The following is a 72,089-nucleotide window of genomic DNA, read 5'->3' as shown; positions in this document are numbered from 1 at the left end:
CCCCTGCTCATTTTCCCTTTTTCTCTGGATGTTTACACAGTGTCATGACCTTGAGCATCTTGCCATCTTTCCTTGACCTTTTTTTGCATATGCTCCATTCCTGTGCAGCCCACTCAGTCAACATGCATGACTTTGGCCTCTTGTTCCTCTTGCATGTCTGTCTCTTTTCTATCTCCCCCAGAGAACATGGCCTCCAAACTCCACCCCATTCCCAGTATTAGCAATCCCAAGAATGCAAAATCATGAGTCAAATGAAATATGAGAGTTTTAAAAAAAATAATAGATTTTGGGTGCCTCTTAGTTGGATATCTTCCATGGTGCATCAAAACGCTGGGCTTCCCAGGATGCACCACAGCAGCTCATCAAGAAGTGAGATCATGGTGCATCTTAAGAGAAGTAGACTGGCCAGCGGGTGGCCCATACAGGAGAATGGGGGCATAAAGCCATCATCATCATCAGCCATGGACTCTGCACCTGTTGGTGTCAGATGCCTCCCTCACTATTTCCTTCCATCTTTCCCTGTCCAGTGCGGAGTGGCTTAGTTTCTATAGACTAGCTCCTCATCAATCTACTATATCATCTACCCATTCTCTGTGGAGTCTGCCTCTCCCATTCGAGCCATGCATTATGCTAGATACGGGGGTCTTGACTTTTCGCTCATCATTCATTCTGCAGATATCCCCAGATACCTGTAACTTCCATTATATGACCTTCTACAGTAGATTCTCTTTCAGCTGTATCTTCCTATATAATTCCTCATTGGTAACCTTCTGCATCCATCTGATTCTCAGGATCTTTCTATAACAACTCCTCTCAAATGCCAATATCCTTCTCTTAGAAACTTTCATTATCACATACATACAACATGCTGCTGAATACACACATTTTCAAGATGCTCAGCTTCGTTCCTAAGCTAATCACTTGGCTTTTCAAGATCTTATCCATCATCATCTTCAAACTCACTCTTGATTTCACTGTTCTAGCCACTGTTTCCTTCTCACAGTCTAAATCGTTCATCATGTTGCTCTCCAGATACATTAACTTTTCTACATTCTCTAGTTTGAGCCCATCTACACTGATCTTCATTCCTATTTCCTTATCTCCAAATACCATTGTCTTTGTTTTTTTGACATTCATAATCAGTCCATACTGCTTCCCTTCCTCATTCAGCACTTGCGCCATCCTCACTAGCTTCTCTACATCTTCCTCCACAACTATATTGTCCTCGAACCTCAGGTTGTTAATTCTCAGCCCATGCACTGGATAGGGGAACTCCATAAACTAATAAAAGGAGGATATCTCAGTTGCTTTGTCAGGGACTGACATAATTATAAATGATTGTTTCTCCTACCTCTTTGTCTTGTGTTTTCTTTAGCAGTACTGAATTAAAGAATCTTCCTTAGTATCAATCGAAAGTACCTTTAAAAATTGCATGTGAATAAAATGGTTATTTGAGTCTTAAAATTTATTTAATTGGAATATTTTGCTAAATTTCACAAAACAAAATCTGGCATTCATGGCCTAGAGCTGCAATTGTGGAATAGTGCCAAGTATTTTTAAAAATAAGAATGCATTTAGGATTATGTGATTGCTCACCTCTGCATTTTCACAACAACCTTGTTTAAAAAAAAGTTTCATTTCAGGTTTGGTTGATTGTTTCCCATTAAAATATTTTAAACTAAAGTTTGATAAAGTTGTCACAAGATTAGGGTCTATCTAATCAACTTACTATTAAGCCCTCATATTTCTAAGGGTAAATTGTGGAGAAACATCCACAGGGAACAGGATTGTAACCCTCCCCTAATGCAATTATTTTCGTAGGTTTACCGAGAGAAATTCTCTTTAACTGTTTAGGTTCAGACTTTTTATGCAGAATAAACACATAGTCATTGTGTCTCATGTGAACAGCACAGCCACGGAATTTTATAAGCTATTCAGAGTGCTTCCTCTATAAAAGTAGTTCTTAAGCAGCTGACCATTCTGTAGTTTTCCTTTAAAATAAATGTTAGTAAATGGTGTTTGCTCACTAACCACTCCCTAGATCAAACCACCATGAAACAGACAAGACCTACATGTTTCCTCACCAGCCATGTTTGGATCCAGATGTTTCCTCTCTTACACATTGCCATTACTGACTATATCTTGATTGTTGTGTTTCCATGGAGCTGGCAGGATAGGAGTATTTGTCAGTGATAGTGGCTGAAGTGGTTGGTTTTGCTTTTCTCTATTCTACATTAAAGTAAATGGAAACTCTGAGTAAAGGCTTCTCTCTTGGGCAGGATACTGTTCGGGTAAGAATAAGAACAGGCAAAGCAGAGCAATACACTAAAAAAAAAACCTTAAATGGGACAATAATTTGCTACATCAGTGTTAAGCTTTGAACAACATAACTAGATGAATATAATTAGGTCAAAGTCAATGAGCCACCTTACTCCTTCCAGTAACTCTAGGCTGAAGGTTTAAGATTTCCTTAAACACAGCTGTTTGACTAAATGCCTTGCAACAGCAGCCTCTGCTTCAGAGATGTGTTACTAAACAGGCTTGTCTTTCTCTCATATCTTGGTTTATGAGCAAAGGAGAGCTCAAGATCTTTTTTCCCCCGCTTTTAGTTGTTAATTTAAGGCTGGGTCTACACTTGCTCCCAACTTCAAATGGGGCATGCCAATCAGGGTGATGGAGATTAATAACTAAGTGCTGCGGTGAATATGCAGAACTTCATTAAGCTAATTCTCCCCCACAGCAACTTCAAAGTTGAGGGTAAGTGTAGACAAGCCCTAAGTGAATTTTACAAAAATCTCTGTTGTACTTTGTGCTTAGGTGACAGACAAGTTTTTTGCATTTTACACATACTGTTTATTTTATAGGAGAAATTATATAAAACTTTGCTGATACTGCAAATTGTATAGCTAATAGTACAGTAGTGATAAATAGTGGAAATAAGAGCTCTGGCTGTTCTGTGCTGTAACATGGAGTATATGGATCCCATATTGCCTCAGCTGCAAATGTTTAGTAGGGAAACTGCTTTTTCAGCTGGAAGTGATTGATGGCTGCACAACAGCAGCAGAAAAAATAGAAAGCTGCAGGACAGAAGAGCTAGGTGTCTCCAGAGGCTGAGGAGCTACTAAAAGCAGAACCCATTAGCAGCAGACTGGTAAGAGGCCACCCAGGAAGCGAGATCTACAGGCCGAGAGGATTTCAAGGTGTAATTCATAGACTCATGGACTTTGTGGTCAAAGGAACCATTTAGAACTTCTTGTCTGACTTCCTGCAAATTGCAGGCCACAGAACCTTACCCTCCACTTCGGTAAGAGGATGACAGCTTCTGAGAAACAGTTTGCTTCCTCAGATTTAAAAAACTATATCTTCTGTCAATCAGTAAAGGAAATAAAGAAAACAATATCCATTTTGCTGGGATGTTGCTTCTATTCGCTTGTGGTGAAATATTAAAAAAAATTCCCATATAAGTGTCTTTACTCAAATGCAGCGTTATTTTGATACTTATGCACAAAAGGGTCCTAAAAATGCTTACAGCAATTTCAAAATCCTCTGGGAAATTCAGATTAATTTTTTGCTTAATTTTCAAGTCAACCTACATCCTAATCTTAATTGTAAAATTCAGCAATGTTGACATATATACATGCAATCATAACGTACCGTATATATACTAATTCATCTGTCAGAAATAATTGTCATCTACTTGCACTGAGCACAGAGTTCCTTTGTGTCCTGAAGTTCATTTTTAAATTCCTCCTCTTTCTTGAAATAAATGGTCATTTTTCAGAATAGAGAGAGAGGTAAATAGTGGTATGTCTCCCCTTCCCCACCAGGGGTATATATTGGAATCAGTCCTGTCCAACGTATTCATCAATCATCTGGAAAAGGAAATAAACAGGGAGGCGGCAAAATTTGCAGCTGCTAGGGAACCACTCAAGATAGTTATGCCCAGTGCCATATTTATAAAAAAGAAAAGAAGTGCTAGTACTCAGACAGTTCCTCACCCCCAGCCAATCCCATGGCTGGCGCTGCTGAGGTGCCGGTACTCAGCACCCTCAAAAAAGCAATGGTTATGCCCAAAGCAGACTGTGAAGACCTACACAGAGATTTCATGCAACTGGGTGACTGAACGTCACCTGCCATTTTGTTACCAAATACTGATAAATGAAAAGCAATACACCTTGCAAAACATAGTCCTAACTATACATGTAAAAGGATGAGGTCTAAATTAGCTATTACCTCTCAAGAGAGAGCTCTTCGAGACATCATGTACAGTCAGTGTGCAGCAGTCAAAAAAGCAAACACAATGTTTGGAATCATAAGGAAAGGGACAGACAGCAAGACAAAAAATATCATATTGTCTCTATATAAATCCACGAGATTCCCATAACTTGACTACTGCATGCAGCTGTGGTTGCCTCACCTCAAAAAAAAGGGAGTAGAATTGGGAAAGGTTCCAAAATGATTAGCAATATGGAACAGCTTCTATATACAGAGAAATTTAAAAGCCTGGGACTTTTCAGCACAGGAAAGAGATGACTGCGGGGAAGGGGAGGGATATGACAGAGTTCTACAAAATCATGAGTGGAGAAAATAAATAAGGAAGTGCTATTTACTTCTCATAACACAAGAACTAAGCATCACTAAAAGAAACATTGGGTAGCAGGTTTAAAAACAAATAAAAGGAAGTATTTTGACACAATACACGCTCAAGCTGTGTAATGCCTAGTCAAAGGATGTTGTGAAGTCCAAAACTCTAACAGGGTTCAGCAAAAGATCTGGATAAATTCATAGAGGATAGGTCCATGAATGGCTATTAGCCAGAATGGGCAGGGAGGGTGTGCTTAACCTCTATATCCCAGAAACTGGGAACGGGTAACAGGTGACAGCTTACTAGATGGTTACCTGTTCTAGCCCTTCCTCTGGGACACCTGGCACTGGCCACTGTTAGAAGATAGGCCATACAGCGTCAGACCAAATATCCATCTAGCCCAGTATCCTTTCTTGTGTTCCAATGTGTCTATTTTTTCCCAGCATTGTCAGTTATGCGAATCTGGTATAAATACAAAAACATGTCACTACAAGATTAAGATTCCAATTATAAGCACTTAAAAGCTAGGCTTTAAAAAAATAAGGTTCTTACAATCACATATCATAGTGTGTATCAATGTTTCTCATTTTTTATGAAGTACCCCTTTTTAAAATATGTACACACACACACACAACTTCTCTTGCGTAACCCTAAGGGTATGCATACCACTGGTTGAGAAACATGGTCCTAAAGTAATCTGAGGTTTTTGAAACAAGTGTCATTCAACCTTTCCAGATTACTGTACCCTTTTCAGGAGTCAGGTTTGTTTTGCATACTATTAAATTACATGTCACTTAAAAACTACTTTCTTACAAAAAGATGCAAAAATATCACAGGGGACTACTCCTGAAAAGTTGCTGACGTTCTACCATCTTATCAAATAAATGAATTGGAATAAAATTATTGCACTTGTATTTCAGCACAAGACATATGAAGCATAAACGCATCCTTGTCTGAATGCACTTTTAGGTTGTACTGCCTTTACTAGTGTTTTTACATAGTAGCTGCAGCTACACGAGCCGGCTACTTTGAAGTAGCCGTGCCAACTTCGAAATAGCGCCCGCCACGTCTACATGTGGCGAGCGCTATTTCGAAGTTGAAATCGACGTAAGGCGGCGAGACGTCGAAGTCGCTATCCCCAACAGGAGATGGGAATAGCGCCCTACTGAACGTCGAAGTAGGGCATGTGTAGACGATCCGCGTCCTGCAACATCAAAATAGCGGGGGTCCACTATGGCGGCCATCAGCTGAGGGGTTGAGAGACGCTCTCTCCAGCCCCTGAGCTCTATGGTTGCTGCGTGCAGCAGCCCCTTAAAGCTCCCTGCCCCCTGAGTTCCTGTGCAGGAAGCTGAGAGCGTGTGAAGGCAGCAGCAATGCCGCGTGCTCAGCCTGCACGTCTCGCAGCAGCAGCAGCACACCACCCTGCACTGATGGGAGCCAGCCAGCCCCCCAAGCGCCCCCAGGGCACCCCCCCCAAGAGGAGCCAGGGCTCCCCAGCTGGCAGCCAGAGGGGGAAGAGGCAGCAGGGCCCCTCCTGGACAGAGGCCGAGACCCGGGACCTGCTGGGGCTCTGGGGGCGAGGAGGAGGTGCTCCAGGTAATGGGGAGCAAGAGCCGGAATGCAGATACGTTCGCTCGGCTGGCTGAGGGCCTGGCTGCCCGGGGTCACCCTGCCGGCACTTCTGACCACGTCAGGAGTAAGGTTAAGGAGCTGCGGCAGGGTTACGCCCGGGCCACGGATGCAGCCAGCTGATCTGGGGCCGCCCCCGCCACTTGCCCCTTTTACAGGGAGCTCAGGGCCATCCTGGGCCCCCAGTACTCCTCCTCCCCCGCCCCCAGCCACTCTTGACACTTCAGCCGACGAGCCCCAGCAGGTCCCGGAGACAGAGTCCACCCTGGAGGCAAGCCTTGCACCCCAGGGGCCCCCCCAAGAGCCCACCCCTTGGATGCCGGAGGAGGAGGGGGACTCCTCCAGCAACAGGGGGCTCCACATCACCCTCCCATCCCACAGCTCCAGCAGGACGTCTGCCCAATGGGTGTCCCCCGACCGTGGGAGCAGACCGTCAGGTATGTACCCCCCTGGTGCACACCCCCGGGGTTAAGGGGCGGGGACAAGAGACATGACCAGGGCCCTCCACATGCCCAGATGACCATGGCCCCAAGGACAGAAGTGGCATGTCCCTCAGAAGAGTGCATCAGCCCCTGCCCCCAGCAGGACAGAGCCATGCCCCATCCCTGGGGATGGGGGGAGCGGAACTTAGGGTCCCCCATGAGGGGGGGGACACCCAGCAGCAGCACCACCTCCGGGGGGCGGGGATGGGGGACCAGCAGCAGAGGGGTGGGGGGACAAGGGCCACAAGTCAGGGCCCACACTAACGGCTGTCTCCACTCTTCTTCCCCCCTGTGTTCCACAGCTGCACAATTGGAGGGCCCGGAGAGCGCCAGCGAGGTGTCCGTGGTCACGGAAAGCCCACCAGGGCCATCTCAGCAGGCCAGCCCCTTGGCGGAGCACTGACCAGCCCCAGGACGAGGCCGACGGAGGAGCCACCCGCGGACGGCCACGGACTCCCAGCTGCTCGCGACCCTCCAGCATGAGCTGGAGGTGTTGGAGCGGCACCTGCAGGTGGAGGAGCAGTGGCTAGAGCTCCAGGAGCGAGCGCTGGCCTGGTGCCAGGAGGCATGGGGGGCTTTCATGCGCACCTTCGATTGTATTGCACAACACCTGCCCCCGCCCCCCCGCCGCGCCGCCCACTGCTCCTCCTGCCATCCCTCCACCGTCTGCCACCCTGGGGCCTTCCGCCGAGGGGGACCATGGGCCTGCGGACACTGGCCGGCTGTATTTGCTGGTTCTCCCAGCCCCCACCCAGCCTCGACCAGGGCTCCAGCCGAGACGAGGGTCGCGCCCCCCAACACTGGGTGCTGGACATTAGGGTGCAGGGCCGAGGACGTGCGCCCCCCTCCTTTGTACATATCCCCCATTTGTAAATAGTTTTCATTGGACCCCTGTTTTAGTAGCTGCCCCCCCATGTAAATAGTTTCCCCCTTTTCTTCTGTGTTAATAAGAGTTTGCACTGTTTTGTTTGAAACAACATTTCCATTTATTTCAAAGAAAAGTGGGGGGACGTGTGCTCTTGGGTGCTCTGTGGTGTGGGCGTGGGGGCAGGGAGTGTTGTGGAGGATGGGGGGGTGCAGTGGGTGGCTCACCCGCAGCTTGCCCTGCCAGCGTTCAGCCTGGTCAAAATGGGCCCACAGGGCCTCCCAGACCCGGATCCCCTCACGGTTGACCTGGTGACTGGGGACAGCGGGTGGCTGGACATCGGCCCTGCCAGCCTCCACAGCCCAGCCCTGGAAGAAGGCCTCTCCCTTGCTCTCCACCAGGTTGTGGAGTGCGCTGCACGCGCTCACAACCTGGGGGATGTTGGTGAGGCCTGCATCCAAGCAGGTGAGGAGACACCTCCAGCGCCCTTTGAGGTGGCTGAAAGTGCGCTCGACCACCTGGAGTGCATGGTTCAAGCGCGTGTTGAACTGCTCCTGGCTGGCTGGGACATGGGCCGTGTAGGGGTGCATGAGCCAGGGCCAGAGGGGGGTACGCCAAGTCTGCAATGACACAGAGGGGCATGGTGGTGTCCCCCACAGGGACCTCCCACTGGGGGATGTAGGTCCCCGCCTCCAGCTGGCGGCTCAGGCCCGAATTTCTGAATACCCGGGCGTCGTGGGTGCTGCCAGGCCAGCCAACATAAATGTCCAGGAAGCAGCCCCGGCTGTCCACCAAGGCCTGGAGGAACACGGAATGGTATCCCTTCCTATTGAGGAAGTGTCCTCCGCTGTGCTCCGGGGCACGGATGGGGATATGGGTCCCATCCAGAGCCCCAAAGCAATTTGGGAAGCCCAGGCTGGCAAACCCCGCGATGGCAGCATCCGGGTCCCCAAGCCACACGAGCCTGTGGAGGAGCAGGGCATTGATTGCGCGGACGACCTGCAGGGGAAGGACATGAGAGAGCACCGGTGAGGGTTGTGCAGGGTGTGTCTGGCCCTCCCCCCCAGGGCTCCCCCCTCTGCTGGTCCTCTTACCTCCATGAGGACAGCCCCGACGGTGGCCTTGCCCATGCCAAACTGCTGCCCTACGGATCGGTAGCTGTCTGGAGTGGCCAGCTTGCAGACAGCGATGCCGACCCGTTTCTTGACGGTGAGGGCACGTCCCATGGAGGTGTCCTGGTGCCGTAAGGCAGGGGTGAGCCACTGGCAGAGCTCCAGGAATGTCTGCCGGCTCATCTGAAAATTCTGGAGCCAGCGGTCGTTGTCCCACTCACCAAGCACCAGCCGCTCCCACCAGTCCATGCTCGTGGGGTAGCTCCACAGCTGACGGCATGTGCAGTGCGGGGGGGAAGGGGGCTGGGAGGGCAGCAAGGTCTGGGGCTGCCTCCTCCTCCCCTGGGGGCAGCTCCTCTTCCACAAATAAAAGATGGTCAGCTGCCTCCTGCATGGCACTAAGCACGGCAAGCACTGCTCCTGCAGGGGCGGGTGTGTGGACCTCTGGCTGCTGCTGCTGCTGGGGGTCCATGCTGCTTCCATGGCATGTGCGTGCTTGTGGCTCTGCAGACCGCGTGCTGTGCAGGCTGCCTGCGTCTGGGAGGGGCCCTTTAAGGGAGCGGCTTGCTGTTGCCCCGGAAGTGAGAGTCTGCCCTGTGACCCTGTCTGCAGCTGTTCCTGGCACCCTTATTTCGATGTGGGCCGCTTTGGTGTGTAGACACTCCCCTGCAGCACCTACTTCGATGTAGTGCTGCCCAACGTCGACGTTGAACGTCGATGGCACCAGCCCTGGAGGACGTGTAGACGCTGTTCATCGCAATAGCTTATTTCGATGTCGCTACATCGAAATAAGCTATTTCGATGTAGCTTCCCCGTGTAGACGTAGCTAGTGTGTTGTAAAACTAGGCAAATGTTTAGATGAGTTGATGTACCTCCTGGAAGACCTTAGTGTACCCTCCAGGGTACACATACGCCTGGTTAAGAAACACTGGTGTATATGTTAGGTATGACTAGGTACTCTTAGCTCACTATGGCTACGTCTACACGTGAACGCTACATCAAAATAGCTTATTTCGATGTAGTGACATCAAAATAGGCTATTTCAATGAATAACATCTACACGTCCTCTAGGGCTGGCAACGTCGATGTTCAACATCGACGTTGCGCAGCACCACATCGAAGTAGGTGCTGCGAGGGAACGTCTGCACACCACAGTAGCACACATCAAAATAAGGGTGCCAGGCACAGCTGCAGACAGGGTCACAGGGCGGACTCAACAGCAAGCCGCTCCCTTAAAGGGCCCCTCCCAGACACAGTTGCACTAAATAACACAAGATCCACAGAGTCGACAACTGGTTGCAGACCCTGTGCATGCAGCATGGATCCCCAGCTGCAGCAGCAGCAGCCAGAAGCCCTGGGCTAAGGGCTGCTGCACACGGTGACCATAGAGCCCCGCCGGGGCTGGAGAGAGAACGTCACTCAACCCCTCAGCTGATGGCCGCCATGGAGGACCCCGCAATTTCGATGTTGCGGGACGCGCAAAGACTACACGGTCCCTACTTCGACGTTGAACGTCGAAGTAGGGCGCTATTCCTATCCCCTCATGGGGTTAGCGGCTTCGACGTCTCGCCGCTTAACGTTGATGTTAACATCGAAATAGCGCCCAACACATGTAGCAGTGACGGGCGCTATTTCGAAGTTAGTGCTGCTACTTCGAAGTAGCGTGCACGTGTAGACACGGCTTATATGATAGAATTATATTATAGTAACACCAAGAAACTCCCCATAAAATTTGGGCTCCATGCAATGGAGTTCAGCTGTAGATTGTTTCTTGGACCTCTTCACATTAAAAATGTTACCGTGGCCTTCAATTGAGCAGCAAACTAGCTTCACCTTCACTGTATGCCAAAGATGACAACTGAATGGGTTCTGACCCATTTTTATGCAGACAGACCTAAACAGCATCCTTGGAAGTGATGACTCTTTCTGCGGGAAAAAATATTTGCCTCAAAAATTATGAAGACCAGTTTACTCAAACTAGCTACTTGCCTAGCCAAGTGCCAGAACTGAGTCCAAAACAAATCCGAACATACTAACATTTGACAACACACAAGTAGCATACGAACATTTTCAAAAATGCCAGCAGCAACAACTCTCAATATAGCCAAGGCCCGAAGCCTTGACTATACTGCATGGGAACAGTGACACTCGTGAAGCTGTACTGGTGCAAAAACACAGGGTACACACCCTGCATCTATACAGAGTATTGGGAAACGTTACAGAAGAGATAGGTAGTAAGGCAAAACATACTATAATTCTACTATATTAATCCGTTGTAGAGAGACACTTTGAATACTGCATTCATTTCTGCTTTGTGTATCACATACAGGGGTAAACTTCCTAATTAATTTTCTCCACACCATGCACAATTTTATAGACCTTTGTCAGATCTCCCACTTTAGTCATCTCCTTCCAAGCTGAAGAGTCCCAGTATTTTTAATCTCTCTTTGCATGGAAAGCTTCCAGTCCCAGCTTCTAGTTAGACAGATCATTGGTCTAACATAATATGCCTCTTCTTAGGTTATGCTTTTGTTTGTATAAACTGCAGCTTGCACCCATGTCTTTTATCCTGATTTGAAACCAGACTACAAGTTTAGAAAAACAAACTCCTCACTGTGTTTTCTGGAGTTATCCAACTGCCACTTTTAAGGACCTCTCCCAGGAATGGAAGTTTGAAATCAGTGTATTTATTTGTTAATGTGCAAGGTCATCTCTGTGGAGCCAAAACACGTTGCTGTTTATTGCATTGTCAAGCTGTATCAAAATAAAATTAATAAAGCATTGGTGAGTTTCACTACTTTTACCTGGAATTTGGTTGCAAGAGACTGAACAATCATTTCATTTTCATTTTTGTATTGCTCCTTGAAAAATCTCTAAGCTGCAACAGGGCTCAGTTTCTTTTCCATTTGTCTTATCTGTTTAGGCTCTAGTGTTAGACTGAGCCTGGGTGAGGGACAGAGCACAGGAAAGCAGATCCCACACAGCAGCCACGTAGCAAAGGAGGAGGTTGATCAGTAAGAAGTTATTTTTCTCTTTGCAGAAGCCAGAAGGATACAAGCATCACCTCCTTCCATGGAGAGAAACATTCACGTGCTTTAATGCATACGTTCAGGCTGACCATTTGAGGCACACGGTACTTCAGTCCTGACAGAACATTCTAGGTTGCTGTTCCAGCACTTCCTTACAGAGCCAGAGTGGCATCCAAAAATGGTACTTCTGGCAATTGAGTTTTGTCATTTCTTGAATGCAGCACTCAGCTATTAGAACTGTAGTAACCATGCACACCAGGGGCCAATAGCTTGAATGGGGCTCTGTGTTGTACTTGGTGATGCATTCTGACAAGTTAAGCTATTTTGAGGCAAGTTACAGAAATACAGGTTGAACCTCTCTAATCCAGAACTTAGCCTGTTTAACTTGCTCATAAATCCGTCCACCTGTGTTCTCAACTAGGTGTGTAGAATTTGCTAACCAAACAATTTATAACAAGAATGTGGTGGCAACAAGTCTTGTTATTTATTCGTTATCTTCTCTTTCTTTTATTGGTTCAGAATCAAACATTATATGTAAAGGTTCTGGGTAAAATCCTAACCCCCTTTTCGGTCAATGTCAATGCACCTATTGACTACAAAATAATACCTAGTTCTTATATGTTTGTTTTTATAAAGGGGTGAGTATCAGCATCCACATTTAGCAGAGGGGGTAACTGAGGCACAGAGCTGAAGTGACTTGCCCAAGATTACCCACTAGAGGCAATGGCAGAGCAGGGACTGGAATTCAGATCCGTTAGGCTACACTGTTCCCAGTGGGGTCAGGATTTTATCCAAAGTTTAACTGCAGCAAATGGTATATAAAGTAAATAACTGCACATTATGTTTCATCAATTATCTTAAAAGTCTGAAGACCAAAAAAGTAGCCAAAATTTGCCGTATATGAAATACCTTTTTGGGAAAGACTTGTTCCAATAAAACAGTGGAGGAGTAATGTAAAAAAATCTTTGTCAAGCAATTTTAAATCAGGAAATTCATCATATAATATTGTCTAATTGTCCATTGTGTTTTATTAGCTGGACACCAACCAGAACATTTATGGGTGTAGCAAAGTAACAGTTTTCTATTTGTCCTGTCACACAGTCTGACAAGCTCAGGATGAGTAATATCTATATTGCCAAAACACATATGTTTCGACTGTGAGAGCTACTCTGCTGATATATATTTACTACAAGTTTTGCCTTCATCTATCTTTCTGATCTCCAGCAAATTAATTTCCTTTACAGCCAGGAGAGCCTCAAAAGGTTCAGTTATTAGACAGCATAAAAGTCATCAAAATGATCTAATCGTTGGTGGGAAAGTGGGGCAAGAAAGGACATTTCAAATGAAATGTTTTTTCCGTTAGTACATATTGAACAAGTTATGAAAAAGAAAAATGTTCTAGTTTCTTAGGTTACACTTCAGATTCTGCTCTGTGTTCAGAATTCTGTAGTGCTTCTCAGTGACTGGGCAGTGGTAACTCATAAGGGAGCCCATCATAGCTTTCTGTTAACCTGTTCATGCCAGGCCTGACCTTGATGGGATTTGAAGTAACCATTTGTGTGAATGTTACTAATACAAGTTTTATTTAAAAAAAAAAAATCGCCACGAAAAGTATTTCCAGGACAATATACAGTAAACCCTCAAATCCGTTAAATCAAGGGTTTACTGTGATTTCTCACACAAGGAGCTAGTTTGTGTTACTTTCTACAAGTTATTTTATACTAGGCAAACATTGTTCACTTTGCTTGGAATGGACAGGAGGGTTATCCCCCTCTAGTTTTCACACAGTGACAGATCTCCCGATTTAGGGAGTTTCACTAGCAGCCCTTTTCTCCAGTCCTTTGGAATCTCTTCTGCTGTCCATATCAGATTTAGTGAACTATGAAGCTGGTCCACTGTAACAGCTCCTCCTTCTTTTAGTACTTCTGGTGGAATCAGGACTTATTTTCTGGCAGAATGCAGTTAAAGCCTGGCTGTGAGGGGTCAAAGCCTGGGCATGGGTTGTGGCCTCAGAGGGGTGGGGGATTTAAATCCTGGTCACAGGGGGTGAGGGGGTTAAGGCTGTGGCAGGTTGGGGCCATGAAGAGGTGTGGGGGTTAAAACCCAACCATGGGGGGGTGAGGGGGGTTAAAGGCTGGCGGCGGGCTGGGGTCATGAGGGGGCAGGTGGGTTAAAGCCTGGTGGCGGGTTAGGGCCTTGGGGGGAATCATGGAGTTAAAGCCTGGAGATGGGTTTGGGGCTGCAGGGGGTTAAAGCTGCAGTAGTCTGGGGCAACAGGGGGTGTATGGGGTTAAAGCTGTGGTGGTTTGTGGCTGTTGCGGGGAGCGGGGGGTTAAGGCTGCAGCAGGTTGAGGCCAGGGGATGGGTTAAGGATGGCAGTGGGTTGGGGCCACCGGGGTGGGGGCAGAGTTCCGGAACCATTTTTCCTAGAAAATAAAGCACTGAGTGTTATATTATCCAGCCCTGCTGCCTTACCATTTTTTAGGTTCCTTAGAGCCTTGTGAACTTCCTCTTTTGTAATCAACCCATTGTTGATGTCTAGTGTTTCTCCTGCTTCTAGCTGTGTTGGGTTTGTTGGTGGTGGTCTGTTTAAACACTTCTTCAGAATGCTCCTTCCATCTGGCTAGCTGCTCATCTACTGAGGTAAGTAGATGAACATCTTTGTCTTTGACCAGTCTGTTTGGGTTTCTTTTCCTTCCGCTCAAGACTCATGTTGTGTTACACAGGATTTTGAAGTCCCCTTGTTTAGATGCTACTTCTGCTCTTGCTGCAATCTCATTTATGAAATTTTTCTTATCCCTTTGAAGACTTTACATCCCTGGTGATATTTCATGGTATCTGGATGATGGAACTTGTTTCTGGCCTTGCTTGGTTGCCTGGTTGTTCGAGTGTCTTCTGTTCTTCAATCATGCTCCATGTCCAATCTGTGATCCATTCCTTCTGGTTACTGGAAGTTGCCTTAACACCACATTGCATGTTTCCACTACAGCTTCTTTCATTAAGCTCCAGACTCGATTTGCAGTTTGAAATGCTCCTCCCTCACTTTGGAGTGCCTCAAAGCAGTTGCCCAAGGTAATCTGGAAGGCTTCTTTCATTTCTTGTATCCTCAGCTTCACCACATCGAATCTAAGTTCTTGTGCCGGGCTGTTAATTTGTGCTGCAATTTTCATTTTGAGTTTAGCAGCTACAAAGTGGTGGTCTGATCTGATGTCTGCTCCATGCCTAGCATGCACATCTTCCAGGGATTTTCACCATCTCCTTCGAACTGTGAAGTGGTCAGTTTGGTTTTGTGTTCGACTATCAGGCGATACCCAAGTTGCTTTAGGGTAACTTTTGTTAGGAAAAGTGTGCCTCCAATTAGGAGTTCATTAAAGGCACATACGTCCGCAAAGAATTCACCATTTTCATTATCCAGCTAGATCAAGTGTTCCCATTTCTTTTTCCCTGCTGGAGTTGTCATTGACTATGTTGGCATTCATGACTCTCATCAGGATCAGCATATTGCAGCTGGGTGTCTTGTCAAGCACCAGTTGCAGTTATGTATAAAAGTGTTCTCTCTCTTCTGCTGCTGCTGCATTATTTGGGGCATAGCACATTGATAGTGACCTTCTGGAACTGGGATTCAAATCTGGCTCTGGTCAGAGGCTCTGATACTGGCTCCCACTCTATCAGACTGTAGGCAGTTACTTTGGACAACATAAGAGCTACCCCTGCTTCATGGATACCATCTTCCCTCTCTAACCAGAATTATTCTGGGAGGAAGGAATGAAAGAAAGCATAGACTGCAAACTATGAGAAGAACAGGCAGGTTTTAGGAGAGGACGATCCTGAATAGACCAGATAACAGCACTTTGAATCATCATAGAAAAATGCATCGAATGGCAAGCACCACTTTACACTAACTTCACAGGCATCAAGAAAGTATTTGACAATGAGGACAGGCAGTCCATTTGGACCATCATGCAACATTATGGAGTCCCAGTCAAGCTGATTACCATCATCAAGAAAATGTATGAAGAATACTCCTGCCAAGTCATCCATGATGGAAAATTGTCTGAAAAATTCCAGGTCATTCCAAGGTTGCCTTCTGTCTTCATTTCTCTTCCTGATTGTCGTAGACTGAGTGACAAATACAGCATATGCAAACTCAGGATGGGGACTCCAACGAACCCAAACCAGGAAGCTTGAAGATATAGCATTTGCAGATGACTTAGCCCTGTTTGCAGACAAACTAGAGCATATGCAAAAGAAGCCCTACAGGAAACAGCTGAGCAAGTCGGCCTCAAGATCAGTCAAGAAAATGAAGTTGATGTGCATTAACAGAAGGAAAGCAAAATTACAATTAAAGGAAAAGCAGTGCAAGGTGTTGGCCAGTTTATATACTTGGTGAGTGTTATCAGCTAGACTGGGGGCACTGAGAAGGACATCAGTGTGAGAATACAAAAGGTGCAACAAGCCTTTGTCATATGAAGAACAGTCTGGTGTTCAAGAGCCATTTCAACAAGAACCAAACTATGTATTTTGACTTCCAATGTGAAATCAGTTCTTCTGTATGGCTCAGAGACATGGTGTGTTGTCCAGAGTAACAATATGAAAATGCAGACAGTTGTCTATAAATGCCTTAAACACATTCTCTAGCTAACGTGGTACTATAGAATGCCAAACAAAACCTTGTATACTCAAAACAAACCAGAAGCCAATGGAGGTCCAGATCAAGAGGAGAAAATGCTGTGAAAGGACAGAGGGGAATGTATCGCGAGACAAATGTTAGAAAGGACTCCAAAGGAAAAGGGATGTCCCCAACAAACATGGCGACAAAGCTTGCTGGCCTAAGTAAAAGCAGCTGGCTTAATGTGGGATCAAATTAAGAATATTGCCAAAGATTGTAAGAGATGGAGAATGACTGTGAAGGCCCTATGCTCCATTCAGAGCTCAAAGGATTAATCATCAAGCATTGTTCAAGTTTATAAACAAAATGTACAAGGCCATCAATACAGTCTGCATTCTGTTGGTCTCAGTTTTATAGAGATGTGAACCCTTTCATGGGGTTCACGCAATCAAAGGCCAAAACTAACAAAATGTCTGCACAGATTCCTCCAGTCAGAACCATCAGCTCTCAAGACAAAATACTAGGCTAGAAATAGTTACCCCTTTGCAATAAGTGGAGTTCATAAATTAACCTGTCTTTAATCAGCACGCTTACAGAGACTTGGTCTATAGCCCAGCTTTAGCACTCAGCTGGTGTGCAGGAAACCAAAGGTCAAGTCCCCACATAGAATCAAGCAGAGCAGCAATTTGAACCTGAGTCTCCTATTTCAAAATAGCCCTATTTGTCCCAGTGTAGAATGGGAAAGCCTTGACTATTTTTGAAGGACAGAATGATTATTTCCTTCCTACTTCTACCTGCCAAGCTAGAGATATGTTCTGTGAAGATCACTCTAATCATCAAAAATCAGCAAGATGCCCATTAAAATTAATTGGCTCTGAAACACCTATTGGAAACATCTGCAGATATATTTTAGAGTCCAGCCATTGCCAACACACGCACTTCACCATTCAAACATCTGAGATTTTTGTGCAAGGCAAAATAGGTAGCTTCCTTTTTTACAAAAGCTGAGTTGTGTAAACACCACCTACTAGAGTGCTGAACAGATAGGTCCAAATGCTTCTACAGTTCAGGAAAGTCTCAGGCAAAACACATCCATCATGGTAATCAGATAGTGTATGTCCTCCTGTACCAGGCCTTTGACAACTGATGCATATCCACCAGTTCTATTTAAATAAATATAACAGCACCTTCTTAGAAACATCCGTCTGTCAAAAGTTCTTCATCTGAAAATGGGCTAATCAGAAGTGAACTGATATCCGTGCAGTGAATACCTTGCCCAGACAGTCACTCCTTTAACATTACCATCCCACTGATGAATCATCCTAGACAACCCAGATGTAAAAGTGGAACGATCTCATTCAAGAAAACAAAATCTCACCTGGTACAGGGAGTTTACAATATGTCAGATGGTAGATCTTTGAGACAATCTTGTACTGTAATTGTCCTCAGGGATGGTACTAAGCACAGGAGTTTATGCCACATTCGTGTTTGCTAAATGCAAAGTTTGCTAAAACTCCCCACCCGCTCCCAGCTGGATTCCTGACACAATCAACTAAACACCACATCTACTCCAGCAAGAGACTACCAAAACCCTCCTGTCCCCAAAACATGAACTGGAGTTACACTCATGAATGACATTAGCCATTTAAAATCTGGGAAACACCTGTTTCCTCCCCCTCTTTTGCCAATTTTCAGTCAAATACTCATACAGGAAAAAAAAAGGCTGATACTTGTATGTAAACCCAATACAAAGTGCTAATAACTAGTGGCTGAGCAGTGAAGGAAACACCAGCATTTTCACCTCCATCAGAAAAACATTTTTGAAGATGCTTGAATTTAAAAGAGTTCAGCTGCCTTTAGTGGTGTTAAGGCTATTTCCACATATTTATTTTTTTCTTATCCTCCAGAAACAATATACTGTAAAATACCAATAGTCAAGGAAAGATTCCCCTGACCTCAGTAGGATTTGGATCAAGCCCATTCAGCAGAGTTTCTGTGGGCTTCTCAGGAGGGAGAGAGTATCCCACTGGTTCAATTCCCAATAATAAAAATATGCTGCTCATAAAATAATTTTCATCTGATGAGCTCAGAATGTTTCAGGAGACAATACATTTTATGTTCTCTATTTTGCAGGTGGGGAAACAGAGGTGGGAAGGGATTTGCCCAAGATAGTATGCGGCAGGCTAGTAACAGAGCTCAGGACAGACTCAATACATAAAGCACAGAGGTCCAAAAATGGTTATCAAGGTTGGCAAATCAAATAGAAGAGCAGAAAGAGGGGGATGAGGGGTGGCAAAAGTCAAGTGTTTGGTCAAACATCAAAGTATGTGAACAAGTCCTTATAATGGGTCAGGTAATTGCTGTCCCTGTTCAAACCATGTGTTAATGTGTCGACTTTGAATATGAATGTTAGTTCTGAACCTTCTCTCTGTAAAGCATATATATCTGATGTTTTCCCCCTTGTAGAGTTAGTTTGTTATGCTCCTCTTGAATTAGAAAATACATGTCAAACTATATTTTTAAAATTACATAAGTAGAATTTGGCTTTGTGACAAATAGATCCATATTACTCCTGCCACTTTCGTTGGAGGGGACAGACTATTGTGCTATAAAAAGTATTTATTGTAATTGGACTCAATTCTGCTTGGTTATTAACCAAATTGTAACTTGGTGAACATTAGATATCTTTGCCCACAAAAGCTTATGCTCCAAAATATCTATTAGTCTGTAAGGTGCCACAGGAGTTCTTGTTGGTTTTATTGGATATCCTGTACTCAGGCCACCTCTCACTCTCGTTACAGAGAAAGAATGTTAAAGCAGCAAAAGGAAAAAGTCCTAAAAGTGACAAAGCTATGGCTGCCTGCTTATGCCTACAGTGAATAATAAAGAATACAAAATTATTAGTGATTAAAAGAAATCTGCATTATGAGGTACACACATGGGGTCCTAGGAACTCCAAGACAGTCCATCATTTTTTGTGTATAGTATTTCACATGCCAGACTTAAAAGCACCAGTCAATCACCACCTGTAAACTGCTGCATATCATTCAATTGAAATATGGACTTAAGAGGTACTAACAATGTCCTGAACTAAGGTCTCATTCTATTCAGGTTATCCTGTAATGAGCTGGTGTAGCTATATAACATTGCCATCTCCTGGATATAAGCAGAAATGCTTAATGAGGGCCATAGGCCCTTTATTTATATTATTGCAGTGTCTCAAAACAGCTATACAAGATTTCCAAAACATCTATGTGGTACAGGCCTGTACCTTTTAGAGCATGAATTCCAGCTTCTCTGGCACTGCAAAGCAGTAAGAAACCAAAAAGTCTGCAACATTAGTGACAGCCATAAAGATTTATCAAGCCTAAACAATACAAATGAGTTTTAACACATGTATTTGAAACAAATCTGATGAGATTAAACCATTAAACTTCCCTGTTCGAAAGATAAACAAGCAAGAAAGATGTTAGATAACCTACAACCTATCCTATCAGGATGCCACGCTCCAAAAGGCCCCAGGTGACGGGTCTGTTCTCTCCTACAGACAACCTCCCAACTTTATGAGGATTCTCACCAGCAACCATAGGCTGTATCACAATACCACCAGTCCTGGAACTTTTCCTTGCAATAAGCCCCATTGCCAACTTTGTCCACATATCTATTCTGGAGATACTATAACTGGACCTAACCATGTTATTCACAGAATCACAGGCACATTCTCCTGCTCCTCAACTAACATCACATATGCCAACATGTGCCAACAATGTCCACACACCATGTATATAGGACAGACTGCAAACACTCTGACAAAGAATGGACACAAACAGACATCAAAAAAACTCCTAACTCACAAACCTGTCAGCCAGCACTTTAATGGAGTGGGCCATTCTGTTAATGACCTGAAAGTCTGTGTTTTACTGAAAAGGAACTTTAACGATAGTTTACAGAGAATGCTCAGAACTCTCATTTATATTCAAATTCCACTTGGTTCAAATTCAAATTCAAACACTTGGTTTGAACCAGGACAGCAATTACCTGGCCCATTATAAAGGACTCTTCCTACATACTTTGTTTTATCTAATTCTTGACTTCCCCACCCCACACCCCCACCTGCCACCCTTTGCTCTTCTGTCAACCTTGATAACAATTTTTCTGATTTGTCAACCTTAAGAACAATTTTTGGACCTCTGTGCTTTATGTATTGAGTCTATTGTGGTAAGGCTATAATCTGAAGTGGGTCTGTACCATGAAAGCTCATCACCTAATAAATTATTTTGTTAGTCTTTAAAGTGCTACTTGACTGCTCTTTTGTTTTGTTAGATGAAAGGATGTAGCCTCTGCTTTTGTGTCAATATTTACTGAAAACCTTACAAACATGAAAATAGCTCAGACTGCAGTCTCTCCAATGGTAAAATCACCCCATAAATACTCCTTTGAATTATTGCTTCAAAACTGTTTCTAAAATCTTCTCCAAACGTTTGGGAGCATTCAAAAATTGGCAGAATTCCCTAGGAGTGTAAGTGCTTCCTTTCTGCCCAGGAATACCTTTTCAAAGGGTCGGAGGGCAGAAGTGAGGGAAACTGAAATGTTCAGAATGGCAGCCAGAAAAAACAGGGAAAGTCTGAGAAGATTCAGTAACAGTAGGATGAATGGAGAGCAGGTATTGATCAGAGATACAAAGTTTTTCTTTAAAAAAAACCAAGAGAAGTGATTCTTTGGAAGGAGATGGGGGGAGAAAAAGATACAGACAAATCAGATGACTGAAGTAATAGAAATTAAAAAGTAAAGTTAAAAACAGCAAAGTCAGAGGTCATCGTGATGGAGCTCAGAACTATAACTGCACGTTGTGCTGCTTGCTAGAGAAGTTTGAAAAAAAGTAGAGTCCACACAGGAAAACCCAACTGTGATCCAGAGAACATGCCAACAAAAAATATCAGCAATCACAGGGATTGTTTTGTTTCAAGACAGTTTAACTAGTACAAGAGAGCTAGGAGCTGCAAAGTGATTTATTCACAGGTTATCCATAAGATTCATACATTTTGTTTTTGTCTTTGAAAATTTTCACTATTAAATGTACCAGGTGGATAATAGCAACATTGCAGAACAAATGGCAGTTTCCTAAAATGTCTTCAGATGTTACTAAATTAAGTATTGTTGGGGTCCGTGGTATTAAATGAATGGTTTATGTGTTACTATGAATCAGTACTGCATATAACTTCTGGAAATGTGACACGACACACTGGGGAAGGGGATTCAAAGGACTCTGTTGAACAATGACAGACACGAATGGCCTCTTGGACCAAAAAGTATATATGGAGGTTAATGTATCCTTGTGAAATTATGACTGTGGAGGGGTTAATTGTCTGTTGACCACCTGTTACATGGGATTCAAGCTTGTAAAGTCAAGACCGGACTATTTGTGGCCGATCTGGTTCTGAACCCAAGACACACCGTACTTGTAACCACAAGGAAAACCCACCGGTAGGGTTTTAAGGTCTGGCACCTACTAGAAACAGAAGGTACAACTGAGTGACCTTGAGAAAGCTTTTTAACATGTGACTGTGTAGATTCTCTCTTTTTTAGTGTTTTCTCTGTAATGCTTTTACCTTATAAGCAAATACATTTATTCTTAAAGAACCCTGTGCTAACCATAGACCCTTCTACTCTTCACTTGTGACCACCTCACTCGTTGCATTATACAGTCCCACTGTTACCATTAGTAGAAGAGCTGATGATAGAGCTCCCTTGATGTAAGAGAACTGGAGCAGCTAGCATGATGTTCCTTCTAAGAGCTCAGACTCTGGAATGGGCTCCCACTCTGGTCCAATATAGCCTAATTTTGTCAGGTTTCAGAGCTTGTATGTTGCCTGGCCTTTACAGAGAGAAGAGTCTAAATAGCATCTCACATATGGACAAATTGCTATTTATAAATGAAGAGCTACTGCTTGGCAGAAGGAGCAAACTGGTAACATTTCAGCATATTGGTACAGTGCTCAGCTCCCATTTAAATAAAATTAAAAATTTTAAAAAGCCTTTCCCAACCTCATCTGGAATATTGTCGCATGTAAATCTCTCACTTGCGCCATGCTGCCTACAAAAACACTCTCACTTATACTGACAGGTGTTTGGAGTACCATAGACCCCCAACTTACACAGAGGTTGCTTTCTTGGCAACCTTGCGTAAGCTGAATTTTTGCATTACTTGGGGACCCAGGAAACTGACCAACGCAGTAATCTTGTGTGAGCCAAGGGGAGCTCCCTCCAGCTCCCCCCTACACACGGGAGACAGTTTCCTGTCTCCTGTGAGCCATGAACAGCTGCGAGCCAGGCTCCAGCTCCCCGCACTCACAGGAGACAGGAAACTAACCAGCACTGATGCTGGTCAGTTTCCTGGCTCCCACAGGGAGGTGGGGAAGCCAGAAACCAGGCAGCAGCCTGGCTCCCAGCTCCCACCAGCCAAGGGGAGCTGGAAACCAGGCTGCCACCTCGTTCACGGAGACTGGAAAACCACTCCTGTCAGGGGCAGTAGTTGTGATAACCCGAGATACAGGCAACTTGAGTGCTTATATCTTGGGGTTTTACTGTAATTGGGAACAGCTAATATTAGGAAAAAAGATTTGGCTTTACCTCATTGTGGCCGTGTCTACACTAGCCCCGAACTTCGTAATGGCCATGCAAATGGCCATTTCGAAGTATACTAATGAAGTGCTGAAATACATATTCAGCGCCTCATTAGAATGCGGTCAGCCGCGACACTTAGAAATTGACTAGGCTCGCCACCGCACGGCTCGTCCAGACGGGGCTCCTTTTCGAAACGACCCCGCCTACTTCGAAGTTCCCTTATTCCCATCTACTCATACAGCAGCCACACCAACAGAGCCAGGACAATTCCCTTGCCCCCACTGGGAACGCCCATGCTGTTCAAAGCTTGGTGTTCTTAGCCACATGTAAGTCCACAACCGATGAGCCTGTGCAAGCTCAAGACGTCATCGTCAGACACGATGGACTACCTACATTAGTGGTTTGATTTTTGTCCAGAATATAAGTAGTAGGGAATTTGTTGTCTGAATTAATGGCATCTTTAAAAAAAGAAAAATCTACCCAGAATTTTGGAGTCATGCTCCTGGACCTTTTGTAGTAGTAATGGACACTGGGGATTCAGGGACTACATTGGCATAGTAGACTCTTGACTGTTTTGTATAGTGGTGAACTCTCCAAGGTTATAACAGTGTTGTATATTCTACCCTGCACAACTAATCTGGGTCAGACAATCAAACAACTTAAATCCTGTCAAGTAATATCACAGAAGGTAGATGTCACAGCCACTCCATTCCTCAAAGCTGTCGTCATGAGCAAGGTACTGAAAAACTAGCAGCTGCTCACTTCATCATGGTGGCAACTGTCAGGTGAGAGGACAAGAAGGTCCAGGAGAAAAACAAGATCAGTATTTCAAATTTTTATAGATGGATTCATGACTGGACATTTAACCTCACCACGGTCCCATAAAGTTTGTTTACAGTTATCAGAAATTTTTTACCTCCACCTTGGGGAAAAAGAGCAGCTAGCATTTTGTGCAGCATGTATTAGAGGGGGAAAAAAAAAATCCATGAGTTGACAGGGCAAAGCAGCCCTTACTGAAGGCTGGCAGACAAAACGTTTCTGCATCATCTCTTCAGATCATAATGGAAAAGGCCAGGCTACCGTTACAGACAGGATTAGACATACCAATAACTTACCATCTTTTCTGTAAATATTTTCCAGACAGTGTTGCCTGCCACAGTAGTGCTAAGATTACAATTAACTTGAGACACTCATTCTGTAAGAAACTGTGTAAGACAAAAAACTGACTTGGTTTCTGAAGTGCTTTTCATCTTCTAACACCATCTCAGATTTTTTATTTACTTTTACAATTTGCTTACTTTCAAAAGCTTCATGAGGAGGGAAGAGATCACTAACTCCACATGAAAAGCATTTATAGATACTTCTGTGGTCTCTATGTCCATTTTATCCAAGACTCACTTTGAAGCTATTTTTGGGGAAGAGATCAAATATTCTAAATTTGAGAAAGAGGACATGATGATGAAATGTCTTGAGACACATAAAACAAAGAAAATAAATAGCTTGTTGTTCATGCCCACTTCTCTCACTTATTTTGAGCTCTTTGACCAAAAATATTGAAGTAGTTGTATTTTTCTATTTTCAGACAAACTACTCTGTGTCACTGTGTGTGTGTCTACACACACACAAATGTGTGAGAGACAGTAAAAATTACTCATTCAGACAAACTATTAGAAAAATCTTTAAAGATACAATTCTCTAGGAAAAAGTGTTTATTTAATTTTAATTTACATTGAGCCAATTACGGCAAAATATATTACTTGGAAAAACGGACAGGTTTTCATTGGGTACAAATATAAGTTGGCTAGAGAGTATGTGACATAAAAATGTCCTTTGACAGCATCTACAAATGATAAAGGCAGAGCAGTTCAAGCTGAAAAGCTAGTGTTTAAGGCAAACAAAGAATTCAGTGTTTGTTTTTAACACAAACTTATTATCAAGACATCCTCTTACAACAACTTCTGTATTTCTGAATAAAGGTTTAGGGTTAGCTTGGAGCATAGATGTTGGATATCTTAAATCACGAAGAACAAATATTAAAGAAACAGTGAACTAATGACATCTATGACACCATGCAGAATTCTGTTCCTGCTTTGGAAAATACAGAATTATAGCACAAACAATATGAATATCACAGTTTACTACAGTAACTTGTTGTGAATGAAAACTGATAAAGAAAATTACATAAAAGGTTGTGTTATGTAACCCAGACAGATAAATGCCGGAGTAAGCAAACCTGTGTTATCCTGAGTTGCTGGCACATTTTCACGTGTATGAAGTGTTTGATTCATTGATTTCCAGAGGTGTTGGCTTGGACCATGCATCAGAAAAAGGATTTTAAAAAAAAACAGTATGGAAGATGAGTATTCAAAGTTATTTTGGCCCACACCTTGGAGCATGGACTTATGGCATCACTCAGCTATTCATTTTTAAGATGCTTTGGAACTACTCAGCTGAGATCATGTACATAGGGTCAACTCTATAAAGTTCTAAGTACTTCCAAAAGTTAGGTATCTAGAAAACAGAGGGTTTGCCTCAACTGAAATTTAAAAGATAATATTTGTACCTCCAACCCCTTTAAAAAAAAGTTATACTTGAGTAAATAATATTAAGTGTTTCAGCAAATACTTAAGCGTCTGAAATGAAAATGAATTTCACTTTACAAATTTTAATGCTATTTGGCCCTGCTATAAACATATCTGTTTGCATCTAATTCTCTTTTTATTAATTATACTGGATGTCATTTGATTATTAAAAATTGGAGCTCCTCATTTCCCTTATTTGAATGGTACCTTCATTTTAAAAAAAAATAAAAAAAAATTATAATCTGTAGACAGATTACAAAATTATGCTGCATTCATAGAGGACTTGAACATTAGCAGAAGCTGTAATCTTTTCCTTCATAATAAGCTGAAGAAAAAACAGTACTCCTTAGTGTGATGAGCCAAGCTTCTTTCAAATGTTCCTGGGTGGTAAATGTTGTTTGTACATTCCTGCTAAAGCTTTGGCTGCACTGTAGATCATCTGTCGACGGGACATACCAGTGAATGCCATATGCCAATCAGTCCTGTTGATATTCACTGAATTCTTTTCCAGCACTTCGCCAACTGTCACCAAAAGGCCCGACCATCTTAAATTGTAGTCCTGAGGAGTGAGACTCTGAGCCTGTGTAATAATTTGAAGAAAGGTTATTAAATAAATGAGACAAAGGGTCTGATTTTAATACCCGTACTCCCCTGGGTTAGTACTTTATTTAGTCGGTATTCTCAATAATTTTAGTAATACTCTCTGAATATAGAGAAGGGGTTTCAGAATCTGACCATAAAAGTTTGTCCCACAATAACTGGTTACCTGTGCACACAAAGAGATGTGATCAATAAAATTACTTATTTTATATACATATGTATATATAAAATTTTCATCTTCAATGGGCTTTAAAAATTATAATCCTTACAACCACTCTGAGAAACAAGCAAGTATCCCACCTCAATCTGGAAAGTAAACCAGAGACTCCAAGGGTGTGTCTACACTTCCATTCCTCTTTTGAAAGAGGTATGCAAGTTGAAAATGCAAATGAGGTATAAATTTGCATATTTACACCTCATTTGCATATTCTAAATTGGAAAGAGATTTTTTTCAAAAGAAGAAAGCCAGTGTAGATGCTGTTCTTTCGAAAGTAAACCCATCTTCAAAAGAATCCTTCTTCCCTTTATTTAATGGGAAGAAGGATTCTTTCGACGGTGGGGTTTACCTTCGCAAGAGCAGCACATACGCTGGCTTTCTTCTTTCAAAAGAAGCTCTTTCGAAATTAGGATATGCAAATAAGGTGTCAAGTATGCAAATATATGCCTCATTTGTATTTTTGATTTACCTCATTTGCATACATCTTTCAAAAGAGGAATGCAAGCGTAGACACACCCCAAGTGATTTGCCCACAACCAAAGGGAATCCATGCCAGAACCGGATGTCAATGCCTTAGATTGCCAGACCATACCAATTTCATTCAAATTATAAACGAGTCATATTCTCAGGTCCTTGCTACAACCACATTCTCACTGACTCAATAGCTGTGTCTACACTACAAAAATAACTTCAAAGTTTCTTACTTCCACGTAAGCAACTTCGAAGTAGAGCATCTACACATACCCAGTTTCGAAGTTAAACTTCGAAGTGGGGCACTACTCTATTCCTGGGAATGGAGTAAGGACTTTGAAGTTGGGCTCCCTACTTTGAAGTTAGCTTCAAAGTAAGGGAAAATGTGTGTAGACTCTCTGCTGGCTACTTCAATGTAGTGCCTAAATTCGAAGTTAGTTCCCAGTGTAGACGCACCCATGAGATCCAGTAAGTGCACTGTGTACGTACATTGCTATACCCATATTGTGTGCGCCACCCTCATTATGTCATTGTTCTGCAGAAGCCATACACCATAAGATGACTAAAACGCACATATATTTGCTAGAGTGTAGCCACATTGTGCCTTCATATTGTCACGGGCATTAACAAAAGTATTCAGCAAGCAGTTTGTTTCACTGCAAGACTAAAGTTTCCTTTCCAGAGAATTAAACTATAAGCAAAAAACTTGTTTAATATGGGAACACCTAATTCTGACAGATGGTCATATGTGAAGAAAAACAGTCCCCAATGGCTGAGCCACCTGTAACCATAGGAAGCTCACAGCCACCACTCCTAAGAAAAGGCAGCACAGCATGTTCATGGTCAGGTACTCCCTTCTCTCCACTTCAAAAATTCCCTCTCTTTATAGGAGTTCCTCAGCCCAAAGAGAAAAGATCACAGCCTGAAGCCTGTAAGGTGACAAGCTCAGATCAAAGAATCTATTTATGAAGGGTTTTAACCCATATGCACATTTGAATATGAGAAATGACAGGGCAGTTGTTTATTTTAATTTTCTCCATCGTGGCTGTTGATATTGAGTCTTGGAATTGTTTGTTTGCTGCCAATTGTTGGTAGTTTAAACAACATTTATGAACTCATTTTCAGTCATTAAAGTTTGCCTTAAAGTCTCATGTGATAGCAACATATTTTAAAAATGAAAATCTAAATGAAGTCTAAGTCAACATGTTAAAACGTTAACATTTGTGTGTGCAAACAATTTGCATTTACACTGGTCATCTCAACCAAACCTCTCATATGGCTTGTCTATTAATGGAAACTCAGTACTCCTGTGGAGACAGTAAAGCAAGCTAAGGAACAGGGTGTCCCTTAGTAAAGGTGATACTGAATCAGTGTCAGTGATGAGATTAGAACTCACGAGTCCTGACTCCTGCTGCTGAGCCACAAAATCCACCCTCTGAATAAAGAGAAAACCTCACCTGCTGAATGTATTCCAAAGGCACTGGTGTAGCTTGAGTGAAAGTTTCTAGATGAATCCCATGGACTGGATCTTCAACAATCAGACATCCTATGTCAAACCACCTGCAATGACACACAAGTTATCCAAAGCTTTACATAGTAAAGCACAGTCAACCAATGATGCAGCTCTAGCAGGGTTAGATTACAAGACATCAGAAGGTATCACATTATTTGTAATTAATTTTAGGGGTGCATATTTTACAACTAGGTATCATAAGACATGATTCTATTACAGCAGTCCCTCAATTTGCGTGGAAATTATGTTCCTTGGAAACCAGGAGTAACTCAAAATTCATGCAAGTTGAGTGGGAGCAGGGCCACCAGCTCAGCCCCAGCTGCTGTTGTCGCAACAGGGGTGCAGGCAATCCCCCTGTGAAGGGGAAAGGGAGCTGGTGGAGCACTTTGCTCTGCCAGCTCTCTTCCCCCTTCACAGGGGGTATCTCCTCCCCACACCCCCGTTGGCGGCTCGGCTCCCTGCGGCCGGAGCGGCTGCTGAGGTCCCCCTCTAATCGTGCTAACACCAGATATGTGCAGGTCGAATTTGTGTATCTTGGGGGTTTACTGTATATAAACATGAAATTTATAATTCAAAGAAGAATAAACAAGAGGTGCACCAATGGGATACTTATATTCTTATAACATATCTATCCTATTACAGTTTTTACACCATTTTCGTAAAATTAGTTTTATTATTAAGGCAGCCTTCTCAAACAAAAATTATGCTCCCGTTCAAGCCCCTGAGAAAACCTAATTTCTGTAGAAACAATGGTACAGCTGTTTAAATTCAAAGCCATTATTGGAGTATCTTAGTTAAATAACGATATTGAAGTCAAAATAGCAATTAAATGTCTTTCTGAAAAGACAAACATGCTCCAGAAGAATATTCTGGAACACGAGTTAGGATATTTCACTGGCCAGACTAGTACATATCTAATTCTTTTCTACCAGATGAAAAAGTGGGCATGAGTCACGCAAAATAAAGCTGAGATATCATTCCTACTGCATCTTAATTACTTCACTTGATTGGGTTCACAATTAAGAGGTGCCATCTCAGACATCAGTAGCATAGAAACAGAACTGGGAGATGCTGACCCAGTTTTAGAAAGGGAAAAAGACTTTTATGGTATTGTGATGATCTTTATATAGGCATGGGAGGATACTGCTGTGAATTGTAGAAGAGTCAGGAAGACTGATTGCAGGAATTGATGATTGTACCACATTTGTTTCATGCAAAAAGTAAGATTTAGCAAAGCCTGGAAGGAACCAGCACTTTACTGCCACCTGCTCCTTCATTAGGTTTCCTGGTTGAAGAGCAAGAAGGCAGAGGAAGGACCGCCTTTCTTTTGATGAGTAAGGCTTATGCTTAGCTGGGAGCAGCACTGAGCTGAAAGGAAAATACAGAGGCAAAAACACCCATCACATTTGGCAGCCCCCTCTGCATTTATAACAGTAAACAATAAATAATGAACAAATAACAAACAAACAAACAGTGGATCTCTGGGCTCTAGATAGTTCACCTTAGTCTTCCTTTTTGGGGGGAGTTCTCTTTTATGGCAGAGGTTGTGGAAAAGAAGTATTGCTCATACACCTGTCTGCAGCACACCACAGACAGACAGACACCTCTGATGCGTTGTAATGGACATACGTCTCAAAAGACATCTAATGTGACTGCCAGCATAAAGAGGTCCATAATTTTCATTCCTTTCCTGAGTTCAGCAAGGTGCCAAAATGAGTTAAACTGCCAAATCCTCTAGTTTAAATATCATTTATTTCCATCGTAAAGAGATCTTCAATGGTTCCTGTTTCATCAAGCCTTAAACATGCTGAGTAGTTTTGTGGTAGTGCAGTATTAATGATAATTTTAGTTATAATGACATGCCAAATAGAAATGCTAATTGGACCTGTAAGTGTGGAAAACCACGTCCCATTCAAATCAATGGCAACAGTATTGGATCAGCACAGCAACTCTACTTTTACAGATGATATAATTATCACTGAAGAAGATGAAGAGAAACTAACGAGAACAGTGCAAGTGTTAAAGGAGGAAGGGAAGCAGTACAGACTGATTACAAACGTCGATAAAACAAAAACAATGGTACTTGGAGATAAGGAAATAGGAAGGAAGATCAGTTTAGATGGGATCGAACTGGAGAGGGTTCACATATCTGGGAAGCAACATAACATACGATATAGACTGTACGAAGGAAATAGCAACTAGAATAGTGAAAGCAAGAACAATTTTGAAGGGGATGAACAAGACCTGGAAAAGCAAAGCAATTAGGTTAGGAACAAAGCTGAGCATCTTGAAAATGTGTGTATTCAGCAGCCTGTTGTACGAACAGGTGATAACAAAATATTTGAAGAGTAGGATATTGGCATTCGAGAGGAGTTGTTATAGAAAGATCCTGAGAATAGGATACATGCAGAAGGTCACCAATAAGGAATTATATAGGAAGATACAGCCAAAAGAGAACCTACTGCAGAAGGTTATACAATGCAAGTTACAGCTGTTCAGGCACATCTTCAGAATGAACAATAAAAAAAATTGAGACCCTCGTATTCAGCATAATGGACAATTTGAATAGGAGAGGCAGACTCTACAGAGAATGGGTACATTATATAGTAGATTGGTGCAGAGCTAGTCTACAGAAACTAAGCCACTCCACATTGGACAGGGAAAGATGGAAGGAAGTAGTGAGGGAGGCACTGGACACCAACAGGCACTGAGCCCATAGTGGATGATGACGATGAACACCATATGCCATACCAAAAAAAAAAAAAAAAAAAAAAATTAAGAACTCCTAAAAAAAGGAGATAATCTTTTGGGGTGGACATCCTTTTGTCACCCCTTCATGGTGACATTTTCTATAAGAAAGTATCTTTCCATCTAGTCTGATTTAGACAAACAGACTAATACACTTGATTATTCTGCTTACTTTTAAAATCTAAGTTCCATGTTCTAAGGTAATTTTGAAAAAACGTAATTGAATGGAGCAATGCAGGTTCAAAAAATAAGCAAATCAAAGCCCAGCACATCAGCAACAAAGTGGAAGATTTTAAAAATATAGGGTTCCCCCCCCCCAAAAATAATCATATAAGGCTAACAAGAACCGGGCACAAATGCATATCAGATTGTATTACAAAACTCATTACTGCAAAAATTGTCAGCTCTGTCTTTTCTCAGGAAAATAGTTTGTTTAGAAAACAAATTCATGTGAACTCTAAAACAAGTGTTACAAATGCTAAGAGCAGAGCTGGGAAATATTTTGTGTGAACAGTAACCTGATCAGACTTTAGAATACAATGCATTAGTAGATGCATAATGTTACATTACTGCCCTGTATACTCTCCAAATCTGTTGTCATTTCAGAAGAAAACGAGAAGCCAACTCTCACTTAAGTGTGTCTCACTTTTCCGCAGATATAAATGTAGCTGTGGCATGTTTTTCAACTTTGCATCTCACAAACCTGACAGAATTTAGTTATTAAACTTAAGATTTTTTGGGCAAGAAGCAGAACAATTACATCAAAGCAAAGCCTGCCAAGGCAATACCATATGCTGACAGATTTTCTCCTTTCATCTTCCAAGCAGAATACTGCTAACAACTCTTAAGGGTGAACTTGGACCCAATACAGAAGGACTTTTCTACCAAGGAATACATTTAAGCTTCTCACTTGTCAGGAAGCAATTCTGCAATGAAATTTTCTACAGATACAGCAGGCTGTTTCTCATGTATCACTCCAGACCGACGCAAGCTGTCTATCCTTTCTTGAGCTCCCTAGAAGACAACATAAATTGTCAAACAATATTCTCTCGGTCATAAATACACCATGAAACTGATAGAAGAATGCAACTTTTACCATTAAGATACACCACAGATACTGTTCAAAAAACTTTGGTGTTGCATAATAATTAAAGCTGTAAAGTAAAAAATGTTTCCTTTAGAATCCCACAAATTATAGAAACTGATAAAATCTTGACAGTTTCAAATCTGCTTTAGTTCACTACTGATCAAATTATGGATTTCTATACAAAATAACTAGCTTTATATTGAAAGACATTTAAGATGTGCTTACTTTAATGATGCTAAGTTTCACCATAGTTAAATACTGTAAATGTTTATTACGCTCATCTACATTCTCTAGCATTATGTTCTGGCTGTTTAATAACCTAATTGTGTCAAAACTTTATCAACTTTGTAATGTCTTAAGAGACTCTCCTTTAAAACTATTAAGTTATTTAAAATTGTACTGTTTAGACTGGGTAAAAAAAGGATATACTTTGAAACTTCTATAATCTGACAGAATATGATTATGTACATTTGCAGTCAGTGTACATGTAGAAAGTTGACTAAATATTTATGCTCCTTAGCTAAATTTGCAACAGACTCAAACACTTGAGACCATATCACAGTGAATGGCTTGGCATACATCACATCTATGCACAAAAACAGTAGTGCTGTCAGAAGTGCTAATAAGAAAGCTTCCCCATTTAACTTTTCCAGGGCGATATACAGGTATTTTAGAGGATGGGATTGTTCTAGGTCAGCGGTTCCCAACCTTTTCAGTAACATGGCACACTTCGATGAGACAAAGGATTCCACAGCACAATCATTTTTTTCAGTCAAAATCGATTGCTCATAAAGCTCACCTTTACTTACGTTTACTACAGTTATGGTCTTCGTAGAGAGATTTTCAACACACTAGTGCATACAACAAGCTAAACAAGGATCATATGGGATGTTGAGTAATCTTGTAACTGCTCAAACAGCAGTTATTCGATTACTCACAGGGGTCAGGGGGGTTGAGAAAAGGCTCCACTCCCCACCAGCCTGTTGGAGCCAGGACATGGAATTTAAATCATGTCCCATCTCCAACAGGCTCCTGCCCTATCGCTGTCCAGGCCTTGGCGCAGCAGGGAGGTGGGGCAGGCTCCCACCCCATTACACCGGGAGGCAAGTGAAATGCTGCTTCCTGGTGCAAAACGGGCTCCTGTGGGGTCAGCATTTCCCTTTCTGGAGGCTCTGCAAAGAGCCATGATGAGGGGAAACTGATGAAATTTCATGGCACACTTGGGACAGTCTTTGTGGTGCACAGGTGTGTCATGGTACAGCAGCTGACAACCACTGATCTAAGCAAATTGCTTCACTCAAGATCACAGGTATCAGAACTTTTCAGTACAGAACTTTCATTCTGTACAGTACAGAACTGCCATTAAACTCTTACTTTTAATCCAGCTGCATAGCCCACAGGTTGTGGTGCAATGTTAGACAGTCCAGCTTCTCCTGTAACTGTGGCCATTCCAAAGACTTCTTGGAAAGCATCTCGGATGGCAGCAACTTTTACTTCTTTATTGGAGGTAACCACTATGTCCAATTCTCCTCCAGATTCTACAAAGACAAAACATTTTAATAAAACCTAATTCAAAACCTTCTCACATCTCAGAGTAGGCCTTGATAAAAATCAGAAGAGCTCCTTCCCTGTCCATGTATCGTGCACCACACTATCCAGCAGTACATGCCAAGCTGAGTTTCCTGTAATGGGTACTGGAAACAGGAGGGTTGACTGGAAGGAAAATTTCCTCTCACCACGTCTTTTGTGAAGTTACCTTTACATAAGAAATCTTGTGTCCAACCTCTCTCCTGAAGAGAGGTTTAAGAGCTTAGGGTACCCCACAGGAAGACGTCCAAGTATATCTTCTTGGACAAGGGTTTTTGCCCCCTCCTCACTCAGTGGTGGCAGTGAAACTACCCCCAGGGCCACAGGGATTCTGTGACCCTGGGACCTTTTACAGGAAAGCCTGTTTACAAGCAAAGTATTTAAGTCTCTGTGGGGCCCAACTTTCTGCACTCAAAGTGTGGAGTGCAGGCAGTCATTGACAGTAACACGTGAGCTAGATACCGCAGCCTGTCAAACCACAGCTATCAGGACTGAGGGACACACTCAGAAATGTATCTGTTTGGGAAGGAAAGAGATTGATCCCCAACATTATATTGACTGAATTCAACAGATGTTTTGCCCTTAACTTTATTAAGAGTAGGTCTCAGCCCTGGATTTCTGATCATTATTTTTCTGTAATGAGCACGTGGTCACTCATCACATATGCCATACAATGGAACAATACAGAAATAAAAGGCTCAAAAAACCTATGTCAAATTTGAGGTTTTTAACCACAAATTTGGAAATTCAGAGTTAGGATTGGAATGTCAAGTATAGCTCTCTAATGTTCAGAATACAGAGACTTTCATTACATGATTACAAAACTAGTAATACATACTTCACATAAGAAGAGGTGATAGAGCCACTAGTAATAAAGCTTGCTGAACACTTTCCATAAGACGACCCCATTTTCAGTGGCTGACAATTTGGCTAAACTTCAGACTAAAATATTCCATGCCAGGTACCTTAAACTAAATTATTTTCAGAATTTATCAGTTAAAATGGCTCTGCTCTTTCCAATGGTGCTGCTCTCTCAAAGAATGAGATAAGGTGAAATATACTGTTAACAAATTGTTAAAAAATTCTTACAACTTTTCTGTGGAATAACTAACATCCCCCAGATTTGGAGGAAGGATTCAAAGTTCTGCAAAAACGTGGGAAGTCACCCCACTACCAGGGATGAGCTTTTCGCAGTTTTCATGACAACAAGAAGTTTGCGAGTTTATGTCCTGATCATGGGACATACAGGGTTCCTCAAACACAAAAAAACTGGTAGTATATGTAAGAGTTCATGTTCCAAGAACATCCTTCCCCTTTGACACAATTTGATAAAACTAAGTCCATGACACGGGCAATATGGGCAAGTTCATTTGGCTAACTGAACCTTAAGTTTCCAAGTTTGTTCGTGCATTTTGCTGACTACCACATTAAAGCTGTGTCTACACTATAATAATAACTTCAAAGTTGCTTACTTCAAAGGAAGCAACTTCGAAGTTGAGTGTCTACACACCCCCTACTTTGAAGTTACACTTCGAAGTAGGGCACTACTCCATTCCTGGGAATGGAGTAAGGACTTCGAAGTAAGGGAAAGTGTGTGTAGACACTCTGCTGGCTACTTCGTAGTTGCGCCTAACTTCGAAGTTAGTTTGTAGTGTAGACACACCCAACCTAGAGTGATAAGATCCTATGAAAGGGGAGAGTTAAGACTGCAGTGGAAACCTTAACTCTAATTTTTTTGACTAAATATATAATCAATATTTACTAGAGCTTTGGGGTTCCCTGCCCTCAAAGCCATTCTCTCTATGGCTGGTTGGCCTTATGAGTGATTACATACCATACACACAGTAACTCCTACATTTTAAGCAGCTAAGCCTTTGTCATTTAAATGTGAGGCTCTCAGTACTACTGAACAATTATCTTTAAGTATTTTAGCCATAATAAGACAAAGTCCATAGGTTTGCATCCACTCCACAGCACCACCTTGGTTCCTTCAGCTTTCCAGGTGAATTGGGGTGAAAGAGCTCTCATATTCCGTATACCTCCAAAGTGTTGACCACCATGCAATATCTCTGATGTTCTGCTGTCAATGATTCTCACACTGCAATGCAAATACCGCATTTTTCTTCTCAGCCCACTCACAATACTCAGTCGTGTTTCAGAACTAGTTGGACTGCTTTAAAGTTTAACTTTGAAACAACTCCCAAGTCAGCTATGAGTAAAGATCTCAAATCAGTTCCTTAAATAAAATATAAACATTTACTAATCCAGAAAAGCTACAGGTCTGTAGGAGAGGAAAAACATTCAATGTTTAGTGTTACCTCTTCATGCCTCTACAAACACTTAAATTGTGTTTTGTGACCTTTTAGTGACTTTCATTTCTCACTTTCTGGTATCAGAGCTATGCCGGATGATATTTAAGTACCCCATTAGGGTAGATTTTACCACAAGAAGCTGAAAGTGGCTATACAAATGCAAACGCTTCAGCAAAAACACAACACATTTCAATAGAAGATTCACAAACAATTCCGCTAACCTTAAATAAATATCTTAAAACATTTTTTTCAAAATATATATGTGGCACAGAGGAGAATTTTGGTTTTTTTCATATTAGAAGTGTGTCACTAGTGAAATTCTCTCAAACTTAGTTAACTAAGTCCAATGGACTTCAAAACACAAAGATGCCGTTTGATAGCACAAACAAATCACTAGCCAGGTGATTACTCCTTGGTTATTAGCATATCTATTGAATTGTCCTACTGAAGGGACAAAAACTCCAATGCACTTGAGGCATGCAAAAGTGTTTTAGCACTACGACATCATATAATATTTCTTCCCAGTCAGCCATGAATAATCCTGTAATTCAAACATTTTTAAGGCTGCTTCTACTACACGTGCTCCCTCCCGTCAGAGGTGGCATGGTAATAAGGCAATTTGGAGAAGGCTAATGAGGCACTAACGTGCATATTCAGCACCGCATTAGCATAATGGCAGTCAGGCAAATTTCGAAGTGCAGACTTCGAATTGCAGATTGACAGTGTAGATGCGGGCAGCTTCGAAATAAGCGCCCCACTTAGACATTCCCCAAAACTATGCACATTATGTATCAATGCACATTAGCGCCTCATTAGCCTGCTTCAAATTGCCTCATTACGATGCCCCCTCCAATGGGAGGGAGCGAGTATAGATGCAGCCTAAGTTGATAAACGCCCTAAGAATCCAAGATGCTGACTGTGTTTCACTCTGAAATCTAGGATATTTGTTGAACTAGCATGAAGCAATGAAAACAACTACAAGCAAGGCTGAAAGCTCTCTGCCCACCATATCATCACGTTCACTCATAACTGAGATTTTTGAATTTATTCTCAAATCAAAAGGCTTGGGGTGGGGGTGGGGGGGGCTGGATCTCACCCCCAGGCCTTATTCTGCCCACCCTGATATATGCCATGCAAAGACTTACATCGTTGTGCCAGAGGTAACTCAACATATCACTATTCTTACTCTACACCTAACTTGCATGCAACAGTTTCATTAGTTGTATGAAGTAGTCTGCAGGCATGGTAAATTACTTGACCCAAATGCCATGCCAGTGGGCAGGCACAGACCGTCAATTATTAAATAAGATTCCAAAGCTCTTCCTTTTCACTTCCCTGAGTTTTTGTGTTTTCATGTGTGTCTGTGCAGACAAATACAGATGACAAACTATTACTGTGGCCCCTTTTCAACTCGAGACACAGCGATTAGCAGTGGCAGTGAGGATTTATGGGCAGCATTTGAGTCTGCAGCTTCTCTCATGGCTTATCCATCCAATATTGGATTTACACAGTCAATTGCAATAACTGCACGCCAGTCGGAGGGTTTTTCCTTCTAAGACGAAGTTCTTTTGCGTGGCTTGCACACATACTATTGAAGGATAATGTGCCCTGTTGCAGCAATCGTTGCCAGGTATTTCAATCTGATTATGTAGATTCCCAGGATTTTGGATTGATATTGAATTTTTTCATAGCATTTTTGCATGTGTTCCTGAATCTTAGCTTTGATCTTCCTCTTGTTCTCAACCCACATGACACTTCACTGAAGGAGATTTCTTTGGGAAGATGTTTGTAACCCATTCTTCTCACGTACCAAGCCATTGTAGTCTTCTGGTGTTGAGGATCACTCTGAGGTGGGGTATGCCAGATCTTGATAGGACATCTGCATTTGAAGCTTTATCTTACCAGTTGATGCTCATAATTCTGCAGAGGCAGCTGACTGAGAACTGTGCCATAAAAAGACATCTGCAGGTGCACAGATAACTGCTCACCCTCAAATGGTTAAAGACACCATGAGCAATCTTTCAGAACATACTGTGCAGATGTAATAAGCTATATATCAGAAGTCCAACCAACAGTGGTATGAGCAGTGCGGTCTAATGGATGAAACAATGGTGGCTTATCACTTGGACCACACTATAGGCTTGTACTCCATTTCCACCTTAGCCTCAAACCTGTGTCAAGTCACTTTACACACACCTGTGCCTCTGTTTCACCTCCCATTCTTGTCTGTTCTACCTACTAGTGCAGGGACGAACACGGCTACCCCTCTGATACTTAGTGCAGGGACTGTCTCTTACTGTGTGTTTATGCCACATCAAACACAATGGGTCAACAAAGAGAGACAGGCCCTGTATTAAAGAACTTATGGTCTAAAGAATGGGAGAGAGGGATAACACCCAAGCAGAACATTAAAGCGCAGAAAATTTAAGGCTACACCCACACTGTGAGCTGGGGTGTGACTCCCCTGCTTGCCTAAATATGCTCACCTTAGCTCTAATTGAGCTATCCTAAGCATAAATAGCAATGCACATGTGGTAACATGGGTAGTAGCAGCAGACACACAGCTGAGCACAACTCATCCAATGAACAGTGGATATGTACTTCAAATGGTTCAGCCATGCACCCATCGCTAGCACCTAAGCTACCACAGCTATACTTTTATTTGTGCTCACACTAGTTTGACAACAGCTAACATATGTATGTGTACACAAGCAGGGGAATCACACTCTTGGCTCATTGTGTACATATAGCTGTGTAACTTGCTGAAGATCACAAAAAGATTGTGGCAATGTGGAGAACAAAGCCCAGGTTCCCTGAACTTCAGCACAATGCTTTACCAGACTATCCTGACATAATATTCAATTAACCCAAAGGGGGCAGAATGGGTCTTTATACAACTTTTCAACAAGTGTGTACCTTTCGAGATTATGGCACCTTTCACTAGTCCAATTAGAAAGATTTCAACCCCAAGTTTAATTGAGGAATTCACAAATTGAAGCAAAACAGGGTATAGAATAATAGTAGCATTCCAACTGTACAGGCTCCATCACTACTTTACCACTAAGTATCTGAGTTATGTACCTTGAATCATAACTCAGTGTGAACTAAAACAACCTTATGTACAAAATTTTATATACACGCTCCAGTACTCCTTTAAATTATCAGTTTCATTGTAAACCTGTACACTACTGTGTTCTAAGAGTGTAAGATCTACCATACAATTACAAGTTATGTATGAATCACACGTCATACTCCATGGAAGTATGCCTCAAGTACTTACTAATATAAGGAGCCATGCCAGGATCCAGCGTGGTGATCATGGACTCTACTGAATGTTTTGTTTTATCAAGCACTGACTTTACCATAGGATTTCCAGCTACACCCTACAAAAAAAAAAAAAAAAAAAATAAGTACATAAACATTGTATATCGAGTTTATTCACACACATTGTCTTTTTCTTAAACCTCACACTGGAAACAAACCTAAACAACAAATGGCTTCAGATTTTCCATTCAAAAAAAGTTAGGAAATTCTACAGACACCAAGGGAAAATAAATTCACACTTTTAGACATTATGCACTGTTCATCTCAGGGCAGAAACCAGGCTGAAGTTTAAAATTCAGTTTGAGGCTTTGTAAAACTAAGGCAATCATTTGTGCCATTACAATTTTAGATTTGCATTTACACACACAATGCTTTTTAAAATGCCTACATGCTGAATAAATGCTTTTTGACATATGATTGGTGGTGCATCTTAGTTAAATTTTAAACAAATACTACAGTAAACTCCTTCATATCCAGCAGACCCAGAATAGGGAGGTTGCCAAATAATCAAATACTCTGGATAATAGAGAGTTATACCTAGCAATGCATTACACTAAAGAGAAAGAAGTTTAGCTATTAAGAAACGAATAAAAATGTATGCAGAGTACTTTATTTACCAACAGTAGTACTGTACTCGGTAAATGCTCATCCTGTATTTATTTCTATTTACTTTCACTACACTGTACTTATGGAAAATGTAACTAAAATGTACTTACTGTTGAAATGTCGGTTATATGAGAGTTTCGGATGATATACAGTAAACTCTTTAGTGTTTGGCAGTCTATGAAAAAAAACTAAATATTGAAAATTAAAGGTCCAAAACGAAGTTCTTAAATTTAATGGGACCATCCCTGTGCTTGAAGATAAGCATGTACATAATTGGTCTCAGAACTGAAGGCTGACTATTTATTTTAGGGCCATGAAATCTTTGTTATTTCAAACTGAGTATTTTCTGTTTTATAATGAAACTTTTTTGACCAGTGGTGTGCAACCTGCAGCCCACAGGAGTTCCATGTGTGGCCTGAGACATTTTGTTTACCACAGCACACCTGAAGGGTTGCCAGATTCTTCTGGTTTTCATTTGTATAGTTTTTTGGTTTTCTTTTTTTTTTGGTACCAGTAATACCAAAGTAATGCACACTTAAAGCAAGGGCATGTAACGTGAGGTGCATGCTGATTGCACACAATATTGACTGTGGGAGTTGCATGTGTTCCCTATGCATCAAAAGTACTGCTTTGGTTCAATCACCACACTCCACAAATTCAAGGCAGGCAAGAACAGTTAAAAAAATACACTATTTTGGGAGACTCTCTTGGTTATGACAATTTTGCAGTCCACTGAAATGAAGGACCATTTCCGCAGCCACTCATGAGCATAGCGGGCTCATCAGTGATTTGGACTTTCATTTGAAGCTACTGTATACTTTAAACACATACACCAGATACAGTTCTTAGATTTCTAGGCTGAATTTAGCCTCTTACAGTTAGCATTTTCAAAAACAGACTTCATATTGCAAATCCTGTGGAAAGAGGATACTCTGATCAAAGCATTTCAAGCTTTTTTGAAACACAGAAATCCAACACCTCAAAAAGCATTTTAAGTTGGTCAGGTTATTTTGCTTATCAATTTTGTGTTGGAGTTTATGGTCTTGCAGTGCATTAAGGATATTAAATGAGGCCCTGAAAATGCCCATCTGTGCCCAAACAAGTCAAGTATGAAATTTTGACTGACTAATTTCAGATCTCAATGGGCATGCAGGGAGGTGTGTGAGAAGGGACTGAACAATTAAACTAAGAAACAAGCAATACAACCATTTAAGAATATAAATTAAGTAAAAAAATACATGCAAAGCTATAATTTAAGTTTTCTAATCATTCTATGCACTGAGCAGAGACAGTTTTACATTTTTTCTTGGCTAAAAGGCATTTACAGAGATAGAGATAAAGAGACCACACATGCAAGAAGGCATGTGTACGCACATCATATGAATTCTCCTCTTCCATCACAAGGATTTTGGGGTGTCACCACCATATGGATTCTTTTCAACTACAGGCTGTACTTCCTAAAACTGGCACTCTTTGGTCCAGCAACACCCCTTCTCTAGTGTCCCTGACAGACCCCACACTAGGGCAGCTGCACAGGCAGAAGCCCACAACCACCAGCAACCCTGGGAGTGGCTGGCACAAAGGCGGGGGGTGGGTGCAGCTGCACACAGCTAGAGCCAAGCCCCATGGAGCCAAAGCTTTGGCCAGATTCTCCTGGCAACCCCATGGGACCAGGGCAGCCACATACGGTTGGAGCCACATGCCTGGTAGCCTCACAGAGCTGGAACAGCATCCAGGGCTAAAGCCACAGCCAGGGCAGACATGTGTAGCTGCAGCTGAAGTCAGCTTCCCACAGCAGTTCTGCAGGGCCGGAGACAGGGCTGGGACTGGCCATACCAGGCTGGAGCCAGCTTCTCCTGGCAGCCACATGGGGCTGGAACCTCATCCCCGCTGGGCTGCAGTTGGAAATGGTGTCCCCCAGCAGCAGCAGCCTAGGACTGAGCACTCAAACACCACAGAATGGGTGAGTAGCCCAATTATAGGAGGGGCGAGGAGGAATTGGTGAGTTGGGAATGAGTGGGTGAGTTCACAGGAAACTTCCCCGATCCACCAAATTCTCTTGTTTGGGACCAGTTAGCTGCAACCAGGGATGTGCAACCTCAAGTGCAAACTCTTTTCTGACACTAATTCTACTCCATATAAATTAATTACTGAAAGGCTTTATTAACACATACATTAAACAACTCTTCTCTCAGTGACCAAGATCATTACCTTCTTTACCTTTAGTACAACCATCCTGAGACCAGAAGTCCTGGGGTTGTATTTATGCACAAGTTCATAAAACTAACTATGGATGCTTTCATGCCATGTAGTTATACTGTCTGAAACCATTTTAAAAGATAATTCAGAAGGAGAGTTTCTTTTTTACCTTCCTGAAAAGTCCAATGTGATCTATTTTTGCTTAGTTCACCACTAACAAATATTTCTGAACCAACAGAGCTCAAAGTCCTTTATTTGTATATACACATTCCAGATAATAATGGCCAAGTGCCCAGTGTTCCTCTGCCAACATGTTATAGGTGGAATAGTTCTCTACTGCATTCAAACTGAATCCAATTCTTTTTCAATATGAATGCAAATACTGCCCCAAATAAGCGTGAATGCCAGTGTCACCTGACATGAACAGTTTAATCACATTTGATTAGCTTAGTGAATGCACCAGTGAACAATTACCTCAGTAACACTTTGGCTTTTAAAAGTCTGTTTCGACAATTTATTGCATTTTCCCCCAAATTTTAATGCCCACTTTTGCCATTCTGCACATTTACAGGCCTACCATTTTGTTATAGTGAAAGACATCTTACAGACCAGAACATTTTCTTTTAGTGGAAGAGCTGGTTTTTATTTATGTTGTTCACTATGCTTGCAGCATTTTGAGGAAGTGTACAATGCTTAGAAAAGTTACCAAAGTATTTTAAACTGATGTCCTACAAAGCACTTTCCATAAAAATACTGATATTTTCCAGTTCTTGTTGCAAATACAGAACATAAAGCCAACTGATAAACAACAACAATAGCTGCTTCACGTTAACACAAAGTTGATTCTCATTCATCAGGTCACAAGCTATTTTGTGCAGGAACCAGGACTGAACCTTTCCCTCCACCACCATGTGCAGCATTGATAAAGTAACCAAGCACATTAGACTGGAGATCAGGGAGTTTGGTGAGCAAAGACATCTTTGACTATCCTATAAACTGTCACACTGATCACTGTTAGAGCTAGGTATAAGGTTTAATGACCTAATGGTCTGATTAGCTACTGCAAACAAAAAGGTTATTTATCCTACAGTAACTGGTTCTCTGAGCTGTTGTAGTCAGACTAGTTTCTACTGTGAGCGAGCAGGTGCCTCATGTGCACGAGAGCTTTTTTAGACAGCAGTATCAGTCAAGAATGCACATGTACCCTGCATTTCCTTGTGTCCCCAAAGGACGGCTTAAAGGGCCATGATCTTCTGTCAGTTCCTTACAATTCAAAATTGATATTGAATAGTCCAAAAAGACAGACTGAGGACAAGGCATGGGACCCACACTGATTACAACACACCTGTTTTGAGGTACACTGGATGTATTCTTCCACTTTGCCAGTCACTCCGTCTGCGGGAAGTACCCAAGATTAACCATGGGACACACTCATCAATACAGGGTTGTAAGCCTTTGGATTCCCCTGATTTAAGTATACTAACAAAATGCTTGATGGCACAGGTTGCACACTTAAAACATGCAATTTTTGTGTACCCATTCTTGGATAACTGTCTATCACTGCCAGTTCCCATCAGGATACCGCAACAGTTGCGTAATATGTTCTGTCCCTCTTTTCTCAAGCAGGTCTCCAGCTGAACTACTAAAAATAATGTCTTGTACCATTGCAGATAAAAAACATCAAAGGAGCTTTATTAGACTGCTCCAATACCACACTTCAGAGAGGACAGGTTCCAGTCTCTCTTGACCTGCAGCCAAGTCTGATGATGATAGTTTAGCCCGAGTTAAAAACTAGTGGACCAGACAAATGCCAGGCTCTATCTTGTTGTCACAGCCAATAAGAAGAAACTAAGGGAGAGATGCAGCCTTTCCACCCTTAATGCCTTATGGTCTCACATGCATGAAGTACACGTGCACCCTACCTCAGATCCACACTAAACACATACTTGAAGACACTATGCTCCATTTTAGTCTGTTAAAAGACCTTCCCCACAAACGGTAAGAGAAAAAAAATAATTACTTTTATAAATCCCCAGAGGCCCCCAGCAGATGCTTCATTCTGTATGTCAGCCACTCTGGGGTCTTCACGCTCCTCTGGGAAAGTTATTGCAGACCCGCTTCCAGTTCCAGGTACCAGAGAGGATGGGAAAGATGATTGTTGAGAAACAGGATTTGTCAAAACACCTGATAAGCAAAAATAAGCCACATGCACACATTCATATATTTTACCACAATTAATTTACTATAGCAATATTCATTTACTTGCCTTAAAGCAAGAGAGAGGCTAGAAACAAGAAAGCAGAAGCCAGTGCCACATAACCCACATGTATTACCAGCATCTTTAAGAACTAGTGCATTAGAGCACAATTTATGGACTCAAAACCTTATAGTACAATATCACCAAAGAAAGAGAAGTTACTCACCTGTGTAGTAACGATGGTTCTTCGAGATGTGTCCCCGTGGGTGCTCCACAGTAGGCGTCGGGCTCGCCCCGGCGCCGCAGCTCAGAAAATCTTCAGCAGTCTCCATCGGGTCGCGCATGCGCCGATGCGCGTCGGCTCTTCGCGTGCTTACGGTCACGTGCATGATCCGGTCCCCGCCAATTCCTGATCAACCGCTCCGGATGCCCCTGAAAAAACACACAAACAGAGCTCCGAAGTGGGGAGGAACGGGGGGGGTAGTGGAGCACCCACAGGGACACACCTCGAAGAACCATCGTTACTACACAGGTGAGTAACTTCTCTTTCTTCTTCGAGTGGTCCCCGTGGGTGCTCCACAGTAGGTGACTACCCAGCAGTAACCCCCCCCCGAAAAAGGAGGTGGGTACCCGATTTATGCGCAGCTTGCCCGTGAAACGACTGCTGTCGACAGGCGCGTATCCTCATCAAGCATCCTGTGCATGGCGTAGTGCTTGGCAAAGGTGTCATAGGAAGACCACGTCACCGCTCTGCAGATATCTCTCAGCGCGATGCCTTTCAAGAAGGCCGTTGACGCCACCATCGCCCTAGTAGAGTGGGCTCTTGGCGGAACTGGCAGAGGAGTCTTGCAAATCTCGTAACACAGTCTTATGCAAGACACAATGTGATTTGAAATCCTCTGTGAAGATAGAGCTTCTCCTTTTGACTTGGATGCAATGGACACCAGGAGTCTGCCCGTTTTCCAGAAAGGTTTAGTTCTATCGATATAGAAGGCCAGTGCCCTTCTTACGTCAAGTAAGTGCAACCGCACCTCTTCATTTGAGTTGTGAGGCTTAGGATAGAACGAGGGCAGAACTATTGGTTCGTTGATGTGGAAGTCTGAAGAGACCTTCGGAATGAAGGCTGGGTGTAATCGTAAGACCACCGCTTCTTTTGAGAAGATCGTGCAGGGTGGTGTGGACGTTATGGCCGCAAGTTCGCTCACTCTGCGAGCTGACGTGATTGCCAGGAGGAAAGTCGTTTTAATAGTAAGTAGTTGAAGGGGGGACCGTAGCCAATGGTTCGAAGGGCGGTCCCGAGAGGGTGTGTAGAACTAGGTCTAAACTCCATGACAGCAGTATTGGTTTCCGAGGGGGGTACAGATTCACCAACCCCTTTAGGAAACGCGAGACAACAGGATAGGCAAATGTGGTTGATCCATCGTCTTCATGCTGAAACGCTGATATAGCCGCCAGATGCACCTTTATAGAGGATAGTGAAAGTCCGTTTTGTTTGAGATGTAGCAAATAATCCAGAATCGTAGGTATGGTGGTGTCCTGGGGTATTAGTTGCCTGGAGGAACACCATTCGGAAAAACGCAACCATTTGTGCTGATAAGTCTTTCTGGTGGAAGTTCTCTGACTACATTCAAGGACTTGTTGTACTCCCTCTGAGCATGTAGTCTCTAAGGCGCTTAGCCATGGATTAGCCATGCTTGTAGCCGAAGTCTCTTCAGGTGCAGTATTGACCCCCGAGCCTCAGTGAGAATGTCCAGTACGGTTGGTAGGGGAAATGGCCGATGTTGAGCCATGCGCAAGAGCAATGGGAACCACTGTTGCCGGTCCCAGGTTGGGACTATGAGTATCATGTGTGCTTTCTCCCTTCTGGCCTTCTCCAAGACCTTGTGTATAAGTGTCGTGGGAGGGAACGCATAAAGGCGTCCCCCAAAGACTCCTGTCGCATGCCCGCTCTGGAGCAGTATTGGGGACATTTCTTGTTTTCTCGGGTGGCGAACAAGTCGATTCGGGGAAAACCCCATCTGCGGAACACCTGGTGAAGTAGGTCTGAACGGATCTGCCACTCGTGAGTGGGCGCAAAGTGTCTGCTGAGTTGGTCCGCCTTGACGTTGTGGACCCCCGGTAGGTATGAAGCCTTTATGATTATATTGTTGGCAATGCACCAGTTCCAGAGTCGGACCGCCTCCGCACAAAGCGTGCGAGACCTGGCTCCCCCGTCAGTTTATATAAAACGTGGTGGTGCTGTCGGTATTCACGCCGACTATTTTTCCGCACAGATAATTGTGAAAATGCCTGCACGCATTGAACACTGCCCTGAGCTCTAATATGTTTATGTGCAGTGTCTTCTCTGCGGGGGACCATAATCCTTGAGTGGTTTTGTTGTCCATGTGAGCCCCCCATCCCATATGGGAGGCATCTGTTGTAATGAACACAGTAATTTGCGGTTGGCGGAAGGGCACCCCCTGTTAGGAGAGTCTTGGGGTTTCCCCACCATGTTAGCGAGTTTCGTGCCTCTGTTGTAAGTGACACCCTCTTGTGGACGGTGTGGATTGAGGGTTTGTATACGGTTGCCAACCAATGCTGCAATCCTCGCATATGCAGCCTGGCGTTTTGCACCACAAACGTGGTGGTTGCCATATGCCCCAATAGTTGTAAGCACGTGAGAACTGGAACCGTGGGGCTGTACGTTACTAGTTGTACGAGAGATTAGACGGCATGAAAACGAGCCTTGGGTAAATACACCCTTGACGTGACTGAGTCTATCCGAGCCCCTATAAACTCTATATTTTGCGTGGGGTCGGTCTTTGACTTTGAGAAATTGATGATGAGGCCCAGTGATGTAAATGTTTTTGTGGTGATGTGTATCATCCGTAATACCTCCGCCCGTGAAGTTCCCTTTAGCAGGCAATCGTCCAGGTACGGGAAAATGAAAACTCCCTGTCTGTGCAGGTATGTTGACACCACCGCTAAGGTCTTGGTGAAGACTCTGGGTGCCGAAGAGAGTCCGAATGGGAGGACTCTGTACTGGAAATGATCTGTGCCCACAAGGAACCGGAGGAAACGCCTGTGGGCTGGATGAATTGCGATATGAAAATACGCATCCTGTAAGTCGAGGGCTGCAAACCAATCGCCATGGTCTAGTGCCGTGATTATTGAAGCTATCGTAGTCATTTTGAAGCGCTGTTTGTGTAGGTACTGGTTCAGTGCGCGTAGATCCAAAATGGGTCTCCACCCTCCTGTCTTCTTCTCCATCAGGAAATACCTGGAGTAGAACCCTTTGCCTTGAAAATTGTTCCAGTACTCTCTCCACCGCCCCTATAAATAGGAGGTGGTCCACCTCCCGCCTTAATTCCGGAAGGTGAGAGGGGTCTCTGAGAAGGGGTGCAGTGGGAGGATTTGGTGGAGGTAAAGACTGGAAGGGGATTGTGTATCCCATGTTTACAATCTCCAATACCCACTTGTCCGACGTGATGCTTTTCCACTGTGGGTAAAATGGCTTGAGTCGGTGATGGAACATGTACTGAGATTGGCACTGAGGTATGGTCTTGGCTTCGCGGCCCTCGACATACCCGTCAAACTTGCTGTCTTGCACTTTGCCCTGCGGAGGCGTTGCCCTGCTGAGGCCGGCGCCTAGGGCCCTTATAATGTGTTTGCTGATGACGTCCCTGATCATAACCCCGTTGAAATTGGGTACGTTGCTGTTGGTAACCATAACGGCATTGCTGAGGATAAAATTTCTTCCTTCTGAACGGTGGGGTATATATCCCCAAAGTCCAAAGTGTCGCTCTGGAATCTTTGCTCGAGTGTAGGACTGAGTTGGACGATTCAGCAAACAATTTCATTTTGTCGAAGGGGAGGTCTGCAATTTTGACCTGTAACTCCTTTGGAATGCCGGATGTGTGAAGCCATGACTCTCTCCGCATTACCACTGCAGTGGCCACGGCGCGGGCTGCTGTGCCCACCACATCCAGTGCAATCTGCACGCCCGCTTGAGAAGCCGCGTAGCCCTCTTGCACAATTGCCTTAAGAATTGGCCTTTTATCCTCTGGAAGGAAGTCCATGAGGGCAGTAAGCTTGGAATAGTTGTCGAAATTGTGATTCGACAAATGAGCGGCATAGTTGGCCATGCGGAGCAACAGAGTAGAGGAGGAGTAGGCTTTTCTACCCAGAAGATCCAGCTTCTTTATGTCCTTGTCCAATCCCCCAGATTTGTACTGGGATGATTTGGACCTGTGTTGGGACGATTCAACCACTAGCGAGTTTAGCTGTGGATGACTAAATAGAAATTCCATACCTTTCGCAGGGACGAAGTACTTTTTGTCCGCTCTTTTGTTGGTAGGAGGAGCGGATGCTGGAGTCTGCCATATATTAGTGGCTGCCTCCATGTTTGCATCATCCAGAGGAATAGCAATTTTAGAAGAAGATGGAGGCCTGAGGTTTTTAAGGAGTCTGTGGTGTTTCTCCTGCACCTCCGCCACTTGAATATCTTGGGATTGAGCTACTCGTTTGAACAGCTCCTGGAACTGTTTCGGGTCATCTGGGGGAGAAATGTCTCCAGGGACCACAGCCTCGTCTGGCGAGGATGAGGAAGCATCACTATGGTATCTCTCCTCCAATTCCTCTGGATACTGGCTGTATTGATGTGATTGCCTTTGTGGAATTTCAAGGTGGGGTTCAATGTCTTTAGACCCAGCCTCTGATTGGGGAACTCGTGGTGTTCCCCCAGGTGGAAGCAAAATACTGTGGCGTTGAGGGGTGGTCAACGGGGATCCATAGTGAGACATCGACCTCCTATGCTGACGCCCCGCATAATGATGGCGGTCGTAGCAACAGGGACAGGGACCCGGCGATGGAGACCTGGACCATGACCCAAGGATGTAAGGGTGGTGCCTGGAATGTCAAGACCTCCAAGATGATACCGATGTACGAGGAGAGCCTCTGTGAGAAGACTCGTAGGGATCTCTGCTAGATGATGGAGAAAAACGTGCAGACCCCTGGGATGGACTCCAAAGAAAAGGAGGACGTCTGTGGCAGGCTGAAGGTGTTGCTGCCTGTCGAATCTCCGGTGGTGATCGTGGTGACAGAGGCAGCGCAATTACCTCAGGAGAGGGGCTGGGGTGCCTGGTCTTCGTTTTAGCCTTTACCCTCTCGGGTGGTCTTGTCGGTGAACTTGGTACCGGAGCAGGTGTCATGCTGATTTCCACTGCTCCAGGTGCCGTCGTCGCTGGTGCCTCTCGGGGAAGTCTCGATCGGTGCCGCAGTAGCCCGTGCTGGACTGACTAGTGCCCGCACGGCTCTTGGTGCCGTCTCCCCGGTAGCTGCAGGGCCTTGAGTGGTTGCATGCGCTGCGGCTTTACCAGTGGAGGAAGACAGCATGTGCGGGCCCTTTGTTACACTCTTCCCGCTCCCAACAGTAAGGGGCGTGGATCGAGTAGGCGAGGCTCTTTTCTTCTGCGCAGAGGAGGTCAAAGAGGCAGCCTTCCTCTTGTGTGGTCCTGAAGAGCCCTCCGCATGCATTGCCTCCGATGAGGCAGGCTGAAGTGCTTTGTCAACTAACAGCATCTTCAGCCTCATTTCTCTATCTTTTCTAGCTCTATTAGTCAACTTGGAACAATAGGAGCACTTCTGGGGAACGTGCGTCTCCCCAAGGCACCGTATGCATCTGCTATGGCCATCCGAAGCAGGCATGGCCTCCCGGCAAGATTCACACTTCTTAAAGCCGCGGGATGGCATTGTTAAAACTTAACTCTGAGTCCTTAGGTGCTAATAGCACACTTAACAGTCTGTTAGGTGATGTTAATAACCTTTGGCCTTTGAAGGCCGACAAACAAAAACAGCGGGCCCGCCCGGAGGTGGCCGCTGCGGTTTTAAGATAGTCTTTAACTTTTAACAACTTTTAACAGAGTAACTAACTATAACAACTATGAACTGTTAAAAACTATTAACACAAGAAAAAAATAAGATTTATCTGTCTCAGGCGTTGGAGCCGGAGAGGATTCTGTCTGCAGCCGTTAGCAGTTGAGAAGGAACTGGCGGGGACCGGATCGCGCACATGACCATAAGCGCGCGAAGAGCCGACGCGCATCGGCGCACGCGTGACCCGACGGAGACTGCTGAAGATTTTCCGAGCTGCGGCGCCGAGGCGAGCCCAACACCTACTGTGGAGCACCCACGGGGACCACTCGAAGAAGAAAATGGAGTTTTCATCCTGTTCTGAACAGAACCCACACACATTACATACAGTGGAGTTTGGCTTGACAAATGACCCTGAGTAATTTTTTGTTTAGTTACATTTTTTCCCTTTAACTTGACTGTTCCTAGGGTTTCCCTGCAGTGACACTTTCTGTTCTAGAGCATAACTACATTTCATCAACGGGCCACTCCCACCTCATCAGAATGATTTAGACACAGCTTGCTCCATACAGAAGTCAAACACTATTTCTCTACAGGGAGACAGGTTCAATAGAAAAATGCTGACACCCTACTACCCTTAATGTTATGTCACTAAAGAGAACTCGCCCATCTTACAAGCCAGAACAAAATACTACCTGTCGTAGAAACTGCAGAAAATGATGGTATCAGCGGGGTCTGCGGTGTTCGCCCAGCATGACCTTTGGTAATGTCGTAGGATGAAGTTATGGAAAATCCCGAAATGGGTGGTGCCATGGGAGGTGCAGAAAGATTAGGGCCAGGAATACAGCTTATGGGAGGAGGTCCTGATAAATGGGACATTGTGCTGCTAAAAGAGGAAGCAATTGGAGGGGTAATAGGAGGTGGGGCAGGAGTTATAGGGGGTGCAATTGTTGAAACAGCTGCAGAAGGCACAAAGGGCAAAGGAGCTGATGACTTCATTGGAGGAAGTGAAGACACTGGGGGTGGTGGCGTGCAGAATGATTGAGGAGGGAAAGATGGGAGAGGGGATATGTCTGGAGCAGGGAGCGTACTGGATACACCTAGGAAGGGGGGAAAAAAACAGAAAAAAGGAAAGGTACATTAATAAAAACGTATTTTAGCTTTATCTCTACAAAACAGCTGTATACATTACCTAAAGCTTTTCCCCAAAAATATAAATTTGAGTTCAGAACCTAGCTATGTGTAGTAATGATTCCAGTTACTTTTCTGGAGACAGCTTACTCGTAAGTGATGCCCCACCTTCCACAGTGACCCCATTGGGCATCAAGCTACACAGCAAACAGGAGGGGTCTGTACTTGGAGAGTTCCAAAAGTAACCTCACATGCAATCAGTTGAACAGGTGACAATCTTCTTCTGAAGTCCTGTATCAGTTAATGTGACAGAATAGCATTAGGAGGAACTGGGCTACTGGAAAAAGCATTCATTAGGGATTCTATAAGGCTTTGGCTAGATTCCATTTTGAGTGATGAAATTTCAACTACAGTAGAACCATGAGATATGCACTCAAATTGCACGAATCTCAGGTTAACGCGACTCTGAGTGGCAGGGACCTGGCACCTGGATCTGGGCAGCCCACCACTTAGGGGAGCCAGGAAACTTGGCTCCCAGCTCTGCACCACTCACAGAAGACAGGAAACTGTCCAGTGCTGCTGCATTGGTCAGTTTCCTGGCTCCCCCAAGTAACATGAAATTTGACTTATGTGAGGATGCGCAGGAACACAACCTCTGCGTAAATCGGGGGTCTACTGTACCCTAATTTCACCTAAGGCCATTTCTATACTAGGCACAGTAAGTTGATTGCAGATATGCAGTTCTAGTTATGGCAATCATATAGCTAGAATCAACGTATCTGTGCTCAGCTTACTTGGCCATCTTTACTGAAGAAGGTCCATGGGAGAGTTTCTCCTGTTGAACTCCCTTACTCCTCATGTCTCGTGAAGAGTAGAGGGGTCAGCTGCGACTCCTGAGGGGTTGGCTTCATGTGACCCCATCAGATGCGCGAAATCAAGCCCCAGAAGATCAACTTTGAGCAGGTTGATTTTCCAGGCTAGCGCAGACATAGCCTAAGTTTCAATTAGATAGGCATGATGTATTCTGCTATTCTTCCTGTGCTAAGATCTTAGGTAATTTTGCTGTAGACTGTTAACAGCTGCCACATTTCACTTTAGTAGTGATTACATTTCACTACTGTGAAATGATTGTTGTGTTTGATGGCATTACAAAGTCTACAGAGTACTCTGAATTCCAAAATACATAATGCAAATTAACAAGAAAGACTATCTCAATGAAATAAAGTGGCTGGGAGCAGGGGAGAGTTAGGAAATGCTTGCTTTAAAAGTTCTCATATCAATGTTATAGCATACTCCACAGCACATATTGTAATTACGAGAAGAATTCTTATGTAAACATAATACCACCTTATTCAACAGTTCTGATCCCCGTGTGAACTGAAAATTGTAACAAAATTAATATTACTTGTTTTGCCTTTTAGTAATTCAGAGGCAGTACAACTCCTGGAAAGGATAAATTCTAATAATCAACTAGAGAGTCAGACGTTACTTTAAGGGTGCACAGCTGCACATTTAACAAACAGGGAAAATATGGCCTTCAGAAAGTGGTGCACACAACTAGAACATCAGGTCAAGTGAGCAGGTATTTTCCCCCCACATGATCTGCAAAGCGTTTAGATTGTCTAGAGCACTAGCCAACTCTGTTGTTACTTAAACAGACAAGACTGTTTTTCCCACCCATTCCTTCATAAAAATTCCAGAAATTCACTTCTACAAGAAAGTATGTGGGTGCAAGTTTAAAAAGCCATATTCTTAAAAGTTGCAATAAGTCACGTAGGGAGCACATTACCAAGATTAAGGAGGAAATTAAGTTGTTCAAATTAGCCCAGACGAAAGCTCTGCTAGTATACTGATTATAATACTACTTTCATTTGGACAAGTTGCTATGCTTTAAACATGTGAATAAGCAAGGCCCTGTTGCTTGGAAGCCCTCGTACCTAACGAGATAGGTGTGGTGGTGGTGGCGGCGGCAATGTGGATACCAGCAGCCACTGCCCCTGCTGTGATTGGTGGGGGAGTTCCGGGTGGAGTCGCCTCTATTCCACTCTCTTCCATCATTTTTCTTTACCTATAAGAAACTGCAGAGAAACAAAATCTATGCTGAGAAACGAGAGAAAAATATTTCAAAGTAAATTACAAGGAAAGAGCATGAAATAGTGGACAAGGTGCAGGGTCAAGAGCCCCGGACTATTCAAATACTAGCTCCAAAACATCTTTTGAGAAGCCCTGGGAATTCCATTTATTCAATGCACTACACATCTGTACAGTAATATTCTCTTCCTACCTTATACTATAGAGACAATGTTTCATATTTCAAACTTCTCTAAAACCCTTACTTCTATAACACCACAGGATAAAAAACATTTTACAAAAACAACACACACACAAAAGCAGATAAGTACAGATTTCCATTTTACGTATACATGAATTAAATCACTCACACAGCACATACGTTTTCAACAAGGTGCTGAGAACCTCAATATATGTCAAAAAAGGTTGTGCTATTCAGCAACTCTAAATCCAAATGACTTGCCAAAGGTCACACCTCAGAACAAAATCCAGAAATTCTTGTCTCCTTATTCTCTGCTGTAACTATAACTTTGTTTACATTACATCATTAGAAAATTTGTGCTGATAGAAGTAAATGAACAAAAGAATCTACATTGTTATACCAGTTTAAGTCTCTAATTACTGAGACAATGAAAAATGGTTTTAAATTGTACTTCAAGCAATTTACTGCATTTAGCTAAAGCATGATTTAAACCAGATTCATTTTGTCTACAGAAAGGAGTTAGCCTGAATAACCAAACGGATTTTTAGGATTTAGCTAAATCAATTCATATTTTCTGAAATAGACAAACCTTATGACAAACCATACTATCTAATAAAACATCAAAGATTAAGACTGAGTGACAAACTGGTTTTCTTCCACCATAAGCATCAGTAGAATATAAAAAAAAAGTGTATTTTCTCATGCTGGAAAACCCATTTTATCCCAGGAAACAAGAAACCACACCCTGGCTTAAACGTACCTTTTTATTAAAAAGGCAGCACATAACGTGTGGGAAGCAGGAGAGAGAAATTGTGAGAAAAGGAAGAGCTGAGAATTCATTTGCATGTTTTTCTTACATTTCTGATTTCTGTTCTCAAGCACAAAAGTAATATTAAAAAATAAATACATGGTCTCTCACAAATCTGGTAAATCAGCAGTTATGTGTTCTTTGGAAGAACATTTCCTAAGGGAGCTATAATAAAATACAAATCCCATATGAACTCATTATACCTATAACAAAGAGAGTCTTGCTAAGAACTTTCCACAATATCCACTACCTGAGGAGCTACATAGTTGAAGAAAAGAACATAAGAACGACCACACTGCGTCAGACCAAAGGTCCATCCAGCCCAGTATTCTGTCTGCCAACAGTGGCTAATACCAGGTGCCCCAGAGGGAGTGGACTGATCAGGTAAGGATCAAGTGATCTCTCCTGTCAGCCATCTCCAGCTTCTGACAAACAGAGGCTAGGGACACCATTTCATACCCATCCTGGCTAACAGCCATTCGTGGACCTCCGTGAATTTATCTAGCTCTTTTTTAAACCCTGCTATAGTCTTAGCCTTCACACCCTCCTCTGGCAAGGAGGTCCACAGGTTGACTGTGCACTGTGTGAAGAACTTTTTGTTTGTTTTAAACCTGCTGCCCATTAATTTCATTTGGTATCCTCTAGTTCTGATATTATGGGAACAAGCAAATTATTTTTCCTTGTTCACTTTCTCCATACCACTCATAACTTTACATACCTCTATTATATCTGCCTCTTTCCCAGCCCCAACTCTATCAGCATATTCTTTTCACAAGACATATTAGGCAGGTGTTAGAAAATGTGCTAAAAATACAATATATGAATATTTTCATTTAGAAAAAAAATCAGTTTTTTCCCCTCCTAGTAAAAAGTCATGTTCCATATATAAAAGAGTATACAAAGCTACTGATTTAACGTTAAAAATGTTCACATTCATTGCTACCAAGTTGAGAAACAGATATACAGATAAGAAAAGCTATAGAAATAGATAATTCTGACATGCTCACAAGCGAACTGTAAAGCTGCTGGAAATAAATGAAACTGTAAAGTAAATTATACAAAGGCCAACTTTGTTGCCCTTGGAAAATACAAAACAAAGGCTTTATATCAGCAGTTCCCATCCTTTTCAAGACGGTGACCCATTTTGACAATTCAGTAATACCTTGTGATTCAAGACAATTCAAAATCGGGGGGGGGGGGGGGGGTCTTCTCTGGGAATTTTTTTTTTTTTTTAATAAATCTTGTAGCCTCAAACTGCCCCCCTCAACCTCCCCAGGCCTAATCCCCTCACAGTCCCAAAATGCCCCCCCACCTCACATTAGGGCTACTACTGCCCCCCCATTCCTTCTCTGGGCCACCACCGCTTCCTGCGGGCAGCTCCCCCCATCTTTCCTACTCCCTTCTCCCACCCGCAGCACAGGCAGTTCCCTGTCCTGCCACACCGCCAATTTAATTGGTTTAATGGCCACATCCCTCCTGCTGGCCTTTAAACCAATTCAACCGAGTTCTATTTTGCAGCAGGGCAGGACTGGGAGCTGCACGTGTGAAAGGCAGCAGCAACAGGAGCCTCAAATGTTTCCTTAAAAAGCCACATGCTGCTCAGAGCCCCCCAGCCGGTGATCCTTAGAAAAATCTAATGTTGACCCATGTTTGGGGCCTGATCCATAGGTTGGAAATCCTTGCTTTACATGAAAGGTTCAAGTGATAAGGAAGGAGGTGGAATACTTGAACTAAATTAGAGAAGTTGCAGATCCATTCCATGTCTACTCTGCAATATGCTTTATGGCTGCTGAGGTTCCACCAACAGTGGGGGAGGGAGGAATTTCCCCTCTGCTATTACATCAGGGATTCCCAACCTATGGGTTGGGACCCAAACATGGGTCACCATTAGATTTTCTAAGGGTCACCAGCTGGGCAGCCCCAAGCCACACGTGGCTCTTTAAGGAGCCATTTGCAGCTCCTACCACTGCTGCCACTCACTCCTCCAGCTCCCAGTCCCTGCCCTGTCATGCTGAAATGGAACTCAATTTAATTTGTTTAACAGCTGGCAGGAGGGATCCAGCTGTTAAGCCAATTAAATTGAATCCCATTCCAGCTCAGAAGGGCATGGAACTACTCATGCTGCAAGCGGGCGAAGGGAGTAAGAAAGCTAGAGGGAGCTGCAAGGAGGAGGCAGCAGCTGCGGCCTGGCAAAGCAGCAGCAGTGGTGCTTGTGTGAAGTAGTTGGGGAGAGGCACTTTGGGGCTGCGAGGGATTTAAGCCTGGGGGCATGGGAGGGCAAATCAAGATTTATAATTTTTCCCCCCAGGAGAAACCTCTCCCGCCAGGTTTTCAACTGCCTTGGGTCACAAGGTCTTACCAAATTGCCAAAATGGGTCACCGTCTTGAAAAGATTGTGAACTGCTGCATCAGATCTACTGCTTAACAAGCCAGACCCTTCCCTCTCCAACCCAAAGCCTCTCTCCATGCCTGTGGGTTATGGATCCACTCTGCAGCCTACAGGGGTATGGATTTTGTCTGCAAAAGCTCTGTATATACCCCAGTCTACTGCAATGGAACTGTGCTGGTTAAGACCTTCCATTAAACTTACTGGGGATGAAGGATCTACTTTTAATAAAATGTTTTCTTAAAAATAGCACAAGTTTGTATTTCACAATGAAAACAACCCTAAAGCTCTTCCTCCCTCAGTTACCTGTCAAAAACCCACTGTTGTTTTCATGGCAGTGAAAACATTAACTATTGTTGAGCAAACAAGAAATTCTCAGGTCATGCCCTAGCAGACTAGTTCACTCCTGAGGGAATTCTGAATAAAAACCAAAAATTCTGAGCACAATATTTTAAAATGTAGCACATTTGTCAAAACAACAATATAATCATGTCAGTTGCAATTATTTGTACAATTTATTTCAAAATATCCCTCAGCAAGTAAAAGTCAGTAACACCACAGAAAAAGAATTTATCCAGCAATAGAGTTTAAAGACACTCCTAAGGACAACACAGTCTCTGCTTTTGCATTATGCTTTTGTTGCGTTTCCTCCATCTGAATGCCTCAGGTGTACCGGCTGGACACATCCAGCGGAGAAACTCAACCCTTCCAGTCTTTTAGTTCATGCTTATTTTTTCACTCTGCCGCCCCACAGGGTTATCATATTTGCAGTTTCCAAATAGAGGATACTGACTAGGGGAAAAAGAGTTGCATGGGGATTTGGGGGGCATGGAGTTCTGGCTGGGGGGGGGCGGGGGCTAGAGTAGGCTCCTGGGGTTTGAGTCTTTAGACAAGAAGCCCATCAGTGCAGTCCTGAAGGGCTCTCCTCCTCCTGCCTACAACTCACGATTGAAAGCCAGGTGCAGGGTGGCCAGGATCTGGCAGCTGTGAGGGACCAATCAAATGCACATGCAGGCGCAGAACCACCAGGGGCTCCTTCTGAGCTGCAACATTTGCTCCACAAAATCCAGACATTGTCACTTATTTAAAAAATCTTGCCCAACAGGAAATCAAAAAGAGTCAATGTCTGAGATTACCTGGACCCAGCAACCCTAGTCATACCTCCACCTCCCCCACGACCATCCTACAAGACCCTCCACTTTCAATCTCCCATCCTCAAAAGCAGAGGCCCCTCCCTGCAACTCCAAACTGTTGCTTCTGCCTCTCCCTGAGGGGCAGTTTCACAGCGCTGGCAACTGCTGCACAGAGAGGGAGCCCAGCCACACCACATGACTAAGCTGGGCCAGCAAACCCAGGAACCACAGTCCACTTTTGCTTTTCATGAAGGTGCGCTGAGAGCTGGGCTCTGCTACCTTTGGAGCTACCACCAGCGCCAATTCTGCAGGAAATGATTAAATTCTGACCAGACAATTAATTCTGTATTGCACAGTGAATTTGTGCATCAAAAAGATGAAAGCACATACACTCTTTCATCTGTAACATATTAATTTAATAGCAGTATTTCAGATAAAACTGAATAAATGTTATTGATAGGGTTTGCTTTTTACATACATACACTCATACCCTGTCCACGTGGAGTAACTAAACAAGTTCCATGTGGAACATTCTCAAGGGTTCACCACATATATTTTCTACACTGATTATAGGCTCAAGAACTGAAGAACAATTTAATCTAGTAAATAGGTATAAACAGGATACTTAAATAGAAATCTGTTATCCTGATTCTCTATATAATATTACATTTGTGTGTGATAGAGTTCTAAATGGGCAATAGCACTGCCCATCCCAGCATTCACATATCACAGGTAAGCACCTAAAAACCATAACTTAAAAACTTATTTTGTCTGTGGTTTTAAGCTGCCTTCAGATATGAAAAGTGTTTGAGGGAAAGCTGCCTGACCCAAATCATGTATGAGCATTTCAAGTTCAAAATTCAACCTGATATAGAGGTCAAAAAAGGCAGGCTTCACCACTCGCAGCTCAGAGGGGAATTTCTCCTTACCCTCACTTAGCCCCAAGTGAAAGGGAGCTGACATTCTATCTTTCTCCATCCTCCCACCCCCACTGTATCCTTGTCCACTCCATCCCCCATCCTTCTAATCCACACAACCTTCCCTTCACCCTTCCATGCTCAACAACAATTTCCAAACCCTAAATTCATCCAGCCCGTTTTCTTTCCTCATTCCCCTAGGCTAGGGCAGGGGTCTCCAACCTGCAGCTCTGGAGCCACATGCAGCTCTTTAAAGACTTCTTTGTGGCTTCCAACATTATAATTGCAAAGTAAAAACAAAAATAAAACCAAAAAACCCTACAACTCTCTCCTGATTATGTTCGCTGCATGGTGAACGTTTAAAAGCCCAACAATAAACTTATATCTAAACAGCAAATGATATGTGATCTTGAAACACTGGGTAAATTCCCCTTTAACACGTGCAGTGCACTGAGGGACAAGACACTGTATCAGTGTTTTGATCCTGTTGCATCACAGCTCTGGAATTGCTGGGTTTTTTGTTTTTGTTTTTTTTAACCAAATTTGAAAAAAAAAAAAAAAAGGCTCTAATTGCTGTTTTGGTTGCTGACCCCCAGGGCTAGGAATACTCAAGCAAATTGCAAAACTTGTTTCAGGGACTCTTATGTAAATACCAGTGCACACAACACAGGACGTTCGAAATAAGTGCATGTTTCATCTTGCATGACAAGGGTTACTGCTATTTCAAGTCCAGTGTTTGGCCACACAATTTCTACTTTGGGATACAAATGTGTCCCAAAATAGAACCCATAACGTAGCCTTAGAGCATCCCAACCTTCAATTAAGTTCTCTCTGCCAACCTTCTATTCCACTCCCCGTACATGCTCTATCAGCAATGTTCCCATTAATCTTTTCTATCCAGGTGTGGAATAAATTTTATGTGCACTTAGAAAAAAATGTAACTGTGGGCACTCTGCTAATCAGTGGCATATGACTGTCTCGTATAGCAATGAAAGTGCATAGATAATAGGGAACACCAGTGTGCTTCATACACACCCATGCCCAAATATCATCCATCAAGACCTTGTAAGGAAAAACGTTATGAGTTTTGAAACCAGGATCTGTGAAATTATGGGAAACTTAAACACAGAATATTACAATGCTCATGTTAAAAAAGGAATTGGCAATGTTGCAGGTTCAATATTCTTCCAGATTAAAATTATGCACTCTGAGTTTCCATAGGTGTAAGCAATTATGAAAGGAGTAAGACAGCAGAGAATCAATAACATAGCCATAATTCTAGAGAATTAAAAGTAGGCAGGTATGGAAGAGTGAGAGAAACCAAAAGAGGCCAAATAAGGCTTGACGGTAAGTTGTCATACAACAAAGCTGCTAAAAAAAAGTCCTGAAAAAAGTTGCAGGGACAAAGTGCCTATCCGGATCGGACCACAAATCCTTATCTAGCAGCTTTGGCAGTGGCCTCTCTTTACTAACTTCACCTCAAAGGATATTTAGCTACAGAAAAATCTTTCTCCTCACTACTCCAACTCACAAGCCCATAATTCTCAGCAAATAAGCCCTGAAAGTTAAACGCCACTTTTACACATTTTACATATTTACATTTCTCATAAGACTTCATCGCATTTATACAACATACTATATTATAACCTATTCTAAAAATAGAATGTTTGTCCAAGTTAGCCACTTGCATTGTAATATTGTATCTTTATTTACCACAAGAACATTGAATCAGCAGTGGATTACCAAGTCATCAATGCAAGTTAGTAAATTTTATTTTTGGATATGTCTGCATTGCAATTAGACATCTGTGGCTGGCTCATGCTATTTGACTTGGGCTCTCAGACCAAAGGGCTGTTCCACTGCAATACAAACTTCCAGGCTTCGGCTTGAGTGAAGGCCTGGAAGCCTACACTGCAATGAGAGGGGCCTCAAGTCACTTGGTATGGGATAGCCAGGAGCAAGGCGCAGGGGTGATTATACGCAGTGTAGACATGCCTCTGGTCACTTCCTCTACACTCCCACTTCTGCCTTCTCTCAAGCAATGAAACAATCCCTGAACAGAGCAGCATTATGTGGGAGGAGGACACAAAGGTCCCCAAAAAACACCACGCACAGGAGGGGCAAGGAACCAGCAGCCAGTGGGGTCAGAGCTTCAGAACAGCCTCCAAGATTGCGGGGGGGGCCTGGCATCGGCTTTCCCAGCATGACACTTGGGGACAATGACGGGACTACCCTGACACTCACTGGCAGGAAGCAGACGAACTCAGCCAAGGGAGCAGAGTGATCTAGGGTCATGTCAATCTGCTCTCCCCACCACTGCCAATAAGTGCTGGGTGGAAGGGGGGCAGAGGGGTATCCAACCACCTTTGCTGCCACCAGATCCCTGACCCCAGTAGTCAGCTGGGACACACTGCTTGGGGGGAGAGGCTGGGAGGGGACAGAGAAAGTGCAAGGAAAAAGCAGTTAAAGTGGGGTGGAGGGGGTGGCTGTCCTGGCCCTCACTCGGGGTGGCACAGGGAGGAATCAAGGGATGGGGTGGTTGGCCTGTGCCCCACCCCATCATGTCTTGTTTCACCACTCACACCTTCCTGAACACAAACACACAAAACCAAAACTTCTTATGACAAATATACGGTCCTAAGGTTGGCATAATAAAGCAAACAAGTCCCACAATCCAGTCTAAAATATAAGACCTGGGAGACAAAGAATTACTAGCAGAGTCAGGTAAATGTGTAATTAGCTCAAAAGAAATTGTGCTCCTGCCATCTAGTGGGTTGTGACTAAAAGTTCATTTCACATCTCTGGTCCTGTCAAACACAGAAAAACCTCTGAAACTTGAGTGCATGTTATAATTTATGGAGATACACATCACATGGAGCTGGAAAGGACCTTGGGAGGTCATTGAGTCCAGTCCCCTGCCCTCTTGGCAGATCCAAGCACCAACTCTGACTTTTTCTTTTTTTTTTTTAAAATAGCCTCCTCCAGGACTGAACTCACAACCTTGGGTTTAGCAGGCCAGTGCTCAAACCACTGAGCTATCCCTCCCCACATTTTGTATAATTATATGTCATATGTTTGATTAAGCAAATTAGTAACAAACATAGCCTATTCCTAACAGCTCCTCCCTGTGGCTTTGTTTACAAGAATAAGATTCTTTTAAAATTTGCACTAAAAAATTCCATTTATATAGATCAGATTTTCAGAAGGGTTTATTTCAATCTAAAAGTCAGAAAAGTTAGTCTACCAAATGACAAGGGAGTTCGAAGAGGAGAGGGGAAAAACCCTGGCCTCCGTTAATACTATCGCCATATCCAACAATGTTAGTGCTTTCCCAGTACTAAAGCAATCATGGGAACTTTTAACAATAAGAAGAATAATTAGTACAGTCAAGCGTGTGGCTCTTTGAAGTGTAACTATTTTACTTTACTCCAAGATACAGCCACTTTTCTAATAGGAAATGTTTCTTATGACTGGACATAAAAAGGTAATATTGGGTTAACAACTGAAGTGCTGGTTAAACTCATTAAGTAGATTATTTGTTAACTCTCCTGATTAAGCAGCAGTTGTCACCAATCACACTCCATTAAGCAGCCACCGTACTGTTAGCAGGCAACCCCAAATGAGCAGTGCATCCTACTTACGGAATGTAAAGGTTCAGCTATATTTTCATTTGTAAATTGCAGCCATGTTCACTTTCTAAGGCTATGGCTACTCTAGAGGCCTACAGTGGCACACCAGGACAGCTGAACTGTGTTGACTGGAGAAGCTATCCCATCAGCTTAGTGCTGTCAATGTCAGTGTTTGGGTCAGCATAATCTATCGTGGAATCACCAAATCCTTGGGCTGGAAAAGACATCAGGAGGTCATAGTGTCCAGCCACTTATGTCACTGGGGGTGGCTTTATTCAGCCTAAATCTTGGACAGGTATTAAATCGGTATTTTCTAAGCTAGATAGGCGCTAGGTTAGTTTCGGGGGTGGGGGGGAGGGTGGTTAGTATGGGCCAGTGTTGCTAGCGAGAGATGCAGAACATTCATACCATGCTATACATATTGTAAACATATCGTTTCATCTGCTAATAAAGTGGCAAATTAAAATCCATCCTATTAACCTGAGACAGCAAGCTCATTAAAGGCCACAAAACAGAAACAGCTCACAAGTACTAGTGTAAGGACTCAAGCTTTGAGATCTTCTTTCTCTTTTGGGTCCCTGTGGCTTTCAGCTCATTCTTGGGCACAGCAGAAAAGATAACAAACGACAAACAGCAACTAGAGGTTGAACCTCTCTCATCCAGCATCCTCAGGGACTTCCTGGTGCCACACAAATTTGCCAGATAATAGAAGGTCAACATTTTCTAGCACATTACCAACACTTCCACTGTTTACTAGGCTCTTAGAAAACATTTAAGGGTATGTTACAGCCAAATAACAGCATAGAACACTAAGAGCCAGGACTGGTGGCTGTAAACAAGCTAAGCATATGCCAATACCATTTGACAGAAGGATCTCTCACAATTTTAATGCAGATGGACAGGCCTCTCAGGTGACACAGAGCTTTGCTGATGTAAACGAAGTGCCACGTGGGCACAGGAAAACCATGCATATGCAATCAACAGCAAGAGTGGCTGTCAGCTGAAGCACTATAGGGCAACCGCCAGGTAAAGTTAACTCAAAATTAGAGCATGTCAGTTTTTCTAGACCAGTCCTTTTCTCGCTTTTCTAGAACGGGCAATACTGATCAGACTACCCCAAGGCACAGCTATTTTCTAAATATTTGTTTGCCAGGCTGAGTGGTTGGCTTTTAATCATCACCACCACCACCACCACTGTATTGACACAACTTCAGATACTAGAGAACTGGTACATACCAAACAGGAGAGCTACCTTCTACCCCCAAGTTAACAAACTAGGTCAGAGTCGCTATAGCACCAACGCTTAATTAACAGAAGACCAATTTTCACAGCTGCAGGGTGGGCCATACACGCCCAGCCGGCTGGCAAAGCCCCCGCACACGCCGCGGTCTGTTTGCCACACTTACTCCCACCCCCTTATGCAGGAAAAATAAACTTCTTGACAACTGGTGACCCGCTTGCGAACCACCTCATCACCTCCCCTCCCCCCAACCCACCCCACCCACACTTCCCCCGGGCGACCGGGGCACCTCCTCCTCCTCTCACACCTCCCCCCCCCCCCCCCCACTTCTGCCGTGCTGCCCCGGCTCCTGCCCCCCATCACACACACATACTTTCCCCGGGCACACACACGTCCAACAGCCGCATCGGTTAGCCAACTCCCCGTTCACTGCGCACAAGCGGCAGCCGCCAGACTCCGGCGCTGCCTACCGCGTAGCCCCGCCCTGCACCGCAGCCAATCCTCCCCCACAACGACAGCAACTGACCCTCCGCAGCCGGCTCTGACGCAGCCGCAGTAGCCCCGCCCCCACGCCCGCGCAGCCTCAGAGCAGAGCGTGAGCCGACGCCAGCGAGAATGAGACGCCGCGCCTACAGCTCCCATGAGACTTGGCAGCACCGCACATGCGCACTGCTACCCGGCACCGCTCTGGGCTGCCACGTCTCGCTTCTGCCGGCGGCTCTGCGCACGCTTATCGGGCTGGGCCGCTTTCGCGTGGTCTGCCCGGGAGGGCGGTGTCGGTATCTCCCCTCTCTCTCCTCCTTACCTGGCTGCGCGTTGCTCTCTGGCGTGACTCGGGGGGACGCTTCCCTGGCACTGCCTCCTCTGGGCGCCGCTCGCTTCCCGCATCCAAAATGGCCGCGCCTGGCCGCGAGACGCCACCTCCTGCCACGTTCGCGTGCGGCGGGTGGGGCCAGGCGGAGTAGCCCGCTACGCGTGACCTGGGGGGTGGGAGCCCAGCACCTCAGCGCCCGTGTCTTCCCGGCGGGCGGCCGGCTGCTGCCTGCTAGCGGCTCGGTCTGCCCCTTCCGCCCCGTAGCGGGCATGCCGGACCGCTTCCTCTCAGCCTCCTGTGGCCCCTGCCAAGCTAGCGGAGCCCGACCTCCCACGCAGTCGCCAACCCTGTGGGGGCACGTTCACAGCCCCGCGCACAGACTTTGTACCTTCCCCAGCTGCTGGTGGCACACGAGGAAGGCTGGGCGCCTGCAAAAGTGCAAGCGGGAGTAATAGGGTGGCATTAGGGCAAAGAGAGGCTGCGACGTGCAGACCTGATGCCAAGACTGGGTTGGGCAGCTGGGGCCACCAGGCTTTCTTCTTGGATGTCGGATGGAAAAGGGATTCTGGTGTTTGCTTATCAGTTAACAGCCTGGTTGGTGGCAGTGGTCTGGCATGGTCAGCACCTGCCCTGACTATACAGTTCCCAGCAGTCCCTGGTGTGTCATGGATCTGGAAGCTAGGAGTGTATCTCAGTTGTGTGTAAGCTTGGACCCTGTAACTGTCTCTGTTAATAAACTTCTACCTATTTTGTTACAAGGTGTAGTACACCTGATCTGGGATCAGTGACTGATTCTTGGGGACTGAGAATAACCCAAATATCTGTTTTTTTGCTAGTGTAAAGGATCAGTGTCACCAAGGCAAGCTTGCCTGGGTAGCCATATAGACCATAGTGCCCAAGGGAATGGCCTTAGAATCTAGGTGAAGGCTGTTCTAGAGCTTTAGAAGTTCACACTGGTTACTGGGTTGGAGCAATTTAATTATAGAGTATACAACCAGTTTTAGGGATTTATGCCTTACTCCTTAATCCTCTTCCCTGAGATTGGCTGCCACAATTGTGAATGACTCTAGGCAGCATAATAAGTTACATGTCAATAAAAGCCTGAGTGGGAAGTCTGGCATAGTTTCCTGAGACAAGCTAGACTTTTAAAATAAGAGTAAACAAGATCCTGGAACATTTACTAAAGGCACTCATCATTTGTTTGTCAGGAAATGGATTAGACAAGCATGCTGTCTGAGGTTTGGGGGATTGAAAACAGGCTCCTAGAATTCTGTTTTTTCAGCAACAGCGTCTCTTGTATGTCGGTTCTGTTGGTGCCGCTGACCCACATGACTGATCAACTTTCCACTTCAAGCTCTAACTTCTACGTGACAAAACTAACTTGGTCCAATCAATGTGCCTGAGTGGATTTATCTCATAACACAATTTAACTGCTTGTTAGATTCCTCAAACCCATGAAGAGCATCTGTCTTGTGTAGCTGAGATATTGCATGTGCAACTGTCTTTTCGGGGCATGTTCATTTTTTGAGCCCAGAAACACAGTAACTCAAAGATTCTGCAAGTTGGATCCATAGAGTTGAATGTTTTTGTCCTTTGGAAATCTATAACAATTACTCTATGGATTTTCATAAAAATTTGTCTCACATACTGCAAATTTATATCTAGTCCATTGTGCCTGTTTTATTGACAAGGAGAACTTAAAAGTTAACCGTATTCCTAAATGTTTGCAAACTGGGATGGAAATAAGTTTTTCCTTCATAAATCCAAAATAATCAAGATATTGGATTACGTAAAATAGAATAGACAAACTAGAAAACAGGCAGAAGTTAATTCAAAATAAATGGACAATGCATCAATTAAAAAGAAATAGCAAGCTAAATAAAACATTGTTCTTGCAAGCTTTCCATGTGGAGTGAGTCACATACCCACTACACCCCCTAAACTTACAGGAGGTGGTGTAAGAACACAAGAATCTGTGCAAATCTGTTTACAGAATCAAGGCCTCCATAGGTAAATGTGAAAATAAATGGATAGTACAAGAAAGTGCTTTAGTAGTTGTAAGCCTTTGTTTCTGTCTCTCCTCCGTCCCTATCTTTTTTAGCTCTTGCCCACTTCTCTGCCTATTCACTACCCTCCTGCCTCATTATCCTACCATATTTTCTGGCCCCTTATGCTCCTGCCATTGTCACATGCCCAGTTCCTGCTCCTAACCTTTCTTTCCTCACAGCAGGTTTCTATCCACACACCTTCCAACACCTGTCTCACGCCTTCTCCCACCCCAGTTTTTACCCATTTTGTTGTCTGAGTTAAGCAACTTCCTCTTCTCCCCCATGTTTTTTGTGTGCCAGATGCAGGAACTTTGAGAGCGAGCAGGAGAGAGTCTCCTTGTCATCAATTCTAGTGCCCAGTGGGACAGCCCTCACCAGCAACCCAGAGGAGCACTTGCAGGGATAGTCCTGCTAAGCTTGCTCAGCTCTGAGATGGTTCAGTTGCTCTTTGCACATATCCAATCACCTTAGCTGGGTTTCTGGGAGGAGATGAGCATGCTTAGTGCAGATGTAATATTTGAATAATTAAGCTACTGAATTCTCACAAGCATCTATTGAACTGTGACTTGTGAGCAATTTTTCACACTGTTAACAAGACACCTTTCTGACACTGTGGTAACTCTTCGACCGAATTTCAAGCCCTTGCTCCAAAGCATAAAGACACTAGAACTTCCCAATGGACATCTGGAATACAAAATTTCAGCCTGCTCAGTTTATTAGAGTTGCAGGCAACTGAAAATGGAGTCTTCTAATGGCAAGCATGACAGACAGCCACCACATGAGACCCTACCGCAAAACATCTGAGCACCCTTGAACAAAATGGCTCATGATATCTCCAAAACAGTTTCTCTTCTCTCCGAGGTTCTCAGTAAGTCCACAAAAGAGCATTGTGTGTGTCCATGTAAGCTTACAGTTCATTGACCAGCACTGAGCTCCACACGACACTTGGGGTATGTCTACACTTACTGGAAGATCAGCTCCTTCAGGGTTGATATTCCAGGGTTCGATTTAGCACACCTAAGCTGCGTCTACACATGCACACTACTTCGAAGTAGCGGCAGTAACTTCGAAATAGCGCCCGTCACATCTACACGTGTTGGGCGCTATTTCGAAGTTGAAATCGACGTTAGGCGGCGAGACGTCGAAGTCGCTAACCCCATGAGGGGATGGGAATAGCGCCCTACTTCGACGTTCAACATCGAAGTAGGGACGTGTAGACGATCCGCGTCCCGCAACATCGAAATAGCGGGGTCCTCCATGGCGGCCATCAGCTGGGGGGTTGAGAGATACTCTCTCTCCAGCCCTTGCGGGGCTCTGTGGTCACCGTGGGCAGCAGCCCTTAGCCCAGGGCTTCTGGCTGCTGCTGCTGCAGCTGGGGGTCCGTGCTGCATATACAGGGTCTGCAACTAGTGGTTGGCTCTGTGTATCTTGCACTGTTTAATGAAAGTGTGTCTGGGAGGGGCCCTTTAAGGGAGCGACTTGCTGTTGAGTCCGCCCCGTGACCCTGTCTGCAGCTGTGCCTGGCTCCCTTATTTCGATGTGTGCTACTTTGGCGTGTAGACGTTCCCTCGCTGTGCCTATTTCGATGTTGGGCTGAGCAACGTCGAAGTTGAACATCGACGTTGCCAGCCCTGGAGGACGTGTAGACGTTATTCATCGAAATAGCCTATTTCGATGTCGCAACATCGAAATAAGCTATTTCGAAGTTGGGTGCACGTGTAGACGTAGCCCTAGTGGGATGTGCTAAATTGAACCATCAGGGCTCTACAATTGGCCCTTGTGGTACTCATTGTCACAAGGAGTAAGGTTGGTTGACGGAAAAGTTTCTCCTATCAACCTCCCTCTGTGTGGACGGCCAGAAAAAAAAACAACAATCAGTCTAGAATACATTGATTTTTCACTTATGTAATTTTTCTACACTTGGATGACCAATCAAGTCATGACTACACAGACCTCCTTGCTGCTTCTCTGGACCACTTTCCTCCCTGCCCTATCTTGGACCTTTACCACAGCCTCTTTAGGTCTTCAGCTCCTTGTTCTCTCGGAACCTTGCCCAAGAGCTTTTTAACACTCTCTGCCACCCAGCTGGTCCTTCAGCAAGAGAGTTTTCCCCACCTTTGTGGATAGTCCCTCACTCAAAATCTCGAGCAGACTCATTTCTTGACACTTTCCAACTGTCTTTGGCACCTTGTTGCATATGTACCTTCCCCTTCTAGCTGAAGACAATAGTTTTTTGGTGGTGGGGGCCATTTCAAGAATTTGGCAAGCAGTGAAAGGCCACACTCCTTCATGATATTAATCGAGGAGGTGCATAGTCTGAGATGGAGGTTGGGTGCAGAAAGGAGCTTGGGGTAAGGGATTGGGGTGAAGAAGGGGATGCAAGGTCAGGGAGTTTGGGTGAAGGAGGCAGTTGTGACCTGAGGCAGGATTCTTGTATGCAGGAAGGGGTGCCAGGGTTTGGGATATGACCTAAGACAGGACGAGGTTGTGACCTTGTGCACAAGCCTAAGGTGAAGGAAGGGATACAGGGGTTTGGGTTACAACCTAAGGTGGGAGGGTTGTGACCTGGAGCAGGGGATTGGGGTGCAGGGGCAGAGGGTTGGCGGGAGGGAGGAGTTGGAGTGCCAGAGGCAGACTGGCTGGAGAACTTACCTGGACAAATCCTGGCCAGCAGCCCTATGGGGCCTTAGACAGGCTCTCTGTCTGCTGCGTCTCCAGACCATTCAAAACTACTCCCTGCTCCACATGGCTATCTGCTCCAGATGCTGGAGGGGAGGTGAAAGCTTTTGTGAACTCTTCCTGACTCCTCCCGCCCTCTCACCTGCAAAATATCTGGGCTCCTATTGGCCAGAAACTATAAACTGCCATGGGAACTGAGATACTTTGCAAGGAATGAGGAGCAGCACACAAAGCCTCCCTGCCCCTCCCAGCACCTATAGCAGAGAGCAGAAGCCACTTAAAGCAGCAGCTGGCTGCTCTATGCCAGAGGTGACCTGTGCGCTGGGTCTGGCAGCTTGGCAGGCTGCATCTTGCCCATCTGTGCTCTAGCTGCTTGCCATCCAACTGAGCTCCCTGACTCCAGCCAGGCTTCTCTGACTCCAGGCACATTTCTCTTACTGATTGAACCCTATAGGTGGGTTTTCCTTTTTAGTCAGGTCCTAACTGAACCAGGTTCAGCCCTTTTAACTCCTCCCTCTAGGTTTAATACTGCAATGGTAGTAGGGCAGGGCTGGTTGCCCATAAAGGCAATCATTAACTCCTTCAAATCCAGTGTTAGGTTGGTATACCCTATCACAGTTCAATAACAACATTATTTCTTAGGATCTGATTTATTAAACATTACTAGCCTCTTCTGCCTCATCTCAGGCTGGGCACAGCTTCATAGACTCTCCCAGGTTCTGCTAAGTCTTGCCCTAGCCCACAATATACCTGGAATCCTTAAAACAGGTCCTACCCTCTTCTGAGCAGGCACTCCCACCTCCTCTACCAGGAAGCTTTCATATACTCCCAGTGAAGAAGTAGTCTTCCTGGCCCAAATGCTTAAAGTGTTCAGTCATCCCAGGACAAGTATTGCGACTGTGATTCATAATACATTTTCTGCCTTACCTAGGAGACCAAAATAAATTATTTTTAAAACATTTGATGTCCAGAGCAGCCAACCGTGTATACAGCATTTTTGCTGTCGTCCTGACTAATGAAAAAAATAATGCCATGGGTAACTTTGGGTATGAAAGTAATCACTGCAAGATATGTCTGTCAGATGCAAACAGCAGCTTTCAAGTGACAGAAACATAGCAGCTTGTCAGGTTCACTCAACTGCAAGCTCCATGACTTCTAAAAGAGCAGCAGTCTGAGACTTAGCTGTGTCTGGATGGGGTTTGTGCTATTAAATATGCTAGGGTTCGAGCCTCAAAAGAGTCATGCACATTTACCAATACAGATGTGAGTAGTTGCACTGATTTCTGGCTGATCACCTGTTACACAGTATTCTCAAAGTTGTGAGAAATGTAACTAAGTTTTACTTGCTATAGCTGCTTTCACTCAAGAAGATTCCCCAAATTATGCTAGGTTATTGGTCAGTTATGAGATATTAGTGAAAGAATTGGAAAAGAGCATCCAATTTCCAGCATAATACTACCGAGTTAACAAAATAATTTTCCCCCTCCTATAAGTGAAAGTTTTGCATTCCTAACCCTTAAGAAACTATTTAGAAATGCTATACTAATACCCTTCTAAATCCAGCTTTCCCACAGAAAGTGTGCACCCTTGAAAACAAATTCCAAAACCCAAGCCTCCAGCAGAACTCTACATTTGAATACCTTCCATGTAGCCTTTCAAAACTGTTTCCACACATTTAAATGTCTTCATAATCCTTGTCATTCCAATTATCAAATGGTGTGGTGAAGCTAGGGAGAAATACTCTGCCCTGGAGCTACTATCAACTTGGTAGCTTAGGAAGCACAACTTTTTCCCCCTCAGTAGCATGTTTTTCTTTGATTCACTGTCATGAAAGCAAATTCTTTAGCTTTCTTCTTGCAGATGTTCCGCCTTGGCTCTGGCAACCCCCACAATGCACTAACAAGACAGCTAATGCTGGCACAGGGTAGGAATATACAATTAGGCAAGACATTAGAGAGCCAGGGTGAGTGAGATATCTTTTATTGGACCAACACAGCCAGTGGGTCCAACAGCCATCGTGGGCCTGGGGCAAAGTGTGTGGTTGGGGGGGAGGAGCAGGCAGTCAGCCAGCATCACCCAGACCATGGCGTGCCTTCCCCTACCACCAGTACTCAGAGCTGCATGGAGTAGCACTCTGGCAGCAATTCAAAGGGGTGCCGGGTGCCAGCCATTGCTGTTGTTGCAGCAGTGGTGGCCAGGAGCTCCAGACCTCACTGAATTGCCGGGCCATAGTGCACTTGTCCCCCATCCTCACCCACCCACCCACACCCACACCCACACACACACACGCCCTCTGTTGGTGGGCCTGAACACAGCTACAAGCTACATTTAATGGGTAAGACAAGCAGCTTACCACCCGCTTGAGCTCAAAAGGAACTGAGCACATCTTAGGACGGAGTCTTTTCCTGAACTGTTCCTCTGTCTCTTCTACAGAAACTTGTAATTGCACAGTCAAGCCCTTAGGGAGGTGGCTCTCAACATTTTCAGACTATGGTACCCCTTCAGGAAGCTGATTTGCCTTGTGTACCTCCCCACCCAAGTTTCACCTTGCTTAAAAAACTACTTGCTTACAAAAAAATCAGACATAAACATTAAAAAAGCATCACAGCACACAATTACAGAAAAACACATATTTCCATTTTTACCAGATGATTATAAAATAAAGCCATCGGTATGTAAAAATTGTACAAACAGTTCAGCACGTAGCATATAGAACAGTCGAAAATGAATCATCATCTGCATGAAATTTTAGTTTGTAATGACTTCACTAGTCCCTTCTTTGTAGCCTGTTGTAAAAGAAGACA

At 43.9% G+C, this 72,089-nt stretch overlaps 1 protein-coding gene across 2 annotated transcripts; it reads right to left on the bottom strand.

Moving 5' to 3' along the window:
• Positions 1-24,613: 24,613 nt before the first annotated feature.
• On the bottom strand, positions 24,614-64,888 carry PRRC1 (proline rich coiled-coil 1). Of its 2 annotated transcripts, none has more exons than XM_074995037.1 (9): positions 64,550-64,888; positions 53,297-53,437; positions 50,924-51,328; positions 44,202-44,365; positions 39,333-39,435; positions 33,528-33,691; positions 31,977-32,080; positions 28,263-28,365; positions 24,614-26,097 (listed from the first exon to the last, which is right to left on the bottom strand). In XM_074995037.1, exons 2-9 carry the CDS (start codon positions 53,415-53,417, stop codon positions 25,888-25,890), a joined length of 1,374 nt encoding a protein of 457 aa, XP_074851138.1. In that variant the 5' UTR covers positions 53,418-53,437; positions 64,550-64,888; the 3' UTR covers positions 24,614-25,887. The 2 variants fall into 2 exon arrangements, with proteins under 2 accessions (XP_074851138.1, XP_074851137.1); XM_074995036.1 differs by lacking the exon at positions 64,550-64,888 and adding an exon at positions 64,118-64,226.
• Between the last annotated feature and the right edge of the window lie 7,201 nt (positions 64,889-72,089).

The sequence above is a fragment of the Carettochelys insculpta genome, chromosome 5 (genome assembly GCF_033958435.1).
Source record: "Carettochelys insculpta isolate YL-2023 chromosome 5, ASM3395843v1, whole genome shotgun sequence".
In the NCBI taxonomy this organism is placed as follows: Eukaryota; Metazoa; Chordata; order Testudines; family Carettochelyidae; genus Carettochelys; species Carettochelys insculpta.
Note: the sequence above shows the minus strand (reverse complement) of the source record. Positions and strands in the feature narration are given on the sequence as shown.

Excerpts from the sequence above, each read along its gene's own strand:
- PRRC1 (XM_074995037.1), bottom strand. The coding sequence starts at position 53,417 with ATGATGGAAGAGAGTGGAATAGAGGCGACTCCACCCGGAACTCCCCCA. Across the intron at positions 44,366-50,923 it reads TTCTGCAGTTTCTACGACAG|GTGTTTTGACAAATCCTGTT; the intron begins GTAGTATTTTGT and ends TTTGCTTATCAG. Across the intron at positions 32,081-33,527 it reads GCTATGCAGCTGGATTAAAA|GGAGCTCAAGAAAGGATAGA; the intron begins GTAAGAGTTTAA and ends GTTGTCTTCTAG.